This window comes from Rosa rugosa, chromosome 1 (assembly GCF_958449725.1).
Source record: "Rosa rugosa chromosome 1, drRosRugo1.1, whole genome shotgun sequence".
Taxonomy (NCBI): domain Eukaryota; kingdom Viridiplantae; phylum Streptophyta; class Magnoliopsida; order Rosales; family Rosaceae; genus Rosa; species Rosa rugosa.
Genome location: NC_084820.1, coordinates 51893751 through 51965060, shown reverse-complemented (window position 1 = coordinate 51965060; position 71310 = coordinate 51893751). Strand labels below are relative to the sequence as shown.

At 39.2% G+C, this 71310-nt stretch overlaps 5 protein-coding genes and 1 long non-coding RNA gene across 10 annotated transcripts in view; 3 read left to right on the top strand and 3 right to left on the bottom strand.

Moving 5' to 3' along the window:
* LOC133725366 (uncharacterized) overlaps positions 1–1571 on the top strand; it is an 8402-nt gene extending 6831 nt beyond the window's left edge. For all 3 annotated transcript variants that reach the window (XM_062152587.1, XM_062152588.1, XM_062152586.1), the window contains exons 14-16: positions 140–220; positions 448–521; positions 1052–1571. In XM_062152587.1, the coding sequence (XP_062008571.1) occupies positions 140–220; positions 448–521; positions 1052–1127 (231 nt within the window). In that variant the 3' untranslated portion in view covers positions 1128–1571. The remainder of the gene's footprint in view (positions 1–139; positions 221–447; positions 522–1051) is intronic.
* Positions 1572–28098: 26527 nt separating this feature from the next.
* On the top strand, positions 28099–29756 carry LOC133740580 (transcription factor WER-like). Its single transcript, XM_062168533.1, has 3 exons — positions 28099–28371; positions 28509–28638; positions 29037–29756. The coding sequence occupies exons 1-3, from the start codon at positions 28233–28235 to the stop codon at positions 29494–29496; spliced, it is 729 nt and encodes a 242-aa protein (XP_062024517.1). The 5' UTR covers positions 28099–28232; the 3' UTR covers positions 29497–29756.
* Positions 29757–39773: 10017 nt separating this feature from the next.
* On the bottom strand, positions 39774–44606 carry LOC133740570 (uncharacterized). Its single transcript, XM_062168520.1, has 11 exons — positions 44372–44606; positions 44065–44130; positions 43889–43956; positions 43000–43033; positions 42779–42848; positions 42270–42327; positions 41869–41997; positions 41165–41256; positions 40518–40602; positions 40244–40322; positions 39774–40102 (listed from the first exon to the last, which is right to left on the bottom strand). Exons 1-11 carry the CDS (start codon positions 44376–44378, stop codon positions 40017–40019), a joined length of 774 nt encoding a protein of 257 aa, XP_062024504.1. The 5' UTR covers positions 44379–44606; the 3' UTR covers positions 39774–40016.
* A 4542-nt stretch (positions 44607–49148) lies between these two features.
* LOC133725365 (uncharacterized protein At1g51745-like) lies at positions 49149–54106 on the top strand. 3 transcript variants are annotated; one of them, XM_062152584.1, is made up of 5 exons: positions 49149–49521; positions 49644–49988; positions 51293–51590; positions 51699–52326; positions 52656–54106. In XM_062152584.1, exons 2-5 carry the CDS (start codon positions 49798–49800, stop codon positions 53657–53659), a joined length of 2121 nt encoding a protein of 706 aa, XP_062008568.1. In that variant the 5' UTR covers positions 49149–49521; positions 49644–49797; the 3' UTR covers positions 53660–54106. The 3 variants fall into 3 exon arrangements, with proteins under 3 accessions (XP_062008568.1, XP_062008566.1, XP_062008567.1); XM_062152582.1 differs by having other exon boundaries at positions 49163–49521; positions 51293–52326; XM_062152583.1 differs by having other exon boundaries at positions 49163–49554; positions 51293–52326.
* A 2234-nt stretch (positions 54107–56340) lies between these two features.
* On the bottom strand, positions 56341–58564 carry LOC133725364 (2-oxoglutarate-dependent dioxygenase 19-like). The gene is made up of 4 exons (XM_062152581.1): positions 58201–58564; positions 57858–58096; positions 57096–57423; positions 56341–56809 (listed from the first exon to the last, which is right to left on the bottom strand). The coding sequence occupies exons 1-4, from the start codon at positions 58456–58458 to the stop codon at positions 56564–56566; spliced, it is 1071 nt and encodes a 356-aa protein (XP_062008565.1). The 5' UTR covers positions 58459–58564; the 3' UTR covers positions 56341–56563.
* Positions 58565–62583: 4019 nt separating this feature from the next.
* On the bottom strand, positions 62584–64028 carry LOC133740563 (uncharacterized). Its single transcript, XR_009861307.1, has 3 exons — positions 63856–64028; positions 63003–63152; positions 62584–62777 (listed from the first exon to the last, which is right to left on the bottom strand). It is a non-coding gene; the product is annotated as an uncharacterized LOC133740563 (long non-coding RNA).
* Positions 64029–71310: the final 7282 nt, after the last annotated feature.

Below are 71310 nucleotides of genomic sequence, written 5' to 3'. Positions count from 1 at the left end.
AAAGGGACACTGGGAAAATATAGGGGATAGTATCTTGAATTAATTACATTAATACTCATCCATATATGGCTTCTAGTTATCTTTGCCTTTTTCCCCCCTTTCAACTTGTGTGCTCTATCTGTTGTATGCTTTATTGCAGGTAGTTGCTGGAGAATTTGAATTGAACCATGAGTGTAATTCAGTGAACTGGTCACCGCAGGACTTTGAGTCTAAGCTACAGGTGAGTTTATATTTTATCTTGCTAATATAACACCTTAACCGTAAGTAGTTTCAGTATGCCAAGCATTAATTTCCTTTCTCATATTTTGAGTAGAGGAACACATTAATTTCCTTGCTAGTAAAGCTAAAATGTGAACCCCCTTTCAAGTTCAACTTAAAGTTCCCTTGAAGGTCTTGAGTTGGTTTACTTTTATGATTTCTGATTTCCATTTGTATCATAACTCTCAGGAAGCAATAAAACAAACTTATCAGAGATCCCTTAAAGCAGCGCTTGACTTTGGCTACTCCAAAGAAAGTCCCGAGTGAGTATTTTATGATAATGACAATGTCTTTTTCCCTTGTAATTAATGGTTGTGATCACTGTCTTACAATTTTAGTATATACTGAAATATCGGCTGCTATTTTGGTGTTTTCTCACTTCTGACACCAGAAAATCGTAGAGGGTATCCTTAACCTAGTTGCCGAGATTTTGGTGGTATACTACCGGGCCTTAGTTTTGCAAGTCAAATACTTGCTTGACCTTTATTTTCAGTATTGGGCTTCTTGCAACGAATTCAATAAATATTTCAGTATTATATTCTCCATCGTTCCTTGGTGTAGTATCCCTTTTATTTTCATGGTGAAACTTAGAAGAAACTGGTTGACGTAGTTTTGTCACAAGATACTGTTTTATGAACTGAAGAGGTTTTAGTGCTGTGTTTATGGAAAACAGGAAAAGCAATGATTTGTGTCATAATATCTTGTTTGAGTACCTAGACAGATTAGTGGTTCACATTAAATTGCTCTAGAAAGATCAAATTCTCATATATCAAGTCATTTATGTGTTGGACAGGTATTTGGTACATGGAGCAGTCATTTCTGCTTTTCTGACTCTTGCTCAAGCTATGACGGATCAGGGTTGTGTATAGAACTCGAGGATATTGTATGCTTATTGGCATGCTCCTCAAGCTGATGTGTGTTATCGACAATGAATGATTTTGGCAACCAAGAGCTCATTGGCAGCAAGCTGTAGATCTTTACCAGCAGATCCCTCATACTTTTTAAGTTGATGAAGGTGGCATCTAAGATAGAGCATATTCCTTTGTAACATATTTGTAATGTAATAGCTGTAACTTGGAAAGTTGGAAATAGTAATTGTGGAGAATAAATTATAATACGCAGAATGCAAGTAAAAATTGTGTAGTAGTTGAGGGGTAGGTTAGGAAGGGCCTCAAAAGCCATAGGAGGAAGGGTTTGTTATTTGACTCTTTGAACTTGGGTTTATTAATGATTACTTGTTATTTGTATTAATTACTGGATATTTGGATGATGACTGAGATTGGAAGTACAAATATAATGATCTGTTGTAATTAGTAATACTTGAGCGTTGGTCGGACTACTTTTGGGAGTTTTGGGAATAACTGATTAATCCCAAGGTGGTCTCCATTGAAGAGAGCCATAGATATTTGCCTATTCCGTTGCAGCATCAAATCCTGTAGGAGCCAAACTCCATTCATTTATTTTGATAAGGAGCATTCTTCTGTTATTTAGGAGAGGAGCATGTATTCATATATTCAGGGGAGGAATATGAACATGAATGTGTAGTATATATCAAAGAAAGAAATATTATTTCTAAGAAAAGAAAACTATAGTACTTAACCAATTAACAAAACTCAGAGTAGTATAGTTGCAGCACGTTCGCACCAATGAGGTCTGTATTAGAGGTCGAAAGTTGCAGCCCCTCAGCTGGTTCTTTTTCCCACCTTGCTGGGAGAGTATTCAAGGCAGCAATTACGAAGGAATTTGTACTTCACGTCCAAGCAGGAGGAGTACTCGATTATTTCATATTTAAATGTTATGACATCAAGACTCACTTTCTCAACACAACTTTACTCTTCTCAACACTTCTGCAATTTTGATGACTGCTTTAGGAATTTGCAGAAGATAGTTGAGGATTGGTTATGATCCAGTGTGTAATTAAGACGTTAGACGTGTGATACATTGTTAGGTGCTGGTTGGTCTGAAGAGATGTGGAAAGAGTTGCAGGCTTAATGAGGTATCGATCGTGGTTGAATTGTATGCTCGATGCATGATATGTGTGTGTGTTTGTGTCAAGAGGGGAAACTCTTGGGCAACAGGTATTTACTACCGTTGGTACCTTTAGATGGTCATTGCTCTTTGAAGGCTTCCAACTCCCAGTCCTGGGATTTGCTAGCTAGGCTTCCATTTCCGAAAGCATCGATCGGTCGTTTTTTGAATGTTATATATCCAACGTGCCGTGTTACAGTAGTGCAGTACTACCAATTAGCATTGGTAAAACGAGACGCCATTTAGGTCCATCGGCGTTTTTGTTCCACCTGACTAAAACTAATTAATGTTCATTCATCAAATTGAACGTTTTGGGCGTGCTTAATATCTTGAACTGGATCGCGACTTGGTTTGTTAAGTCTGTTGTAGTTCTAGCATTGTTGGTTTCATAGAGAAAGTCCCTCTCGCCCAGATGGCTAGATTTGATCATAAAAACAAGACCTTAACCCACCCTAGTGTATGAGGTGAGGAACGCCACAGATACAGCATAAGTAAAAACCTCTGGGGTTGAGCTAGCTATACAAATCCCTTGTGGGAGTTTGTAGGTCAGGAAATCGAAGACCCCGATAGATCGAGCTGTATCTGTCGGAAACCAATGGATCTTGAGCAATTGCTTTAAACATCTGGTCTTCTCAGCTTGATTGTATAAATGTTAACTGCCTAGACAACCCCGAACGCAATCCTTTGCCTCATTTGAGTGATGGAGTGCCTAGCTAAGTAAAGCAAGGACGAGGGCGTCTTCATGGCCACATGCTCCAAACAGTTGTATGTTCTTTTCCATCCGCGTATCTCTATAGTTTCGAGCAAGTGGTTCTTTAAGGTTTACCTATCTCCAGGCTTATGCATGGATTCCAACGTTAACGGTCCCATCTCAACTGTGTGACTCCACCCCAACTTTTTATTTTAACAGATGGACAACATTTATGAATTTTTTAAAGAGGAAATTGAGTTCTCAACAAGTGGTAGATCCACGTAGTCTTTGATTTATAGTTGTCTGAATTTGTCTCTTCTTTTACTTAAGCACCTTTAGGTTTGTAATCAAAGTCTATGATTTCAATTCGAGTACTAAAAATTCAACTAGATCAATGATTTATGTTGTTTTGATAGATAGGGGGATTTGATAACCGGTGATTGAGAAGATTTGGATTTGGTTCGATCCATTGTAGTCTTTGATTAATTTATGATTGTATGAATTCGTTTTTTCTTTTGTTAAGTTTTTTAAGTTTGTAATCAAAGTCTATGATTAAAGTTAAAGCACTAAAAATTTAAGTAGATTGATGATGTATGTCGTTTGCAGAGTTAAGAGATTCCGATAAACCAGAGATCAAGAAGACATGGAGTGCATTATACAAATGCAGGCAAGATTTTACATTTCTGACCACGTTGAGCATGAATTACTCCCAAGTCACAACATGAACAAAGAGGTAGACTGAGGGTTTTGCTTCACGTGCAAGTGTTCTGTTCCATTTGTGGGAGCACCATGTTTTTCTTCTTAAGCTAGCTAGCTAGCTAGGCCTCAGAGGCTAGCTCCTTGCATCGAAGCATGCTAATTAAAGCGTGCTATCGTTAGTGACAGCAGATTTAGTCCTTAATCCTTTAGGTTATGTTTGTTTTACAGGACTATCATGCCCCTCCTTAATTTCTATAACAGTCCTGCACTCCTATAACTTGACTTATGCTATAACAGTCCTGGACTCGTGTTTGGTGATGCGTTGGACGAAGGCTTACAATCGAAATCCTTCATCCTTGCAAAAGCCTCCACTGCCTTCTCGTGGTGACATAGAAGCTGCTGTACTGCCTTGTTTTATCAGAGAAACTCATCGATTGAAAAAAAAGAACCGATAAAATTTAATTTGATAGAAATAATGATTTCATGACAATAGTATTACTTGGAGACCTGGCCTTCGCAGCTGTAGCTTCCGGCAACCGAAACTCCATATATTAACCACTAGACTCTCCCATCTCTGTGCTGCAATCAGATTGTGGACGGGCGCGAGCGGCGACAGTTAATGATGATGGTACTTGAAGAAGTCAATCGGCAACTGAGAACCTCGCACTACTGAGGGCTCAATTTCAGGATTCTTGCTGTTAAGGTTTTCCATCACTCAGTCTGCGTGGGAGCTATGTCTGGTTGGGTATGCAAGTAATGGCAACGACATAGGGGTGTGGGAATGAAGTAATAGATGGGGCGGGGTTGAATTGCAGGTTGAGAATGATGAGAGAACGACCAACGAAAGGGAAGAGTAGATCGAGTGAGAGAGGCTTCCACAATCCCATGATTTTTGGTATATTTGTGGTAGAAGGTGTTGGGGTGTTTTTGGAACTGTGGAGTCTCATTAAAAAAAGTCCTTGTTACTGCCAAATATAAGATTACTGGGATTATACTAGATAAGGATGTTTAGTCCCATCCAATCCCTTGTAACAAACACGCCCTTAGGGTTTCGAGAAGGTTTATTGGGCAAAGCTCACAATTATTTGTAAGGACCCATGCACCTTTTTTTAGCGTTACTGTACTAAGTTCTTTATTATTATGGGCCTAGAATTTTGTACATATGCGGACCTAGAATGATTGAAAATATTTAAGAGTCATTGACCCAAAGGACCAAAATAAGCCAAATTATCCCACTTACCCCACCAACAGATTTTATTGCACTTACCCGATTTAATGTAAAATGGCAACTTTGCACTCGACCTAATTAATGAATTACATTCATGTCATCAATCTCTCTCTCTCTCTCTCTCTCTCTCTCTCTCTCTCTCTCTCTCTCTCTCTCTCTCTCTCTCTCTCTCTCTCTCTCTCTCTCTCTCTCTCTCTCTCTCTCCCTCCCTCCCTCCCTCCCTCCCTCCCTCCCTCCCTCCCTCCCTCCCTCCCCCCTCCCTCCGATCTTCGATCTCCACCTTTGGCGAGACGATGGCATCCATGCCTAAAGATGACATAGCCAAGATGGCGACATCACCCCCGCCGAGTTTCGACGAGTTGCAGCTCAGGCGGTTTTTAACGTTGTTTCCCTGAGCAAAGTACCGGTGCTTGTCGGCGGCTCCAACTCGTGCATCCACGTGCTCGTAGTCGACCGGCTCTAGTCGGATTGTGATGTGGTAACTGTAACGGTCTCGTCGGAGCTCAGGTACGAGTACTGCTTTCTCTGGGTCGACGTGTCGTACGTTGTCGGTGTTGACGACGTACTTGTCGCAACGAGTGGAGGAAATGCTCGACTTGGGGATGTTTCTCGAGCTGGCCGAGTTCTATGAGGAAAACTCGGCGGGTCGAACCAATCTGAGAAAGGCAATCAGAGTGGCGGAGTTTGGTCGGTATTTTAAAGAGTACCCGCCTCCGGTGGCGGAAGAGGACGATGATCCCGTGCCTAGAGCATTTTATGGGTGCCCAAATTAGTTTTTTTTTTTGGTAAAATGGGGGGCATAAGGAAAGAAAAATGAAAAAAAAAAAATGTTCTATTGGGGGGCAATAAATATTTTTAATGGGTGTAATCTCCTTGTTTTTTTCCTTAATTAAAGTTTTATTTGTCTAATTTTAGAGAAATTAATTCTCATTCCGACGGCCGAAAAGTCTATTGGGATCTCCGATAACCTCTTTGTGGACTTCCGTCGAGGTTCATAAACTTTTATTGCCCCCCAATAAAGGTCTATTGGGGGGCAATAAAGGTCTATATGGGGGCAATAAACCTTTCCGGCGACCTATGAGATCTTTGAAGACCTCTTTGGGGACATCTGGCGAGATTTTCAGAGAATTCCGGCGGGTGGTAGCCGGTGACTGGACTCCAACGAAGTCTCCTATGGCTTCTCTCTCTCTCTCTCTTTCTCTCTATGTAACAAAGGGGTGATGGCAAAATAGTCTAAAAGTACAAAAAAAAAAAGCAAAAAAAAAAAAAAAACTTAATTGTAAAAGTAAATGGGAATTGGTCTACTCATTTAATTTGATAGTCCCTTTATATAGGGAGAGAATTACAATGGAAATATCAATTACAATAATGACAGTAAATGCTGATTGAGCTGTAATTGCTAATTCCTTAATTTCTTCTTTGTCAGTTACTTTGACGAAGGCACATAATGTGTTTTTCCTTTAACACTCCCCCTTGTGCCAAGTCAAAGACGAAATGGTGCATGAATTGTTGCCTCACTAAAAACCTTGCCAAGTAAAACAAAAACCCTGTAGGAAAGAAAAAAGCACTCCTTGGTCAAAGGAAAAGAGCACAACGCACCTATTACATTTGATGATGACATGTGTGTTAGACTCCCCCTGACGTCTACACCTCCCCCTGATCCTTACATTAGTCAAGGGAGCTTGCAAAGTCTTCGCATTCCTATGTTTTTCACATGTCTCTCAAATGTGGCCTTAGGTAATGATTTGGTAAACAAATCTGCCACATTCTCCTCAGACCTTACTTGATTCACTTGAATCTTGAGGAGAGCCTGTTGTTGCTGATTGTAGAAAAACTTTGGTGATATGTGTTTTGTATTATCACGCTTGATATAATCTAGCTTCATTTGTTCGATGCAAGCTGCATTATCTTCATAAATGCAAGTAGGCTCTTCAGTGGTAGAACTCAAACCACCAGTCCCTCGAATATGTGTAATGATAGCTCTTAACCATATACACTCACGAACCGGCTCATGTAGAGCAATGATCTCAGAGTGGTTCGAGGAGGTAGCCACAAGGGTTTGCTTAGTTGATCTCCAAGATATCGCATTGTTGCCAATGGTAAATACATAACCAGTTTGGGAACGACCTTTATGTGGGTCAGAGAGGTACTTGGCATCAGCAAAACCAACCAAAACAATATTTGGGGTTTCGGTGTAGTGAGTGGCGCTTTCGCCATCAACATTTCCTTTGGGGATTGCAATTCCATCGGCGGCCCCTCTTGTCTCTCTGTAAGGAAAGAACAGTTCCAAGTCAATGGTTCCTTTTAGGTATCGGAAAATGTTCTTGATACCATTCCAGTGACGTTGCGTTATCGCTGAGCTAAATCTAGCTAACAAGTTCACTGAGAATGCAATGTCTGGTCGAGTGCATTGGGCTAAGTACAATAATGCACCTATTGCACTTAGATAAGGAATTTCAGCTCCCAACACCTCTTCATCATCTTCCTTTGGACCAAATGGATCTTTCTTTGCATCCAAACTTCGACCGATCATAGGAGTGCTAGCAGGATGCGCTTTGTCCATGTTAAATCGCCTGAGCATCTTTTGGACATACGCTGACTAGTGGATTAGTATTCCACAAACTCTGTGTTCTAGTTCAAGGCCTAGACAGAATCAAGTTTTTCCAATATCCTTCATCTCAAATTCGGATTTCAAGCAGCTCGCGGTTTCTCTTATTTCATCAAGAGTACCTATTATGTTCATATCATTGACATATACATCTACAATTGCAAATTCGGAACTTGTTTTCTTTATGAATATGCAGGGGCATAATTCATCGTTCTTATATCCCTTCCTAATCAAGTTAGACGAGTATACCACATCCGCACGGATTGTTTCAATCCGTAAAGTGAGCGTTTCAACCTAATTGCAAACGCACTCCGTGGTTTAGAGTCACTTGATTTGGGTAATGTAAGGCCATCAGGCACTTTCATATATATCTCTGAATCAAGATCCCCGTAGAGATATGCAGTAACCACATCCATGAGCTGCATTTCTAGTCATTCGGAAACTACCAAGCTAACTAAGTAGCGGAACGTTATAATGTCCATTACGGGGGAGTATGTCTCCTCGTAATCAATTCCAGGGCGTTGTGAGAAACCTTGCACCACAAGGCGAGCCTTGCACCTCAGGACTTCATTCTTCTCATTACGCTTTCTGACAAAGACCCATTTATGTCTTACAGGCTTCACACTTGGTGGGGTTAGCACTACCGGACCAAATACCTGTCTCTTTGCCAAAGAATCTAGTTCTGCATGGATTGCTTCTTTCCATTTAGGCCAATCTGCTCTTTGTTGACATCCTGCAACAGAGCGTGGTTTGATATTATCGTGCTTTATGATTTCTTGAGCAACAGTGTATGCAAATACATCATCAATGTGTATGGAAGATCTTTCCATCAACTCATACGCACTCTCATAATCCATTGAGATTTTTTTGTTCTCTAGAATCATTTCAAACATCGAAGCGTTCTCCAATATTGATTCATGGACATAACTATAATTAGAGACAATCTCATGAGAGGGAGTTTCTACATTGATGATTAATGGATCGGTTTGTGCCTTACTCGCCCTCTTCTTCTTTGGGTGAGTGTCAGTCGAACCAAGTGGCCTCCCCCACTTCCTTTGGGGAGCCATGGCCTCAACCACACCTCCACTAAGTGTGGTTGCAGCGCTTCTATCTGTGGCACCGTGCCCCTTGTTAGGGATTTCTAACCTTGCAGACACATTTGCAGCTGGTATATGTGATCTCGTCACTTTTGCGATATCAGTAAACGCATCAGGCATCAAATCTGCTACGTTTTGAAGATTGATTATTCTTTTCATTTCACTTTTACATTGTGAAGTGCGGGGATCAAAATGAGACAGAGTGGGGACAAACCACGACAATTCTTGTCATTCCCTTGGTAAATCCTTTTTCCTATCTCCCCTTAACGACAGGAAGACTGTCTCATGAAAGTGACAATCCATAAATCTAGCGGTAAAGAGATTGCCTGTCAAGGGTTCCAAATAGCAGATAATGGTTGGAGATTCGTATCCAACATAAATACCTAATCGTCTCTGAGGACCCATTTTTGTGCACTATGGGGGCGCAATAGGCACATATACTGTGCAACCAAATATGCGTAAGTGTTAAATGTCAGGCTCATATCCAATTTCCAACTGGTATGCAGAAAATGGTTGGCTAGCAGTGGGTCTGAAATGAATAAGTAAAGCTGCGTGCAATATTACATTACCCCAGATAGATATAGGCAGGTTGGTGCGTATAACCAGTGCCCTAGCCACCATATGTAGCCTTTTGATGGTTGCTTCTGCGAGACCATTTTGTGTATGCACATGGGGTATAGGATGCTCTACATCGATCCCAATAGACATGCAATAATTATCAAATGCTTTTGATGTAAACTCTCCAATGTTATCAAGCCTTATAGATTCGATAGGTGATCAGGGCGGTGAGCCTTTAAACGTATAATCTGTGTTAGGAGTTTTGCAAATGCAGCATTTCTTGTGGACAATAATGCGACATGTGCCCAGCATGTCGAAGCATCCACCAGAACCATAAAATACTTGAATGGTCCGCATTCTGGATGGATAGGTCCACAGATATCTCCTTGTATCCTTTGTAAGAATGGAATGTTTTGTTTTGTATCTTTAGCATAGGAAGGTCTCGATCCTGTTTTTGCTAAAGAGCAGGCTTTACAAAACGAGTGATGTGCCTTTAAAATAGTCAATGAGGCATAATGGGAGGGAGGTAGTGCTTCTAGTACTTCAGAAGGCAATGGCTACATTTAAGCAGTACTAGGACCGTCACCTTGCAGTGTGGCGGATTTTTGTCCCATTTTCACTCGAAAGAAGGGATATCCGTATGAGTTCTTTAAAATACAGATCATCATGTCACGACCAGGGTGCCCTAAGTGGTCATGCCAAAGCCTATATGAGTCAGTGTCCCACATTTCATTGTTGGTGACAGCATAGGATTCAATGATCCAAATAGTAGTGAGGTACAGTCCACTAGATTGACTCATTAGTTTCTCTAAAATGCGTTTCCTTCCATATTCATTAGAGGTAATATAAAGGTATTTGGTTCCATTCTCACAGTGTATTTCTACATGATAACCGTTGGCACAAATATCTTTGAAACTTAACAAGGTTCGATTAGCTCTTGGTGCATACAGAGCGTCTGTGACTTTAAACATTGTGCCGTTAGGCAACAAAAATTTGGCGATTCCTCGCCCTTTTATTACTTGTGATGATCCAATCATCGTAGTCACAGAGGAATTATAGGCTATTAATTCAATGAATAATTGCCTATAATTAATACGGTGTGGGTAGTCCCACTATTAACTAAGCACTCAAGTTCTCCTCGATTCATTCCTACAAGTAAATGGGAGGTATTATTAATTAGGATTAAATACTGCTTACTCCCTATACTTATAGGGTTTCATCGTTTCAGTCCATGACCTTCGAATTTCACCTAAAAAGTCCCTGAACTCTCAATTTCCTCCAAATTCATCCCTGCCGTCAAGCCTCCGTCCAAGACTCCGTTATCTCGCTGACGTGGCGGTCATTTCCATGCTAAAAGTCTATTATATATACCCTCACTTACTCTTTTTTTTTTTAATTAATTTTTTTCTCTCTCTCTTTTTGTTTGTTTTTTTTTTTACCTCTTCTTCTTCCACATCTCTCCTCTCCTCTGTTTATCTCAGTCTATTATCCGGAAGCTCTCATCCTCCGGCATCTTTCTCGCTGGACCGAGAATGTGCATACCCATGACCAGAATCATCCGAAAATTACCATAACAACAAACAAACCACTGATCAACTCCAATCAACACCATTGGGATAAGAGATAATATCATAAATCCAACCTAATCACAGATTCACTACTCAGTTCAATTATTGATTAAACCAAAACAGATCATAATCTCAACGAATCAAGAATTAGTTAAACTTGATAATTCAACAATTCATATACAATTCCACATTCACACACAGCAAAATTCACAACCAGAACCCTTTTTTTGGCAAATCCAGTTACAAAAAAAAAAAAAAGCCGAGATCTAACCCAATCAGATGGGGAACTGAGCAACACCAAGCCTCAATTACTACCGGACCCATCTTCTTCAAAGAAGATTTAAACATCGATTGCATTTATTTCATACAAAACACATCAACCCCTCTCAAGCAGATTTGAACTTCTAAAACATGAACATAGAATAGAGAAATCCAAGTAAAAGAGATACCATCATAGGTAGTGCCACACTGCAAGCAAACTTTGCCCCCCTCCTTAACATCATCATCGAAACAAGCCCTGCAGAAATTTAAAGGGATCCAAGTGAGCGATCTCTCTGAATTTAGAGACCCAGAAACACCAAAATGGCCCAAGTGAGCAAAATCTGTAGCAAATGGAGCTCAAATTAAAGCATCAATCTTTTACCCAATGTCTCCAAACCAGTGGTTGATCCGTACTCAGAACTGTACAAGACCAGTTGCCGAGCTGCAGACCCGATGCTCAAAGACCACCACGACGTCTTCTCCTGTCGTCGTTCCTCTATGCAGACCACCGGCGCTCTGACCATCGATGTTCGACCCAAATTCCCACCGTACCAGATCGGACCCTGCTTTTCCTGCGCCTGTGCTGACTCGCCAGATCGAATCTTCTGACGTCGACAATTGCTGACATCGTTTCACATCGGAAAACCAAGAGCCGGCGAAAGCTGAAGAAGAAGACAGCGAGGGATTCATTTTAAAGTTGCCGATTGAATCCCATCGACGGCCTTGTCGAGCAGGCGGCCTTGTCGTCGTCTTCGAGAAGCTGAAGCTGAGACTCCAAAGCCTTCTTCTTGAACTCGATGCAGCCGATTTCCAGCCGAGTGAAGAGGTCCTGGATAAAGAGGCTGAGATTCTCTTTATCCGACCCGGAACCCAGATGCGACAAAACCATGGAAGGACGCGGCGGATCTGAGCAGTCGTTGACCTTGGAAGGATTGGTGTTGTCTTTGACCTTGAAGAGGACGATGTGCTCAACGACGGGGAATGACGACATGGTGATAGTAGCGAATGTGGGGATGCGGGTTTTGGGGAAAGAGAGGTGGTGGTGGTGGTGTTTGGGAGGTGAGAGAGAGCGAGAGAATGGAAGAGGGAGTGGCCTTGAGACACAGAGTCGCCGTCATGTCTAGAGAGAGAAATGAAATCGGGGGTTTTGAGTAGGTGAGGAAGAAGAGAAATGAAATCTGGGTGATGGAGGGCAGCTCCGATACTAGATTGGGGCTCTGTTAGAAGAGGATGTAAAGAGAAAAAATAAAAAATAAAAATAAAAAGAGAATTTTTTTTAAGTGAGGGTAAAATAGACATTTTGGCATAAAATGGGTGCCACGTCAGCAAATTAACAGATAATTTGGACAGAGCTTGACGGCAGGGACGAATTGGGAGGAAATTGAGAGTTTAGGGACTTTTTAGGTGAAATTCGAAGGTCAGGGACTGAAACGATGAAACCCTATAAGTATAGGGAGTAAACAGTAATTAACTCTATTAATTAATTCAAAAAATATATCTCATATTCTTTAGAGTATTTCTATTTTAGGTAGAATGATAATCTTTTCATTCTAATAATTTTTTCTCTAGATGTATTGCTTTACATCTTTATAGTGTTATTTTGAACCATGTAAATATGTGTAGTAAATAAAATCGAATAAATTCAATGCTTCAAAATAAAATCCGAAATTTATTAATAAGCCAATGATAATCAAATCAAGGTCTTGTTCAGAAATCTAATTCATCAAACCATTATTGAAATAAACTTTAAGACCAAGCAATAGTCTAATTAAAAATGAGGCATTATGCCTTCACAATTGTCTTTGGAAAATAAAATAAAGCAGATCAGTCAAAATCTAGAGCATCCATTGACTGAGCAAGTTCCTTGTTGTCATTGAAGTCTGCAATTGTGAGGTTGACTTTTGGGTCATTGCCTTCTTCTTCCATATAGTGAGCCTCTTGTTCTTTAGACTCCCTATTCCTCTTGTAAGTGGCTGTTACTCTATTGCTTGCTTGGCAGTTCTTGTACCAATGCCCAATAACTCCACACCAATAGCATGGTTCATTGCCAACTCTTTCCTTTTTGACTGAAGGGTTCTTAGGTGCCTTTTGCACCTTGTTTCCATGACCACTACGGCCAGCACCACCATCTTTGCACCATATATTGGGAGGGCTTCCACGACCCCCATGTCCCTTTCCACGTGGTGCATTGTTGCCACGTGGGTAGGGATCAGCACGTCCAACCCCCTTTGCATTGGGGTTCTTTCCACCTTTCACTTTGCCATAATTAGCCTCGGGAATTTTCTGTCCTAACGGGCCTGACATTGTTGTAACGGGCCTGACATTGTTGTTCAAAAGAACCTCATTATCCCTCTCAGCCACTTGCATTAGGTTGATCAGCTTATTGAAGGTTGTGATTCTTTTGTTGTCACACTCCAGCCTATACTGGTTCGCTAGTATAAGTGCTGAAGTAGAAAAAGTGGAAAGAGTCTTCTAGATCATATCATCTTTTGTGAGTTCCCTTCCACAGAAATTGAGACTTGATTTTAGGCGCAACATGTCCTTGTTGAAGTCATTGACCCTTTTATAGTCAAGCAAGCGGATTTCATTCCACTGAACGGTCAGTTCTGGGAGCAAAGTGTCATGAATGTTCCCAAAACGTTCCTTGAGGGCATCCCACAGTTCTTTGGGTGTCTTCAACTGAAGGTATTCCCAGCGTAGCCTAGGATCAATATGTCTCCTTAGAAACATTAAGGCACTTGCTTTCACCTTATTAGACGGTACATCATCTTTGGGGTCGGTAATGGTGGCAGTGTAGTCTTTTGCCACAAAGGCGGTTTCCACATCAGAAACCCAATGATGGTACTCAAGTCCTTCTGAGTCCAAAATGTCAAATTCAGGATCAGCCATCTATATAAACAAGAGAGAAGATATAAATTATGTAGTCATAAAGACATCCACGTGAATTATTTTTCAAGAATATAAATTAGATTTCAAGACCAAGATTCGTAATGGTCACATTTTTTTCGATGCTATGTGAAAATGTTTTATCACGGTAAGTATGTATTTATAATGCGCATGAATTTTCAATATGATGAAAAACGCAATTTATATGTAGCATTCTAAATAAGGAATAACCATAGCACGTTTAATAATGAATAAAACATAGCATATAAAAATCACAATTATATAGGGCAGTAAGCAATAGTAAAACTTGCTAAAACATGCTTTAAAATTCCACATTAAAAACAATTATAGGAGATAGTAATATAAATTACAGAACATGCTAAAATTTCACAAATATAAAATAAAATATATATGGCATGCTCAAAATAAAATATAAACAATAGCATAATATAAAGTCATGCGTAGGCATAATTATATAAGCGTAAATAAAAATCACAAAACATGCTCAAAATTTCATAATAAAAACATAAACAATAAAATATTTAAAGCATGTTGATTTCACAATTTACCTGAGTATGAAATTAAATAAATAAAAGAGAACATACTTGGTTTCGAGAAAATAAAACGATCTTAATTAGCGCACGCGCGTGTTGATGCAGGCGTGCGTAGCGATATTATTATTATTATTTTTTTTTTTTTCAGGCTTCTACTGGGCCTGCTGATTTGGTGGGCTGAGAATTAGAACTTTTTTTTTCTTCTGCCAACAGGTGGGCCGCATCCCCCTTTTTGTCTTTTCTTTTCTCTCTGGGCTCACTTTCTTTTCCTTCTTCTTTGCGTTTTCTTCTTCCTTTTGGTTCTTTGTTCCTTTGTGTGGTGTGGAGGTCGCGCCGGCGTGCAGGGCAAGGAGGTTGGATCAAAGGCGGCGCGGAGGCTGGGCGTGTGCGCGCTATTGCTGTGGTGCTGTTGCAAGGGTACGGGGATGCTGCAAGGCGCGGAGGAGGCTGCGCAGGGAAGGAGGCCGGATGGGGCCGGTCTGGATAGGGAAGAAGAATTTTTTTTTTTTTTTTAGGGTGGCTGCAGAAAAGAAGAAAATGTTTTTTTCTTCTAGGGTTTTTTTTTTTTTTTGAGACTAGGGTTAGAGATTCGTGCTGATAACGTGTAAAAATAAATGGGAATTGGTCTACTAATTTCATTTGATAGTCCCTTTATATAGGGAGAGAATTAAAATGAAAATATCAATTACAATAATGACAGTAAATGCTGATTGAGCTGTAATCGCTAATTCCTTAATTCGCTCTTTATCAGTTACTTTGACGAAGACACATAATGTGTTTTTTCTTTAACATTAATTGGGTATTAGGGAAGACCTAATTAGAGTCTTTATGGGTAAGTGGGAACAAATATAAGTGGGTGGGGTGAGGGGGGAAAAAGTCCCTAGAATTAGGGTAAATGGTCAAAATATATTAATATTGGGTATTAAGGCATAATTACAAAAATAGTCACTGAATTTTGAGTTATTTGACACGTTGTTCGCTCATTTTTTTTAAATATATCACTTTAATCACTCAATTTTGATATTGTTTTTCACTTAATTCCAACTGTTAATTTTGCCTATTAAAGATTCGTAAAAGTATCCACCATTTGGAGGATATATTGGTCGAGATGCTAAAAAAACAAAAATTGCTCTTTAATTCTTTAACTCTCTCAACTACACTCATATTCTTCTTTTTCAAAATACTCACAATCTTGATCGAGTTTCGAACTCGACCATGCTCGATCGAAAATAGAAAAAAAAAATAAGTAAATGAAATTTTTTGTTTTTTGGGTGATTGGACTAAAATACCCATAAGTTTAAGGTGTTAACTAGGGCTGGCCTCAGCACTAAACCGAGGCGTTTTTACCCAAATCGTTTGCCGAACTGACTTCCGTTGGTATCAGGATTTTCCAAGGTTCGAAAAATCGCTAGACTCTAGTCGGGCGGTGGGCTGGGGAGGAGCGCCCAGGAGGCTAGGCGGGTGCCTAGGCGGTTTTGTATTTTTTTAATTTTAATTTTATTTTTATAGCTTTGATTTATGTAATTAAAAATATATAAACTTATTAAGACTCAAAGAATAATAAAATGGTAAGATTTTATAGTTAGAGTAATAAGCTTCGAGAAACCCTAAAACCCTAAAGTCGGTTTCTTCATTGATTGCGCATTCAAGCTCGTCCGGCGGCGCCGCGACCGGTTCTGGCCTCCGGCCTCACCGACGTCTTGGGTATGCTGCCGGACAGGTCTTTGGTCTGATCAGTTTGACGGTGATTCATGGGTGGTTGTGCTCGAGTTCTTGACGGCGTTTTGGCTTTTGTTTCTGTTTCTGGCTGCACCTCTTTCCGGCGGGGTGGTCGTACTGGGCAAGATCGGCGGCTGGGTTCTCAATTGACGATGGTTGGGCAAGCGCTGCACCAGCGTGATTCAGACTCGGATCCGTACGGTGAGAGTTGCGGCGGCGTGGTGGTTTGGGCTGACGCGGCTGGAGGTCGCAGCGGCGTAGATCTTGGCGTCAAGAGTCTTGGCAGAGAGGGTCGGGCGGAGGTGCTGGACTTGTGGCGGACGACATGGGATCAGCAGGTGATGGGCTGGGACCAAGCCCGCTTGATGGGCTCTGGCAGTGGACCTCTCTTGGGCGCTGTCTGTGCTGCACAGGGCTTTAGGGCTTTTTAAGGTTTTTTTTAATTCCAATAACTCCCTAGTTTGTTCGGGGAAAGTAGTGGGTTTTGGCCCAATTTAGGTCTGCTTTATTAGTGGGTGTTAGTCTATATTGCTATGGTTTCTTCTTACACCAAGTTAATGAATCTCCTGGAGTACCACAATTGAGTGCATTGACAAAGGGAGATTTGAAATAGTTTTCTTAGTGTACGCTGAGATTGGTAGTTGTGTAGGCTCGTAAAATTCAAATGAGCATCATTGTACTAGTGGATGGTACCCGTATTCCTTTACCTGCTTGACCACTGATTTAGGGTACAAGCATATAGGGTTTATTTGTATGTGCCGTTCTGGCTTTGGGATTAAATGAAATCTCTCTTACTCTGTCAAAAAAAAAAAAAAAGAATAATAAAATTGTACCTAGAATATTCAAATTTTAAAAGAATCCTAACAGACCATTAACTAGCACTAGCAGACCTATAATTATAGGCCTTTTAGTTGATGATCTTTTTGTTTTTCTGCAGCCCAATAATCAAGTGGCCTTCATCAGAGCCTATAAAACCCAGCCCGCTTAAGAGCCAATTTCATTTATTTAACTCAAAATTCCAAGGGAAACCCTAATCTATATAAATGACTGCTTCTTCTCCGTCAGTTTTCCCGCACACACACCCCTCTCCAGATTTACGTTTCTGCAGTAGCCAAACAACGAAATGGCATCGATCTCTCTCTCCCCCCCTTCCCTCTCCCTCTCTCTTTTTCTCTCTTAATTTCTAGCTTGATCATAAACACGTATAGATTTGTAATTGTGTTCTTGAAATCTGAATAGGGAAAAGGAACTGGTAGCTTTAGCAAGCACCGCAACAATACCCACACTTTTTGTGTCTGATGCGGACGCCAGAGCTTCCATCTCCAGAAGTCTCGCTGATGTCGAGTTTAGGTTTCGGGAAAGAAAAAAAAAGAAAAAAAAGGAGAAAACCGTCCAGCCGCCCAGAGCGCCTAGGCAGACGCCCAGGCCGCCTAAATCCTATCCGCCTAAGGCTTTCGATTTGCCATTACTCGCCTCGGTCTGCTGCCGCCCAGCACCTAAATCCTATCCGCCTAAGGCTTCAGATTTGCCATTACTCGCCTCGGTCTGCTGCCGCTCAGCGCCTAGACGGCCGTTTTTTAGAACAGTGGGATTTTCAAACCGCCATCGATCCAACATAATCGGTGACCGAGATTTCAATTTGATATCGTTCGGTTTTGAGTGGTTTTACAGCCGGAGATTCATATCTGAATCATTTGATGTTTTTGGGCCTATTCTTCTTCCTCATCCATCGAAGATTCAAATATGAATCATCTGATGTTTTTGAGCCTATTATTCTTCCTCCTCCATTGAAGATTCTGATTTGAATCATCTGATGTTGGAGATGAGGATGATCTGATGATGTTGAGTTGATGATGGAGAAAAGTAGGAGAGGAAGGAAAAAGAAGAAATAAGAGGAGGATGAAAGAAGAGGAAGATGTTCTGAACTGCACTGCCTCGTTCTTCTCCATTTTTATCTATTCTTTTCTTTGTTTCTGCAACTGAGTTTAAATTGACAATATGATGGTCTGGTGATTAGTGGAATATATGGTAAATTATGCAAAAGAAGAAGATGAGAACTTTAAATTGACAATATGCAGGTCTGGTGATTAGTGGAATATATGGTAAATATTCTGCAAAAGAAGAAGATGAGAACTACATAATGAGGATTGGGGAGGAAGAAAAAAGAAAAAAAAGATGACAAGAAGAAGAGATGAAGCAGAACTGTAGAAGAGGAAGAAATGTCAAAGAAGAAGACTAGAAGAGAAAGAGAAAGAGAAATATAAAAGTAAAAGAGGGTTATGTTTTGTTTTAAATCTATCACCTAAGAAGTAATAAATATAAACTTTGTATATAATATACTAAAAGCAACTCGTGTTCTAGTGTTTGGGAGCAAGGCTTTTATGTAAGAGGTGAGGGGTTCGAATCCTGCCTCTTACCAAATTACATATATTTTATATATTATTTGGTATATATATTTGGTATGTATACGTACATACGGTCAGTATGAAATACCTCATACCGTACCCTAACCGAAACCTTCAATCGGTAAGGCTCAGCCGAGCTGAATTGTCGGCAAGCCGAGATTTTGGTCCAATGCAGTTCGGGCCAGTTCGACCCAAAATGTCAGCCCTATGTTTAACTACATATTTGACAGGATTGACTAAAGTGAATAGCAAAGTTAAATTGGTGTGACTAACGTGATATATTTGAAAAGTCAGTGACCAAAGTGTCGATCCAATGTGGTATAATTCAGTGATAGCTAATGTGGCAGAAAGTTCACTTTATGTGGCAGCTGATGTAGCTGAAAGTCCAGCCTATCACAAAATTTCATTATATGACGTGTATGTACGTGCCACATAAGGTGAGATAGAGGTGATACCAAAAAAACTTGAGTAATTCTTCTATGAAAACTTGCCACATAAGTGGTTCACCTAACATTATTCTTTGTGTAATTCTCCCTATTATTATTAATGAAAAACTTGAGTAATTACTCTATGAAAACTTTTTTACATTTCTATCTAACTTTTTGATACTCCATAGTCCATACTTATTATTGAGAAAAGAATAACTTAGGGAGCTCGATCAGTAGGGTGTGGATACGTGTAATACCCCATAAATTCGTTATTATTTTCTGAGAATTTTTCAGAATTAATTTAGTGGTTTTTGGTACGAGTATGTAGTTCGTGGATGGAGCGGAAGTGTTTCGGACGAATTTTTATTCGAAAAGTATGGTTTTAGGGGGGGCGCAAAGGTTGACTTTTTATACGTTGGGTTTCTCCCAAAACCTCGATCATAAAAGTTGTACAACACGTCGATAGGAGTTCGTGGACATGTGGAATGCGAAAATCGGAGTTCGTATGAGAAAGTTATGGGAGTTTGAAAATTTGGAAAATTTCTATAAATATGAGAAATACCGGGATTTTTTTCAGAAAACTGATAGGAGCATATTTATGCTACGTTATTATTATTATTTAATCCTATGCTTTTCTTTGTTAGTTTATATTATTTTTAGCTGATTTATTTGTTTTTGTGTTTATTAGGTTTTCCGAAGCAAACTAGGAAAAGAAAGCTTAAAGAAGGAAAGTGCGTGGAATTCTGATTCAATAAGGATTTTCGATGGATTATGACTTTTCTTTGAAGCAAAGAGTTATAGATCCACAAGGAAACAAAGTGGAAGAGTATTAAGACTGAATAAAAGGCTTTTAGAAGTCACAATCAAGGTCTACAACGCACAAGAGAAGGAAGAAACCATTGAAGCAACTCGAGGTGAAGAAGTAAAGTTCGAAGCCCAGAAACGATCGATCGCTGGAATCTGGAGATCGATCGTTTGCCCTGTTTTCCACCTTTTTGATTGTTTCTTCTTTCCAAAACTCATGTATTTCTTTTGTGTGTTTTCGAAGATGATGAGTAGCTAATTTTCTTTTAGTTAGGGGCTGCTTTCAGCCCTAGACATGGTGTAACTATGATGGTGGTGTTTATGTAATAAGTTCTTTGGATTTCGGATATTCATTGGTTTATTGTTTGTTCATTGATCAACTTTGTATGTCTATTGATGGTGCGCAACATTAGTATGCATGCTAGGTTGTAAAGCTATGAGTGTCTTGTATGATCATCATGTCTATTTGCATTCTAGAGTAGCGAGTGAATGACTTGAGCCCCATTCATATAAACCAACGTCTAGGTAGATTATGACAACATCAGTACCGAAATTGCCTAGCCTTATTCATAATCTCTTAGACCTTAATGACTTCGAGGTGAGAGCTGTGCGAGAACATCACTCTAGGTTCCATTCTAGAAGCTAAGTTAAGTTGAAAACATCATTCTCTTAACATACCAAGTAAGAAAGATTGATAAGTTAAGTACAACACATCATTGGCTTAGCTTGAGTAAGGATATCTGAATGAATTGAACATGTTAGTAAATACATCATATGTGTAATCATTGTCTAGTGGTGAGAAGTAGTTCCTAGCTAGTTTTCTCATATTTGATCAAAACCAAAATCCCCAAATTGTTTTCTATTTTCGTTAGTCTTCTGTCCTTCGTTTTCTTCATTTTATTTAGTATAATAATTCAACTCCGATTACCCCCAAATTTCGTGTGCGTCTTCGTCTATGTGTTTCTTTTGTGTGTATTTAATTTTATAATTTTTGGTTGAGTTCAGGTATATTTGTTATTTTCGTCTTTGTCTAGTGTCTGTTTCGAGTTTTCAGAGTCTGTTTTGCAATTGTTGAGCCACAATCCTCTGCGGGAGACACCCTCTTTCCTATACTACCATCGATAACCATTGAGATTTCAGGGATTTATTTATACGCCTATTTTAGGTGTATCAAAAACCCCAGAATTTTCCTTTTTTCATTTTTCTCCCCACAATTCTCTCTGTTCTCTCTCCTCCGCGCAACCTGACCGGAGATGATACCCGGCGGTCCGACCCGACTCAATCTCGCAACTTTGGCCACCTCCGGCGATGGGAGCGACCCTAATCCATTCAGAAGGACCTCGCCTACCTCCCTCTGGTGGTGGTTTGCTCCGATTCTCATGCACGGCGGCGGATCTAAGCTCCAAAGTTTAGCTGCGGCGGGATCTGACCGGAACTCTCTCCTCCGGCCATGGCAAGGCATGAAACCGAGCTTGTTCTTCTCGTGGGAGCTTCCTCTTTCGATCCATGGTGGTGGTTGTGGACGATTCTCACCGAAGAAGAGTCAACTCGAGGTGAACAGTGGATTCCGGCTTGTGAGCTTGATCTAGGACGATCTAGACCGATCCTGACTCAGCTCCCGGTATGAAAGTTGCTCAACTCTTCATGATGATCATGTTTGATGGCCTTGATTTTCCGGGTGTCGAGTTTGACCCGACGGTGCCGCTTTGGCGGCATTCCGGCCATGTAAGGGACAGTTTCTGGTTTTATATATCATCTACTCGTTGATATGAGCATTTCGATATATAATGCATAATTTTTAGAGATCGTATCAGCATGTCGTTTGGTTTTCTATCCGTGTGGATTCGATTGTCCGATTGACTTGTGGTTTTGATATAGCGATAGTAGAAGTGTTCCAGAGACTTTGGGGTGGTCTCGGATGAAGTTTCGCCTTGTTTGGCGTTACTTATGGGGATTTTAGTTCAAAACGGGGGTTGCGGACTTTAATCGCTTGTGATTTGTGTACTAAGTTGAGACCGTATGTGATTAGGTTCTTGAGGAAGTATTCTTGGACGGATATTTTGTGGTTGTGCTACTCTGTTCTGTATAGAAGGCGCAGCAGGATTCAGAGGTGAGTAATCTCACAATGTTCATTTACGAACGGGTTTACCTTATTGTGTTGAGAGTTATTTAGTTAACTGCAAACTATAGTTGGTATTAGTAGCATTTATGAGTGAATGTCTACGTATATATATATTTACGTGAAATATGTATGGGTGGAATTGTTGTGATAAAAAAATAATAGTGGGTACGTTCATTTTATTGTTTTGGGGTGTGGCTTTTCGTGAAACAATATTTTGTGAAAATGGTTGATTTCTATTGTTTTGAAAAGTGTTGTGTATTGTGTAACATTTTGGGTCCATTGTGACTTGCTTAATGTTTTGGTCTTTGTACCAAGAGGTCACAGATGGTGATCGGGATTGTGTAACATTTTGGATCCAGTGCGACTTGCTTAATGTTTTGGTATTTATACCGTGGATCTAAAGACTTGAGAATTGAGGATCGTGGATCACAAAATGTGATTGAGGGTGGGAAATCGGGACTTCACGTCTTTGGCCGGGTGAGTGGATACGATCAATTAGAGTTCTAGTCTGGCCGCCGTGGTATCTCAAGGGGGTAACAGCGAGGTTACTTGTGACTCATGAGTACGAGTTTTTAAAAGAGAGTCTTGAGTATATTCTTTCTTTTACTGTCCATGATGGACGGGAGTTGTTTCCTTAAATGGAACGTGTGGGTTTTTCCCGTGATTTCTGTGAGTTGTTTCCTTAATTGGAACGTGTAGGTTTTTTCCGTGATTTATGTGAGTTGTTTCCTTAATTAGAACGTGTGGGTTTTTCCCGTGATTTGTTGTTTCCTTAATTGGAACGTGTGGGTTTTTCCCGTGATTTTTGTGAGTTGTTTCCTTAATTGGAACATGTGGGTTTTTCCCATGATTTGTGTGAGTTGTTTCCTTAATTGGAACTTGTGGGTTTTTCCCGTGATTTGTGTGAGTTGTTTGGGTTGTTGTATTTGAGTTTACTCATACGAGCTTTCATAAGCTTACCGGATTTGTTGTGTGGCAACTCGGTGCACTATTCAATGGTGTAGGGGTTAATCCTGCAGGTCAGGGTAATCGTGGCTGAAACTGAGGTAACGTGCTAGCAGCTTTACGGTAAGAAGCCAATTTTGTGACTATAACCGTGATTAAGACTTGCGTTTGTAGTAAGCTCTGAGGAGCATTTACTTATTATATTGTTGTGGCAATTTAATTAGTAACTCGTGTAATATATAACTCTGCGGAGCGAGTATATATTGACTTTGTGGGTTCAGGGCATCAATATGTACTTGGTTTAAAAGGAAAAAGTTTTCCAGGTATTTTGTATTGATGGCTAAATCATCACGCATGTATAATTATGGAATTATATATTGATTTTTAAGTGTGTTTAAAAATCGGGGCGTGACAATACGCTACCATTGAAGCAAGGATAAAGAGAACACTTAGTGTGGCGGTAGACCGTTATACTTTGATCATGCCTTTCTGGTGAAGGAGGAGACTGGAATCTGTTGTAAAAAATAGGGTGATGGAATTCCTATAAAATTAAAACATAATAATATGGTAATATCTTGGGAAATAAGAACAATGATATAGATAGAAAATAATATAATATATAGATTTTTATATAAGAAAAACTTATCGAGTCGAGGCGTGCAAATGCAATGTCATAAGAGAAGATTCCTCCCCTACTGTACAGGGTTGAGTGACGTAGTTTTCCCAAGATACAACAACTCTTCGAGCTCCGTCGTGCAGGTAAGAAGCTTCATTGAACTTTAATCACCTGTGCACTCAAAACGGTGTATACTTAAAATAGATATATGTATAATATGTAAGAAGACTTTAGGTGGATAGAATGATGTGCAGGGGCGGAACTATAATTTAAACTTTGGGGGGTTCAAGTCACCATGTTAAATCTAATATTCTAATTAAATTTCCGTAAGTATCATTTTTTTTTCTCTATGATCTTATTAATTATTGAAGACATTTTCATTTTCAAATTAATGAAATTGAATCATAAACCAAGAAATGTTAATGAATCAAAAATAATAATTTCAATATTGTTTTAGGGAATCGATATTTGAAAGAGAATTGCTATGTGTTCTCATTGATAATAGGGGTCTCTTTATATAGAGGATTACAATGCATAGAATCTGAATTGTACAAGGAAATGTAATCATACATTGAATGGATATCTCTAAGATTCTCCGAGATTATCTTTAATTAAAATCCTATTACAACTAGGTCAAGTAACCTAGAGTTTGGGCCAGACACAATTTGGATTTACTTAAACAAATATATAAAAATATGATACTTTTCTCTAATACTTGTAATTTTTCTATGAATCCTTCTGTTTCTAAGCAATAATTTCATAATTATTTATTATAAATTGGTAATGCAGATTAATTACTATTAAATTTTGTTGGGAGACCAATCAGATTTCATAACAAATTGACCAAAACGTGTTCATCATTATGTGCAGACAGAGTGATGTGCCTATTGGTTGTAGAAATAAGGGGGTCCAAACAATTGAATCAACGCAACAGTTCTATAAATTTGTATGCCATATCACTTGATTATGCAATTATATATGGGAGGGTCCGGACTTCCTTGGCATGAGTATGGTTCCACTTGTGATGATGTGCTAGAATGGTTACACTACGGTGGAATATCACTCATAACTGATTCCACAAAAAATCTCACACATGTATGTTCGCTCACATAAATATGTAATCCAACCACTCGTCTTCTAACCATGTGCCTTTTAACTCCAGCCATGCACCTTTATATAGGTCATACTTACCCATTGACCATCATTAGCCTCATAAATTATATAACAGTCAATTAATCTTTATATATATATATATATATATATATATAGGGGAAATGATCATTTACCTAATTTTTGTTTAAAAATTGCCCACTTGCTCCACTAACAGTTTTTTAACCTTGTTTATCCAAAACACTCTAAGAGATTATTTCCCTAATACCCAATTAATTCTTTTTTATTTATTTTTGGGACTTTTTTGCCCTCTCCTTCTTTCTCACTTAGAGGGAGAAGTCATCCTCCACCTTGCCCGACTCCGGTGACCAGTGGCCGGCAGGCGACCAGAATTCGGAATCCGGCTACCGGACTGGTGTCGGGATTCAGGCGTCTGAATTTATTGCCCCCCAATAATACTCGGTAACCATATTATTGCCCCCCAGTAATCATATTATTGCCTCCTAAAAAAAATTTCTGTTTATTAAATAGTAGTAGTGTGTGAATAAGGGTAAAATAGGGGGCTGTTGGTTGGTATACTGGGGGGCAATAGACAGATTATTGCCCCCCAATAATCTATTGACTCTATGTTATTATTTGTGAGAATTATGTTTTTGATAGCTGATACGTTTATTTGTGTTTATAGAGTGGAAATGTAGTGTACCATGTTGGTCTATTGGGGGGCAATAGACATATTATTGCCCCCAAGTAATGTGATTTTTAGTAGTCAGTAATGGCGGCTTCATGACATCAGCCCAACACCAAGCCATCCAGGTAACCCAGATTACTCTGGGCACCCAAAACAGGGCACCAAATCAACCCAGCCGGCCACCGCCACACGTTATCCTAGCCGTCGCTCTCTGTGGAGCCGCCGCGACGAAAACCCAGGGGACGGGCTGCTGGGGTCGGCGGCGGTCTTGAGGTTCACGGCTAGTGTGAGTGGCTTCGGGGGTCTGGTCAAAACGGCGGATAATGACCATGGTGCTGCGATGGGTCAAGGCGGAGGAGCCACCACGGTTAGGTGAAGGATTGGAGCGCGGTATTCGGGCAGTCTTCATCTCGGGTCTGGATTCACGATCTGGTTCCAGGCTGCGTGGCGGTGGGATCGTGGAGTTGGATGGTGTCGTCTCTGGTGGTCCGACGGTGGGGATAGAGCGGCGGTGGTGGAGGCCCGACTTACCGAACCGGAAATTTTTGATCTGCAGACATGGAGAGAGAGAGAGAGAAATCGGTGATGGGGAGGTGAGAGAAAATAGATCGAAGAGAGAGTTGAGAGTTGAGAGTTGAGATGTAATTTATTAATTAAAATAAGGGCAAAACTGTTAATGGATGTTAGATTGGGTAAATGGGGTTAAAAAACTCTTGGTGGAGTAAGTGAGCAATTTTTAAGCTAAAATTGGGTAAGTGGTCACGGCCCCTATTTAAAATAACCCCTAGAAAATAAATAAATGATAAAATTTCCGACAGAATCCTCGTGGGAGAAAGGACATCAAGGAGGCTACTCCTTCAGGGAACCGTTCGTCTTCTTTCTGATCTCTGATTTTTTTGCGGCTGTTATTTTTTTGGGAGAAATTACTGTTGCATTGTCAAGATTGATTCCTGATTCCCTATAAGGCTATAATATAATGAGAAAACTTCAGCTACCGTCCCCAAACTATTTTGCCAAGGCCAATTTGATACCTGAACTCTCAAAAGTATCAATGTGATACCCAAAGTCGTATTTTGACATCAACGTGATACTTCCGTTAAAAATCTCTAACGGCTTCGTTTGTTTGCTGACGTGGCAAGCACGTGGCCCCCCAAAAAAAGTGCAATGACCAATTTACCCTTTTTTTTTCTTTTCATTTCTTTTTCTTCTTCTTCTTCTTCTTCTCCTTCTGGGATCGATCTCTCTCTCTCTCTCTTCCTTTCCCAATCTACTCCTCTCTCCTTTCTATCACAAAAAGGCAGATCGAACCAGAAGCACCTGCGGTGCATGAAAGTGGATTCCGATGGCGAAGCGGCGGCGCCGTCGACAGCGAAGAAGAGGGGATCGAGGCGGTGGGGGAGAAGGGTAAGGAGGGGAGGGGAATCGGAGGGGCAGTTCGACAGGCGGAGGATCGAGAGCGCCGGCGACAGCGAAGAGGAGGTGAGGGAAGAGGAGGTGCTTTGAATATTTAAAAATTTAAAAATTTAGATTTTTCTATTTGTAGAAAAATCTGCCGGCGAAGAAGGAGTTTATCTTCTTCTGTTTGTTCATGTCGTAGACGGAGACGGTTCTGTCATCGCTGTCGTCATCAAGGTCCAATCCTAAAACTAAGTTGTCCCAGAGCTTCACGACGCTCTTGCCGCTGGCGAAGTCGGACCAAGAGAACCGGTTTAAGTTCAAGCCCGCGAAGCTTCTGCCACGGCGGAGCCTCAAATTACGGTTCTGTCCCCGGTCAGCTCCCGAGACATTGAAATCTTCGTCTCTTCTATCGTCCTCTTCTTCCTCGTCCTCGTCGGAAACCGACGATGACGTGGAAATGGAATATGTTTCGTCATCGTCGTCGTCGATATCGGAGAAATCGTCTTCTTCTCAGAGGCAGAGAGGCTCGGCGGTCTTGTGGCGGAGCCGTCGGATGATAACAAAGTTGATTCTAGTGATGATGGTGCCGAAGGAAGCTATTACGGCGAGTATTAGAGCGCCCCATGTAGACCTTTTCGATTCCGGAAATGGAGAAAGCCGGCGACGGGAAAGACGGGCTAGGCAACTCGAAATCGCTTATTCTATTCACTACTGGGATTTCCATCAAAGAGCTAGTTGAAGTTGAAGTTTATGGTTTAGTTGGGAAGGAGGTTTTGGAAAGAGTGGGGGATTGGTATGCATTCACAATCAATGACCAAACCCTGAAGCACATTCATTCTTAAACATAAACTAACATAAAATCAAACCCAGAATTCAAAGCATTTCATTATTTTAATTTCAGCTCTAAATTTTTAAATATTGAAACGAAAAAAATGAAAAGAAAAAAAATGAATTAACAAAAAAAAAGGGTAAATTGGTCATTGCACTTTTTTTGGAGGGCCACGTGCTTGCCACGTCAGCAAACAAACGGAGCCGTTAGAGATTTTTAACGGGAGTATCACGTTGATGTCAAAATACGACTTTGGGTATCACATTGATACTTTTGAGAGTTCGGGTATCAAATTGGCCTTGGCAGCATAGTTTGGAGACGGTAGCTGAAGTTTTCTCTAATATAATTGGACCCATATCTGGTCAACCTGGCTGTATGATTAAAGAGACATCGCTCTCCTTGGCAACTGTGTATTTTTGTTACCTCGTGTCGAGCGCATTCCAGCATGAGTATCCAACGACCCAAAACAGAAACACACAATTAATATTATAATTGACATTTAATAAAACCTCTATGAGAAGTCTCCTTGACCTCTAATTAGTAGATACAACTCTGACTCTCTAGTCTCTCTCTAGAGACCAACAGATCCATAGAGAATAGTCACTAATTCAGATATATTGCTAGTAATCTATAATAAGCAAAAAAATTATACATGTGCTTATCGTGAAGGTCGGCTTTATAATATGATCGAGCCACTACGCTCTCCCAACAGAGAGAGAGAGAGAGAGAGAGATGGGGGAAAGCAGTACTTGCTATGATAAGAACGAGGGACTGAAGAAAGGAGCCTGGGCTGCAAGTGAAGACCAGATTGTCAAAGACCACGTCAAAAAACATGGTGTGGGAAAATGGGGCAAATTATCTAGGGAAACAGGTAATAATTCAAGTTTAATTTTTCGTTTTCATTCATATATATATATAACCCTATATATATGACTCGCTTAAATCTTTTATAATTTCAATGACGACCCTCTTGTTCCATTTATGATAACTGCATGTAATTGTGTGCAGGTCTGAAGAGATGTGGGAAGAGTGTGAGGCTTAGGTGGATGAATTATCTGAGGCCTGGTATCGTTAGAGGCAACATTACAGAAGATGAAGAAGAGCTCATCATCAGACTCCACAAACTCTTGGGCAACAGGTACTAATCCCTTATTTACTTCACTATATAATACTATAGTATAGCTAATACTTATCAAAAAATTAGAATATATAGGAGATATTTTAACCCAGATAGCCATGCATGTATTTTTTGTATACAAGAAAACCTCTATTTGGGGCAAAAGGTTGAGGATGCCGCCTGAAATTATGGTTGCGAATTGTGGGTATAGCGGTTTTGTGTGATGCAATTAGCTAGATCGAAAATGAATGAGTCTGGCTTGAACTAAAGTAAACTTTGTCTATAACAATTTCCAAAAGAAAAATTCAGTATAGCTTTTTCGTTAAAATCCTACCCAATTAATTGTAGACGAGGTAACTAATTAGTACGAACGTACATAATTCTTTATTAACTTTCGGCTCACTTCACATTTGATGTAGATGGTCACTGATAGCCGGAAGGATACCAGGGCGAACTGATAATGAAATCAAAAACTACTGGAATTCCTGCTTAAAGAGGAAGCTACAACAACAAAACCACTTGGAAGTGCCTAGAAATGAGGAGATCAGGGAGGACTTGTCATCCTCTGCTGCGGTTGCCGCTGCCGCTGAGAAGAACCCACATTTGACCGGAAACAATGTCAATGAAGACGAAGATTATCATCAGCATCATGATGTTGACTTTGGAGTTGGAATTGAGTTTGAAGCAACTGATAATAATAACGGCACTGGTGATGATGAACATCCGAGGGATGACCTTTGGTGGAACAACTTCATAATGGATCTGAATGATATCCAACTCGATGTATCTGAATTTCAATCCGACTTCCCCGAGATTTGGGAATCTAAGGTGAACGTTATCGACGTTGGAGATTACAGCACCGATCATCATGCCAACTAATTAATTCCTTGATTTGACCTTGATTATTCTATTAATTAATTTCTTAATTATGCATGTATTTTGAAGCTATTCATGACGAAATTGAATGCAAGTTTATTAATTATGTACTTGTGAAGATGACTTAATAATCTACCCATGAAACCTGTTGATAGAAAGGCTCAAAGACTTATGCTTTTGGTTAGACTTCACAAAAGCTGGTTCAGTTGAAAGAAAATAAAATTTTGCAAATTGGTAATAAAACATGCGTGCCCCTTGCCCGCCATATAACTCAGGTCCCTCTAACCCAGATATGGTAAAAAAAACGCCTACCCTAAACCACCCTATGTAGGGGTGAGAAACCCCACATATACAACAAGTAAAAACCGGTAGGATCGAGCTAGCTAGCTATGCAATTTCCTTGTGGGTTTTCCAGGTCAAAACAAAGAAATCAACAAAGTCGTTCTATTCCACCCGGCTAGCTCGATCGATCAGAAGATCGAAGACCCCAACTGATCGAGTAGCTTTAAAAATCTGGTTTTCTCATCAGCTCGATTATATAAATGTTAACTAGCTAGACAACCCCGAAGGCCCGAACACAATCCTTTGCCTCGTTTGAGTGAGTTCGGATCTGAGTGGCAAGGAAGACGCCTCTCTGCTGCCACATGCAGTAATAGGCACTTTTCCATCCGCGTATGCACGTACGTACGGTTTCTAACAAGTGGTTGTTGCTGCTTCAGTACCATCTCCTCCCTGCTGGCCTGCTGCATGTATGTATGCTTACGTGTATGTTTCCAACGTGACTCTCATCTCAACTCAGAGGCCTCAGGCCCCGCCTGTGAAATTTCGACAGTTCCAGAATAATTGGACCAGTACCGTGACTCCACTCCAACTGCATGTTTATTTTAAAACGAGCAATGCATTTTTATATCTTGAGAGGGACATTGATATTCAGACCCAAAAATAAAGAGAGGTAGAAAATAATGGAGTTGGATCGATCACTTTTTGCATGTATGGTTGGATGTGGTCGGATCATCGTAGTCTTTTGACTTATGGTTGGAAGCTAGATACTTAAAGATTGTACGAATTTGAATTTTGTTTTACTCTACCACCTTTAGGTTTGTATCAAGGTCTATGATGATTAAAATTTGAAAATTCAAGTAGCTAACTAGTTATTTAACCATGTCTGCTATTTCTCCTCGAGAGAGGTAGAATAAGAAAAGAAGCTAGGAGGTGGTTCCTCAGTCTTTTGCCTTTTGTCCTTTTCGATCTCTGATTTTCTTTACATGCACCTATTATTTTTTTAGAGAAATTATGGCTCTACTGTCAAAATTGATTCCTAATAAATTTGTGAAAACGATGTGACTAAGCTGAATCAACTTAATTGCTTTTTGGTAATGCCCCAACCACTAGTCATTCTAGTCATCGAATACCTCGAATGACAGGTTTCATAACTATCACCGATGTCGTAACCATAAACGAAACCATAGAGTTGCCGTCCACCCTAAACCCTAAACGGACATCCAGAATATTATCTGGTTTACTAATTGGGGAGGAGTAGGGGAGGGCAATCTTGGTGTGTGATATAATGTCTCGAACGCACTAATTTGAGTAATTTTTTCATATCTAGTCACCGGTTCCTTTGGAACTTTGTTTAACCAGTAGCCATAGAATAGAAGACACTGGTTCTCGCCCTGTGGGGAACACCTGAGTCCTGGCCGGTTCTAAAAGCCACTTTCTCTACCTCTAGTGGTGGTGCTGGTGATAATTCATAATAGCCAATTAGCCATCAAGGGCAATATCAAAACCAGTAGTACTAGTAGTCGTTGCTTCTCACATACGGCTCAATCCGATAGTCTGAATGCAATGAGTGATGTTAGGCCAATTTCCCTCAAGTTTTGGAATGGTTTGGATTGGGGTGGCACCACCATGGCTCACATTGGTCCTCCTAGAGGCATGACAGTTTCATATAACTACGTACGGTGTAGTACCCTATTCCTCATCATGATTAATTGGATTCATTTGTAGATTAGGTTTTAATGAGGCCACTTTATATTCCCTCTTTTGACTGGATTCAGTTCTAGTTTCAAAGTCGTGATTGAAAATTTGAAATCACCATCCAACTAGGGCTGGATTTGGTACTAAACCGATCCATTTTTGCCCAAACCGATCCGACATGATCGGTATACCGACTAATCGGTAACCGAGATCTCGGTTGGCATCGATCGTTGTTGAGTTTTCAGCCGATGGTTCTAAGTTAAATCTGGAGGAGAGGAAAGAAGATGAACAACAAAAAAAGAGAAGAAATCAGAGATCGGCAACCTAAAAAACGCAGTGGAAATCATGAAATTAGGTACTGAAATTGTTCATTCCTGGGAGATTGCAGGAGATCTATAGCTTAAAAAAGAAAACAGAGGAAGAAAATCTGAGAGGTTAGTGGCTGGAAATGCTTTGCCTGGATTCGTGGGTTTGTGAAAGTGTGAGATTGTGAACATGGCCATATGGGTCTAGGTTATAGGAAGTAGGTGGAAGAATGGGTGATATGATACATCTGGGTTTATTGGAAAGGAGGTGGAAGAATGGGGGATATGATGCATCTAGGTTGGAAGGGAGGTGGAAGAATGGGGGATATATGCATCTGGGTTTATTGGAAGGGAGGTGGAAGAATCAAATGGGTGATATCACTGATATGTTGCAACACAGCAACACGATGAAAGGGATAAATTTTTGGTTTTGTTTTAATTCTATCCCTTAAGCCAGAATAAATATAAAAACCGTTTTACGCAAAATAACAAGAGCAGTATGTGCTCTAACGGTTGGGAGTGAAGCTCTTGTGCTAGAGGTCTGAGGTTCGAACCCTGCCTCTGTACACACTCAAACTCTGATTCTGTCTCTCTTCTCTCTCTCTCTCTCTGTTGGAGCGCCGAAGTCCGAGTCACGGCGGTGAATGCAGAAATCCATGTGGCCCGGCGACGAGTCGATGACAGTGATGGAACCTTTCCGGCGGCTTTTGGGCCATCTCGGCTCTGTTTCTCGACAGGTTTTGGGTTTCCGAGCACAGACCATTTCCGATTTGATTCGCCACAACTCCGCTGGTAGTTTCCGTGATAAAATGATGCTTTTCCACCATTTTTGTAGAAAATAAGAATATTTGAAACATATTACACAAACTCACTCACCTCGACAATACGAATCGCCTCCTAGCTAGAATACTGATCGTAAACCGAGCCTCCTAAAACGAGCCTTCTAGAAATCACCGTTGGATCTAACTCAAATCTCTATGGATAGAAAGAGGACATCAAGACGAATCTGTAGCCCTTCGCAGATCCTGAATCGGAGTTACGGATCAAAAGTTATAATCCGCGAAGTTCTAGAGAGAGAAATTAGAGAGAGAAATCTCTTCGAAATTGGTACGGAAGAATGGGGTGGCTGAGTTCCTATTTATAGGGAGAGAACTGCCACGTGTCAAGACATCAATGGTTAGTTTGGTGCCACTTGTCAACTTCTAAATCAAACACCAACATGCTTATGTCACTTGTCAAGCACACAAAGACATGATGCCACCATTTGACACATGTCAATCTGATCTTGCACATGCAAGACACGTTTGGCTGCTGCTACTTGGTCTCCAAGTCAAGCCTATCGACCAATAATAACACGCCACGTCGCCACTTAATTTAATTTCCAATTAAACTTCAAAAATTCGTTAAAAATAGCTCGGAAACTCGAAAAATTAACCGAAAAATGCTGCGAACTCGTGGTGACCTCTACTTTCCATTTCCAAGCTCAAAAATAAAATTCAACCAACTTCAAAATTCGGGATCTCACACGTCGTGCTTAAATGATGGAGGCATGAGGCTCGTTCCTGTATTTGTTCCTCTTAGTTTCTGCCTCAGCCTCCCCACCTCCGCCACGAGATTGGAAACCTTAGCGGCTGTCGCCATCAATGTGATCTTCTGCTCCAGATCCAGCTGCTCATACGATCGCTCGGAACCACCGACAAGATCTCGTCCGGCAATTGAAAGTCCCGCCCCCGCCTCCTCCCTTGCCGCCGCCGCCGACGCCTTCCACTGCCCTGCAACATAGCCGATTGCTCCTCCTACGGTGGTGGTGGTAGTTTGGTTTGGGAGTCGTCTCTAATCACTTTAGGCACAACGAAAAAATGGCGTTGGTCAGCATCCTTTATTTTTGTTCTCTTCTTTTTATTTATTTCATTTGAATTAAGGGATGCTGTCTTTCTTCTCCACTTGTTCCGGTTCTTCTTCTCCATTCAAGCCTTTCCGGTAATCTACGACAGCATCGCCGTTCCTTCACTCACAGAGCTTTCCCTCGATTTATCTCTTTTCAGCTCTTTTGGCGCCGAGATCCAATTGCTAAGAAACAATTGGTTTTGCTTGTGAATTGCTTAGTGATCGTGTTTAATAATTAGTACTGCTTCAAATTTGGGATTTGATTTTGTTTCAAGTTTGTTTCTATTGTTTTGAATCGTTTTTGGGTGGTAATAGTGTGACACAAATGATTATTAGAGGGCAATAATATGATTATTGAGGGACAATAATATGATTATTGAGAGGCAATAATATAATTATTAGGGGGTAATAATATGATTATTGGGAGGCAATAATACGATTATTAGGGGGCAATAATATGATTATTGGGGATCAATAATATGATTACTGAGGGGCAATAATATGATTATTGGGTATTATTAGCGGGCAATAAAATAGGATGCCGGAATCCGATTATCGGTCAAGTTGCCGGATTCCGGTGACCGGTCGCCGGAGTCCGGTCACCGGACTCCGTGGCCGGCCACTGGTCACCGGAGTCCGGCAAGGTCTCCAATGACTTCTCTCTCTAAGTGACAAAGAAGGAGAGGGCAAAAATGTCCCAAAAATAAATAAAAATAAATAATTAATTAATTAATTGGGTATTAGGGAAATGATCTCTTAGAGTGTTTGGGTAAGTGGGCAATTTTTATCCTAAAATTGTGTAAATGGTCATTATCCCAAGAAAAAATGGAATCATAGAATTAATAAATTTTGAACTTTCTATTCCACACATCCGTTAGAACTACAGAGAATTAATAATGAGTGCAACTCGTGCTTTGGTGGTTGGGAGCGAAGCCTGTGTGTAAGAGGTTTGGGGTTCGAACCCTGCCTCTGTCACGCCCCGAATTTTGAATAATAAGTTCAAATCCGAAACATGAATTAAACCACTTAATCAAATAAACGTTCTGAATTTTTTTCTCAAAACAACCTCACCACACGATACACAAACTTCAAATTTCGAAACCTCGAGTTCATTATTACAATTCACTCTCACAAGAAATATTGTAAAGCTCTAAATGAGCATAACACACCTCACCGGCTCACAAAGCAATTCAGATTGACACAATTGCAGCTACTCTACGCAGCTCGATCTCCGTCCTGATTCTCTTGACCTGTAGGATTACCCGCTACACAATTTGAATAGTGTACCGGGATTGCAACAACACAAACCCGGTAAGCTTTTGACAGCCCGTATGAGTAAACAAGGAATTGCACGACTTTAAAGAACAAATCAATTTAAGTGATTCTTAGTATAAAAATTGAAGTGCACAACGTCACTTCAAACATCAATCAACTCACATCTCACCATGACCATCCAAACAACTAAACTTTCCCTTTCCAGTATATACTCAAGGGTATATGATAGTTATAAAAACCCCTCCACGCAGCATGTCATACTCAAAGACACATAAAAACTTGAGGTTATCCCTCAAACAGTATGATGGCAGACAGACTAGAGCTCTAACTGAATCGTAACCTGTCACCTTGGCCAAGGTTCAATCTTACGATAATACGTGTCATAATCATCGACACACGATGAAGACACCTGCCACTATCATCGACGCACGATGAAAACACTTGCCACAATCATCGACACACGATGAAAATACTTGGCACTTTCATCGACACACGATGAGAACACTTGCCACAATCATCGACACACGATGAAAATACTGGGCACTTTCATCGACACACGATGAGAACACTTGCCACAATCATCGACACACGATGAGAATACTTGACACCATCATCGACACACGATGAGAACACTTGACACTAACATATAATTCGTCTACACATTTCAACTATCGCACTTTACTCAACTACTCTTTATCACGAACAACTCAATACATCACACAATGTCATAACTTTCAATATATATTTCACGTAAATATATATATATATACGTAATCACCTACACAAGAGTGACTACTAATACCATCTATAGTTCACATGCAATAAAAACAAGAAATTCATTTTTATACTTAAATTCATTTTCCTTACCTGTGAGTAGTAGCCTTATGAACCGTAGTCGATCAAGTTCATATTATTTCAAAACAAATCTTTATTTTCTTAAAACAATTTTCCACACCTTTATAATTCAATATAAATCACTAAATTTCGGTTCATGAAGGAACCATGTGCGATTTTACTCACCTCGATATTCCCGCTGCGTCTTCAGTTTAACACAATACACACCGAAATCGCTCACCCAAGGGAGACCGTCAATCACCTAATCACACATGACCTTAACTTAGCCAATAACTCAAAAACATATTCAAATGACAATCCAACGGTCGGATCGAAATTAAATGATGATCCAACGGTCGGATCCTAAATTAATGATGATCCAACGGTCGGATCGAAATTACGCGATGATCTAACGGTCAGATCCTCACGGATTGCCCTTAGGATCATCCTCCAAAATTATCACGAAGATCCAACGGTCTGATCTTCCTGAATCGTCCTTACAAACATCTCCACAAATTTATACGAAAATCCGACGGACGGATTCTCACGAATCGCCTCCCTAATCACTGTTTTGCATTTATACGAAGATCCAACGGTCGGATCTTCGCCCATGACCACACAAAGTCACTGGGACAGTCATAAGATCATCATATCAAAACTACAAGTCATCTGACGGTCCTAACTTCACATATCACAAATCTAACGATCGAAATCGATCGAAACTTAAAAATTCATAACTTAATCATACGATATCCAAAAATTGCATATAATATATCAAGATGATCGTATTGAAATATAGAATCTAAAAATGCACAGAAACTATATTTTTGACCCCCGGAGGTGGCCGGAAAGGGCCGCCGGAATTAGTGGCAGAGCCGCCGCCGACCACCGCCAATGGTGTCGGGGCCGGGCTGCTCCTCTTCCTCTCATCATGCTTAACAACTTTCATAACTACCATGTAAGCTGAAAATAACCGGAAGTGGTTGAAATTACCTAAAACAGTCGAGGTGGACGGAAAATTTCCAGAATCCGGCGAAATTTGCAGAATCCGGCAAGGCTTGATTTCGACGTCAAAACTTCAATTTCAGGCTTTGATCCCTTCTAGAGAGTTGTTAAGAAACTCAAGGTGAACTCATTGGTTCAAGAATCACAGAAAAATATGGTCTGTAGCTCGAGATATACCGATCGAAAGCTTCGGTGGTCGGAAAAATTCCAGAATCCGGCGAGCTTGAGTTTCGACGTAAAAACTTCAACGAAACGCTTCTATTCCTTCTGGAGAGTTGTTCAGAACTTCAAGACGAACTCACTAAGCCAAGAATCACATAAAGAGGTGGTCTGTAACTCGAGATACACGGATCGAAGGGTTGTTTGTCGATCTAAACCAGTCGAGCTCCGATGAACGTGAAATCGTTCTACCCAGGTCTGGTCCTTCTTGGTGCTTGTTCAGAAAGTTGAGGCGAATCCAATGAGACAAGAATCAAGAGAATTGGCGGCCTGTAGCTCAAGATATCGAGATAGAACCAAATCGAGCTCAAAACGGAACCGTGTCCTCCGCCGCCACTGCCGGCCGTGTTGCGGTGCAAGGTTGCCACTGGTAGCTGCGCAAGAACGAGGTGGAACTATAGGAACTGGTCTGGTCTTGATTGGTGGTCGGTGGAGGGAGAGATGAGTTGATGAAGATTGCTCTGTTTCTTGGATGGTTTTCGGACGTGAGACAGAGAGAGTGAGAGAGAGTTGTCTGGTATGATTGAATGATTATTCAATTATGCATAATCATGAATGATGATTAAGACACCGGCCTTGAATCAAGGAACACCCTTCCTTTTAACAAAGGTGTTTGCCACCAACTGTTTTGGTTAAAAGAAAAACCGGTTATTACAGCCTCTTACTGAGTTTTGTGGATTTTGTGTATTCTTTGGTATGTAGATGTATATACGGTCGGTACGGTATACCGACGGTATGTAAAACTTCATATCGTAGCCGAGCCGAAGCTGATATTAGGTACGGCTCAGCCGAGTCGAATTGTCGGTAAGCCAATATTTCGGCCCAATGCGGTTCCGGCCGGTTCGAAAAGCGGTTGGTTCGGCCCATTCGGCCCAAAATGCTAGCCCTACAATTTCTGGTAGAAAGAAAAATTGCAACCAAGTTTATCAATAAAAGTAGGGAAATTTATTGCAACTGTTTTGTTACTCTTCCAGAATATGTATCCATTTATATTTTATTCTTTGGCGAACATGTCGTAACATAAGAGCAAGTCCACCGACGCCCTCTTGACCGGTCTCCAGCTGGGCAAGGTGAGGTGGTGACTGACATGGTAGGAAAAATGGCTTCCACCGGTGGAGAAGTGACCGGCCAAGCCTTGAATTTTGGTGACCGAGGCCAAGAAAAAGGCCAAGCCCCTGACCAATTTCTTTACCCAAGCTTGCCGGTTGCTAGCTCCATATCGTGGCTGACGTCAGCAACTCGACCAAGAGACCTCTGCGAGTCGATGCCAGTCTTCTGTCGCGTAGCGGAGAAGACGCCGGACCGCCAAGCCGATGCCACCCAAAACATCAATTCCATCAAAACTCGACTATAATCGAAACCAAGTATATAAACGTGTAGAGCATGAAGAGAAGATCAGTGTCTATACCTCATGCATCAACAACGGTGACTGGAGTAGCCGGAAAAAGCATAAACCCAACTGCGGTGTCTATACCTCATGCGCTCGATTCTCCCCCCTTGCTCCATTTATGGCTGAGCCGTGACCGGGAAGAAGTCGGCGATGACTAGTCGAACCCAACTGCGGTGGTCCGCCGACTTTTTGTCGCCGGAAAAGAAATTTCCGGTCGGGTCTTCTTTCGGGTAGCAAGGTCATCGCACGGGTTGAGGGTTCTAGTGGGTTTGACTTGATCTGACCCCCATTTATAGCCTTCCCCAATTAATTTTGGGCGGCTCAGATGAATCATTGGAAAATTCGACAGTTCTTATCGCACCACACCTAGTTTCTTTTTCGTTTAAATGTTTTCCAAAATTTCAAAACTTCCGAAATGTGTAGAAATTAGTTTGAGTATCCGAAATATTCCCGAAAATTCTCACGGACTCGTCGCATCGCATACTTTATTATCAAGTCCAAAAAGTACAGATTTCACCATGTGAAAAAATCATATAAATATTCCCAAATATTCAATTAATAAATGTGTATATATAACGGTAATAAAAAAAACAGTAACCAAAAAAATTGTAGAAGATTCTAAAAATAAAATAAATTCGATGTCTTATTTTTTTCACCTAAAATAATTAATAATTTTGTTGGTAGGTTATCCATAAATGTCCATTATTACCATCTATTTACATCAAATATATTTCAATTTTACAATAAACAAATTTTAAAAAATTTCAATGAACAGTAACTGACCGGTCAAGAAACAGAATGGGTGGAAACTCATGTCCAGTGGCAGTGAACAATTTCTTGACCGGTCAACCCAGTGACCCAATGACCTTGACATTTACCCGCAACGGGTGGACTTGCTCTAAGTGTATTGAGTCTTTCACCAATAAACATTTAAAGCCGCAAAGGTATCGTTTTATTTTATTTTAAACAGTTTTTGTCAATAAATATTTTATCCACAAACACATGTACATATATCCAATTTTTAAAAGTGACCCTTGCCGTTGAACCTTTGTCAGTAAAAGAAACAAAACAAAATCATACTATATATTACAAGATCATTGTTCTGTACACAAGCTAACCAGTTTAGTACAAAGTACAAACGTTATGTTCATATTATAATACTATAGGTATGATGTCAGGCAAAATCCTGTGGTACACAACTACACATACATACCAAAAAAAAATCATATGCAGAATTATGAAGAGCATTGATGAAAGTTTTACATTGTAGTAGGTATACATATGAAGTGACAACCTAAATTATAATGCTATAGGTATAATGTCAAGCAAAATCGTGTGGTGTAGATACCAACCAAATGAAGCATATACAGAATTACCGAAAGCATTGATGAAAATTTTAATTGTACAGGTATATATATCTAGTCGATATTCCGCACCAAAAACTACATGCTTCTCAATTACAAGGCAATTGTTTTCTGATTTCAAAATCCACTTTCTGTGGGCTATCTATTAAGAATAACAGTCACAGAACTAATCTCCTCTGTCATTGAGGATAAAGATAAGGCACATAATAAATACCAAGATAAAGCAAACGTGAGTGCGTTCTTCAACAAAACAACAGCATTAAGACTTCAATTAGCTGCTTTCCTGGATGAGTGTGAGGATGAGTCGGATTTTTCAGCAGCCAAATAGTGCTCAAGCATATCATCTTCATCATCTGCCATTAACCATAAGACAAGATGATTTCTTCATTAGACTAAAGAAAACTCGTTGGCCGACCCAGCTAAACCCATATTTCCAAAATTATGTTATCTAGCTATGGTTGGCATCATCAATGGGCTAAGCCGAGAAAAATTACCTTCAAAGTCCTCGTCATCAAAGTCAATATCTTCATCATCTTCTTCATCAGAACCTTCTGCGGCTGCTGCTGCACCTTTCTATGGAAGAGAGAAAAGGTCACACATGTTACTATATTGCCTTTGCATGCCAAGAAGCATATACATATTAGTTTAGTGGTGCCTGTATTTGCTTGATTTTTTCTGTAATTCTGTATATTGCTTGTTTGGTGCAAAAATCTGTACTTCTACTGTATAGTACGAGACCAAATGTATGCAAAGTAAGTAAACAAATACCGCTGCATTTCTTCCAGATTCAAACCACTGTCTGCCTGTGAGCCTCTTTTCCTTGGGAGCTGAAAGTGCAGACTCGGGCATTAACCTGGAAACCAATCAATTTTATAAGTTAATAAAGGCCTGGAGCAAAGGATATTTATAGATGTTATACAATTTATAAATCATCGACTTTCAAGACAGTTGACTTTGAATATCTTCTTTCCTTTTGATCACTGTTTTCATTTAGTTCTTTTCTTTTCTTTCCCCCAAGACCAATTATTTGTTTGAACTGGATACTAATTAGTAATTACCAACTAAAAGGAATTTGAACGTAAATCAACTGTCCCACTGTATTGCCGGCTAAAGCAAGACCCAGGCATTATGTATATTATATCCTTCTAACTCGAATGTTACAAATCTATCATGTACAGATCAACCCAAATGAAAACTAAAAGCATACGAAATAGTTCATTTTCTTTTTTGGACGTATGCATCTCAAGGCATGATTAAATATTCTTCTTCCAACTGCATGGAATCTTTTGGTGAACAAAAATCAGAAAGGAAAATAGCTGTATGCACTATAATCAGCACTTTCACATCCTTTGTGCCGCAAAAATTTCCGAGTTAAGATAAAAACCATTGTGAATTAACATAATAACAAGACTTACTTGGCTCGTTCAAGTGCCAACTCTGCTTCAAACATCTCTCTCCATGCCAGAAAAGTTTCAACAGTAACCGGCTCTCCATGTGGTACAATTATCTAAAAGAGAGAAAGAATACAAAAGTGTGAACCAGCAGCTATAGCAATGCTTTTGAATGCCATCTATGCAAAAGGACATTTTTTTAACAGTAACAAATACATAATTCCAAATGGAAGAAATAAGTTCCATAAAAAAGTGTACACCTAGTCATGCAGCTTTCACTAATATCTAGGACCAAGTTCAGTGGAAATTGCATGGAAAATGAAAGGCGCAGAAGAGAGAAAATAATTGATGCAGGCTTTTAAATTATTATTATCTTCTACAAGTTTTATCATCCCAGATACACAACTACCATGTATGTAAAACAATAAACCCTAAACCCTAATAACCAGTAAGTCAGAAACTTCTAGCTTCTGCCCTGCATCAAATGTCATGTCACTTGAACGGATAGAATAACTAGCAATCTGTTTTAACAAGCCTGATTAGTTTCACACCAAACTTTCCTGGCTATTCTTTAATACATAGGTATTTGGACGTGACTTAATTACAGACATGTGATACAGAAGCATAACTTATAAGCACAAAATATCTCTGATATTGCACGGATAATTCTCAACGAATGATTGGAGCCAGACTCAATACAAAAAAAAGACATAGGACATGAGACATACATCATCCTTTGCTGCTTCTTCTGCTATAGCATCCTCAATACTAGTGTCTTGACCATATTGCTCAGAAAGCCATTCTTTAGCTGATGTAACTAGCGTATAGATCATAGCCATACCAAGATTTTCAGATGCCTGTAGATAATGAAACAAAATCAGCATTAGTCAGATAACTTCAGATCACCAACTGAGTTACAATTCCACCTATCATACAAAATTATAGTTATCCGCAGGCTGACCTAAAGGACAAAAAAAATAAAAGTAGAGATTAAAATCCCCTGCAAACTCATGAGTAAAAGGATGTGAGCAGTTCCTTTTACAATGAGAAATCTCACTAGCATGATTGGGAAGTATCAGATATTTCAGTAATTAAAACCTCATATAGTAAAGAGTGTCTCCAAAATTACCTCTTGCTGAAGCTTTTCTCTCAAAATTCTGAGATGTTCTCCTTGTATACCTCGTAAACTGGAGGTGAAATTTCAAACAAGCATGGACTTAACACATTTCCAACTTTCAAGCAATCTAACCCAATAATAGGAACACAGATAGAACTAATCTAGCTGAACAATACTTTCACCAAAAAAAAAAAATTTAGGAGAGCAATACAAATGTATCACCGGACAGATTCCATTGAAATGAATTTGTACCATTTGAAGTCATGAGGCCCAATGAATAGATTTTGCTAACTTCCTCTTCAGTTCTTGTTAGAGATATTTCTTTATGTTTTGAGTTTATTTCATTCCTTCTTGTTATGTATAAATCAGTTGGTTGGACGCACCATAATAGAACCTTTTTTTAAATATCCAGAAAAATAATGGTAATAAAGAACACAAAGATCTTTTCCATTTGTACTAACAATACCGAGTAGAGATTAGCATGGTGCTAGTTTGCAGTGTTATGCATTTGACTGCCATACCTTCTCACGTTCAAGAGTGGAGGCTCATCTGGATATTTTTCTGTGTGTGAGAAAATCAAACCCAGCTGAACTGAAACAAAAATTTCCAAAACAGCTTGAGTCAAAATGAAATGTAACGTCGAAATATACAAAAACCAGGACAGAAAAAAAAAAAAAAAGTACTCATGAAGATGAAGAGAAACTAAGACATCCTTCAAAACATCATTTAGTAAAAGAATCACCTGGAGCCGTAGTTAACTCATCCGCCTCATCATCCTGTTGAAAAGAAGACAAGGAAATACATATAAGAAAATTTATGTCAAATGACACTTATCTAGTAAAGAGATGAAGAAGCATGACATGTATAAAGAAGTTTCATAGGAGGATGCAGATTCCTAGAGCAGAAGCAACCTCTACAATTTTTTTCTTTTTTTGGAAAGAAACAGTTTTTATTAAAGTCACAAAAAAAGCATAGTGATTAGTGCAACAAGGTGGACACAAGTTCCACAAAGATAAAGCTAGACAACCGACCCACACAATGATCCTAGACTACGGCTGCTTTCCAATCGAACATAATATATGATACAGTATAATTCTTAAACTCCCCAGAAACAGGCCCCAAGAGATGCCCAAAACATTTTCTTCAATGCATAATATCAGTAAATTTCTCATGTTCCTAATTGCACACAGCCGTGACAGGCTATCGAAACCCTGAGCTCAACAGAATCAAGAACAGAACCTGCCTGGGTGCTGCAGGATATTGACTACTCTAAAAATCACTAAAATGGCCCACAGATAATTTAAAATCCATGATCTGCTGAGGAATGTAAAGTTTGTCAGCTTATATTTAGATCATGTATCAACACATTCATGAAGAAGCTATTCCAATGGTACAACTTCCATATAATATCTTGTTTTGCAAAATAACGGTCCAAAGAACAACATCTAATGCGACTGATTATTCTCCTTCTACCCAACCATATAGAGTATGAACCACATAAGTTATCCCCACAGCGTGTCAAACACTTACCATAATACCGTTTTCACTACAAATTTATGAGGCTATTGTAATTATGCCATGTAGAATGCAAAAAAGCAACACATATATGCCTATTGAAGGAAACTACATACCAGAGGAGACAGTGTTATCTGAAAACACCTCTTGGTAGCATTTAACCCACTCTCACCCGAGTGAATTTCTGGCATTATCACCAAAAACAAACAAAAAAGGTTTCCAATCAAATGTCAATAAATATAAGAAAACCCACTTTTGACTGCACCTGTAAATCTACATATGCATCAGTTACCTTTGAAATCATCCATGAGTATTGCTTCCAATGCCTCAATTTCCATCTCCTGTTCTTGTTCATAATCTGCAAGTTTAAAACACCCAATGAATTAAATTTCACAGCACCAAAAGGTAAAGTTGATGACTTTCTGACAAAATTACCAGACCCAAATCCCTAACAATCTGTAAATTTGTAATTGCCTCAAAATTAGTATACAAGACGAACTAAAACCAAGTGATTGAGCATGAACAGAGACCCTTTAGTTAATCAAAATCGATAAAGATCAAAACTTTATTGAAAGAGGAATCAAATTGAAAATAATTACCCGTCATGGTTTTGATTTTGGGTCTTGTTGCTTCTCAGAGTTGGGGTTTCAGAACCAAATTAGCCACACACAGGAATGACACTACAGGAGCTGAGCTGAAGAAAACCTACGACTTTGGTGAAACGCTGCGTTTTGTTTGTTCTTTTTTCTTGATTATATTTTCTCGAATTTCAGTATTGAAATTTGAAACGACTAAAGTGGCTGTTTAATGTATACTTCCCTAGCACCGTTGAAATCACATAACGTACGTATGGCGATGAATCATTAACAGATTTTACAAGCCTTTTCTTTGTTTGGTTTGATTCTGTTCGGTTCGACCAGGTTCGGTTTATGATTTTTATAGATGTTTTGTTTGTCTGTTTTCTCTTTCTCCGTTTCTTTTCTTTATCATAAATACTTGTAACAAGATAGTCGGTCACGACATAATATAAATGATATATTTGACTCCTCAACAGATAAAGGGTTACATCTCTCATTCTTATTGATAGTAAGTTAGGGTCTATCAATCGATGTCTACCAACAAGGAAACACATTCTTGATAAGATAGAAATTCATAAACTATGGTTGAAATGTGGCCATATGTCATAGTTGTAAGTGCAATTCAATAGAATCATTTTATCTTTTTATGTCCCAATCTCCCTATAACTTTTTAATACCAAAGATTCAAAGAAATAAAAATGTAAAACATAATTGTGTAGAAAATGATAACGGATGAAGATAACGGAACTTGCATCAGTGCATGCTCTTCTCACAACCTCTTTAATACCACCCCCAACCCACGTGCGCAAACTTCTCATACCCGTGTCATTGGTGAAGGTCGTTCAATTGTCACTTTCTTAATTTTTATTTTTATTTATTTATGCAATTTTATTGTATTAAAATAAACTATGTAATTTGGGTAATCCATATTTTGGTGAAGCTTAATTGAGCACTTCACTTTATAGTATAGATCGATAGATAGAAAGACAGATATATAGATATAGAGTGCCTTTGCATTATGAGATATATATATATATATATATATATATATATATATATATATATATATATATATATATATATATATATATATATATATTTTGGCCATTTCAAGGGATTGCTTGCGAGACTCACTTCTTGAGCACATATCGGCATCTCGACCGTTCAGTTTTTAGGTCTCTATAAGTATATTACTTTTGCAAGTTTTCAATCAAAATTGATGATAGTTAAGGTATTCATAATCATGATTTACCATTCGGAACATAAATGGTTCAGGTTTAACAGCTTCAGTTCATTCATTGATTTGATATAGTTTGGTACCTTAATGATTATCAATTTAGATGAAAATTTGTAGAACTGATCTACTCATGGAGACCTAAAAACTAAATGGTCAAGATGCCGATATGTGATAAAAAAAATGAGTTCCACAACCAATCCCTTAAAATGGCCAAAAAAGAGATTCATCTTGTATCTACGAAAATAAAACTCTGAAATAAAAGACCATATAGCATAATACAAAAAAATTTTAATCAAATTGGAAAAAAAATAATTAAATGATCAAAGCATTGAAATAGAAATCTCGGGGAAGTTTATAATCGATTTCCATCATCTGTAAATTGCATAATGAAATTCTGAAAAACTTCGATAATTACATCAAAGTTTCACCTGAGAAAGTTTTCACCCAAGATTGTTCATACATATATGCATCACACCGATTGATAAAAAAAATTATTTTAGTTGATTTTGTGTTGGCAACATTATGTCAATTAAAATACACAATATATACCAGAATCCTTATCAAAAGAAGGACGCGCACAAACCAAGCCTTAAACCTCTAACTCGACGGTTTTTTCCCGTCCAATCTCACTATACAACCAAATCCCAATGGAGTCCATTGATGACGTTATTGCGTCCTTTGTGGCTTCGCTGGCTCTCGCCGGTCATGAGGTCGTTGACATCTCAAAAATGGCTGGAGGTGCTCCGTTTAGGGGATCACAATCATACTTGCTTGCGCAGCTGCTAGAGCGGAAACCAGCAGAACTAAATGACTTAATTTGGCGCTTCTACAAGCAAGTGTGGGTCCTTAAAAGGGACTTCAAGATTGCAATAAGGTTCTCATAAGAGGCCCTTGGAGGTTCAACCAAGCGATGGTGGTATTGTAGGAATATGATGGCATCACCGTCGCACAAGGTGGAAATTCACTCTTCTTCTAGGTTCGTATCACTGAGAATCTGAGATACCGCCGATTATGTGGTAAGGAAAACCATTGAGAATGTTGCCTTTATTGCTGAACAATATTTGGAACTAGATGAAAAGCTTTTTGAGAATACCAGAAGAATTAGGATTCGTGTCTCACATGAGATCTCTAAACCTTTTTTTGTTAAAAAAACCTTGAAATTAGACTCGAATGGAAGCATAAATCTCTTTTTTCTTTGAAAACCTTGTGGGATAATGCAGGCTTGGCACTTCATCTATCATGAGGGAGGAGTTTGCCTTTGCTTGATAGGACTGTGCCAAGAACTGCACACACATTGGAAAAGAGACTGGAGATAGCCAACCCTTTGTTAGGGTTAATGGCAGGTTTGAGAATGGAGCTTTCAAATTTCATGGCATTCAAACCCCAGTGCTACCTCTTGTAAGTAGATCTTTGTTTGGCCCAAGAGAACAACCACATGTACTTACCTTCGATCTTGCACCAACATGATTTATGCTCGAGTTCCAGGACTGATGACTCATGACTTGCTCTTGTAACTGTCGCTGAAGCTAAACCATCAAAGAGAGGGAGACCAACTTCCCCTTTCGATCTCCTCCCTAAAGAAACTTAAAGCCTTACTGCCAGAGCTTTTTGAGAAGCCACTTAGCATTGAGGCCCCTTCAAAAAAAACTCAAAATGCTGCAATTCCCTTCCAAGTTCACTGCAAAGACCCTTGGCATGACTGAAGCACCAGGTAGCATACTGGTATCAAAGGAGAACCTTAGTATGAAGAAGAGTGAAACAAAGAAAAAACCGAGGTAGACCCCATGGTTCCAAGAGCAAAAACCCCTTAAAATCAAAGAAAGATAGCTATGCTTGGCATACCTGACAAAAACTCATAGCCCTAACATGAAGAGCGAGGAGAAAATTTGAGTTTTTATTTTTTAAACTTTGTCTATTTACCATGTCTTTTTTTTTTTTGAAATGGGCTGGTGCGGCTGCCCTCAAGCCTTGATTAATGAAATTGCAGAATACAAGGGGGGGGGGACATAGAGCCTGAACCCCTTATTACAATAAGCATAGAGAGAATGTCCTGAAATAATACCAAGACTTTCCTCAACATCTATGTATTCTAGCGAGCACCAGTTAGCAAAGAGTGCACGAATGGCTACTCTATTTGCTTTAACATAGCGGTGACATATCGGAAAGATAACTCTATTACGAAGAAGCATCATTACAAATAACACAGCTTTCCCACTATGTTGCCGCACGGAAACAAGTCCGGCGACACTTAATTTCATCCTGCCACTAGGAGGTTGCGTCCATTTAATCCAGTAAATGGCTCGCCGCCTCTCTAGGCCAGATAAGGCGCACTGAGTGTGCATACCGGGACCAAGCCCACTTCGCCCTACCCACAAGAGATAGTAATTTATTGCCGGCTGAAAGCCATAGCTACTAAAACATAAAAAGTAATAATACATAAGACAAAAAATAACATAAGAACACTTTGGGACTTGAGCCCGAGCCCAAGCCCAAGAAGCTACCTGCCCCAGTCCAGCATGAAGACCGCCAGTATCACCATGCCGCCAGCTCGCACACCGAGTCCCCCCATCGGCGGCACACTCGCCGCTCCGAGCAAATACCGGTCGTCTCCCCATCCCTCCATCCTCCCAAACACGCCAGGAAGCATCACCACCTCTTCCAACCACCCTCCTCCATTGGACAGCTCCAAACACCCCAAGTCGAATCGGAGCCCGATCCGATCTGAGCCAGTCAAATCCCGTCCCAACCTCCACCCTCTCATCATCACCAGGCGACCACAGCTCCCGTCGTCGACGCCCCGCCCTTGGGTAGATCGATACCAGCCCCGCTTGACAGTCGTCGAACCCACCACCAATCGGATCTCCGCGCGAACCATACAGCAAAGTCACGATGCCGCCTTCACCCTGACCGGACATCCAACTACTACCGGACACTCGGTCCATTCCGGCCCGTCCGACGACGCCGCCACGAGGGCGTGCCGCCGGACAGGTTATATGCTTGTGATGGAGGCGCCTAGGGTCTATTTACCATGTCTTTGATTTACATAGTTTATAGATTGTCTTGAATAAGTGAGCATGAAACTGTTAAATGAGTAGACCTAATTTATGTATCGTTGTTATAATATCACAAACTTTTTATCTATCCCATGTCCCATGTCAATAGAGGGAGAATAAGTAATGACTCATTTTGACTTGAGTCTTAATGATATATTGATATGATATTTACTCAAGAAAAGGAGGATACTTTTTTGTTTCCTATACACAGTGTTTGCAAGGTTAACACATTCAGAAAGCGTTGAATCAACTTTTGTTTTTTTTTTTTCCGCCAAACTTCGAGAATTTTACCTGTGTAGATCACCTTATCTATTTAATTAATACATTCATATCTAATGCAATTGAAATTTAAATCCGTGATCTCCACAATATAAACTAAACATGCCACGACTCACCAAAGCAAATGCAAATGTTGGGTTTATGTTGCAGTGCGGTGTGGTAGTACCCATGGTCTTGTTCCTTTCCAAGCCTGCCTTTCTGCTGACATGTTTCCCAAACCTAACATACCCGTATAGTTAACCGTATAATAATACCCCTCTAATCTCTAATTTCTAATTTTCTTTCTACATTCTCTGTATTTTCTGCCTCTCTCTCTCTCTCTCTCTCACCAAAAGGCACTGTTTTGAACTTTTGATCCAAACACCCAGCCTCCCCCTCTCTTTCCCTACACTCTGATAAAACCCAGATGAGCCCAGCTTCAAATCACTAACATTTGAAACCAAAATTCCAGCAGCGGAAACCAGAAATTCACACCCAGAAAAAAAAAAAAAAAACAACTAAAATTTGAAAAAAAGAAAATTTAAAAAAAAAAAAAAAAATTCAAAACGGTGTTCTTAGATCCTTCTGTGTGGTGCCTCTTCCCCATAAACCCTTATTCCGAGGTCACCGCTCTCTCCTTTCTCTTCAGTTTTTTGGTAAATTTTTCTTCTTTTGGGTTTTCTGATACATGCAGAGTAAAAATCAATCTGATTTTTGTTGGGTTTTTCTGAATTTTTTTTTTTAGGTTGTGGAGTGTATGCATTTTTGGGTGAAAGTGAAGCTCCGGGCGGTGCTGAGGCTTGAGTGTGGCTGAGAATGGAAGGAGGAGATTGAAAATTTTGGATTTTTCAGATCAGAGTTTTGTTGGGTTTTGATTTTCGCCTCTGTTTCCGGTAGAGATGGGGAGCTCCGGCGAGTCCGGCAACAATGGCATTGACGCGTCGGTGGGTTCCTTGGTTTGGGTCCGGCGCCGAAACGGGTCGTGGTGGCCGGGCCGGATTGTGGGGCTGGACGAGTTGTCCGAGGATTTTGTGGTTTCGCCCAGAGCCGGTACTCCGGTGAAGCTTCTCGGCCGGGACGACGCAAGCGTGTGAGTGTTTTGGGCTTTTGGGTTTAAGCTTGCTTTGGTTTTTCGCCTAAGTTGAATTGAACTAGGTTACAATTGGCTTTACTCATGTTTTGTGGTACTGGAAATGACACAAAATATTACTTTATATTAAGTGGGGATGATGGATTGTTGTTTCTTTCGGTGTGTCGAGAACTATTATCATGGTTTTTTGCACCTCTATGTTCAGAGTATTATCCTGAGTCGATTCAATTTATTATTTGTTAGCTGTCATTGCTACCTTTTATATAGCTGGAAGCAATACATAGTGATTGAAGATGCATAATCTCTGCAATGAGATTGGTAGATGACAATTTAGTGTTTTGTGTCAAAACAATATGATTAGTTGTAGGCACTACTTTTTAGAGAAACAAGGGGTTATATAGTTTTAAGGATGGAAGGTCATGTAGTCTTGGAAGATAAAAAGTTTTGCACTGGCATTGTCCTTATTGAGTAGGTGCTTACTAGTTTTATGGGTCTGATGCATGGTAGGAAAGGAACAAAAATTTTCACTGCAAGAATACTGATTGAGTAGGTACCTCATGGTTTCATGTCTGTAGTGTAAACATCCTTATTTTGTTCTCTTGAGCCAGCCCTAGTTTAGTGTAGGGCATAGGATCTTAATGTATGGTTAAACTTTCAGATCTTATAGTAGGACAGGGAAGGGTGTATCATAAGATTCTAGCTTCTACGGGAGCTGGTTTTAGATGATTGCTTCATGGAGTGATTGTTATGTGCAAAATTTAAAATAGGGTGGTGCAGGATTGGTTATCCTTTATGTACTGCCATAGACATGTATAAAGTTTCGCTTTTGAGAGAAGAGCACTAGATTTTTAGGTAGTCATGAAACACATTGTTCAAGCTGCTATGTGGATTAGTTGGGTGCTTCACATGTTCAAAAATTTTCTTGGGAGGAGTCCTTGTCCTCTTTGGATGGTTTAGCATTAATAGAATAGTAGATCTTTGCTATGACTTTTTAGTTGTAATTTTTGACGCAAATTAGTTTTTAACATTTTTTTTTTCCTGAAGAAGCTTCGAAGTCTGCTAAAATAAAGTTGCAATTTCTTGACTTTTCCTCAAGCTAGAGTCTCATTATGCTTGGTTTCCGTGAGATTCCATTTTTGCATTTCAGCATGTTCATGGTTGAGGACCATGATTTTCAATGCAAGGATACTGTTTTTCATTTTCCTCTGTGGTAAATACAAATTGTATAACTACTGGTCTAGGGTATGAGGTGTTTAGCTTTCAATACATATGATTGTGGTCTGATCTTCATGCCATTGATGTAGGGACTGGTATAATCTTGAAAAATCCAAGAGGGTGAAAGCTTTTCGTTGCGGGGAGTATGACGAATGCATTGAAAAAGCAAAGGCTGCTGCAGCTAACCCCAACAAGAAGGCAGTGAAATATGCACGGAGGGAAGACGCCATTATCCATGCTCTTGAGATTGAGAATGAGCGTATAAGCAAGGATAATGTAAATATCTGCTCTCAAATGAGTAATTCAGGTGGTGACCATGATTGCTCAGCCAGAGAATCACCTGCCACGTCTCACTCGGGTGAGGAGAATGGAGATATGACTGATGATGTGAGTCTTTCTGAAGAAAATTCAGACTCGGCTCTGGAATTATCTCAATCTGGTATATCTTTTGAGGAGCCAAATCATATCAGTTCTTCTAAGTTGCAAAGTGTGCAGGGAAGGAGGAGAAGAACACCAAATGATTCAGAGGATGATGGAAATGAAGGGGTTAAGCGCATGAGAGGACTTCAGGACCTGGGAATGGGTGTAGTATCAAAAAGGTCGGTCCAGACTGAAGGGCTTCTTGAAATAGTTCAGCATGACGGTGCTTCAGTCTTAGATACAAACACTCAGAATGGCATGTCCAATGGAAGTCTTGCAAATGGAAGCAAAAATTCCTCATCCTTGAGAAGAAAGAGATCTCAAGTGGCAACAGCTAATGAATTCCTGAAAAGAAAAAATCGTAGCCGACCATTGACAAAGGTTTTGGAGAGTACTGAAATGGTGTCTATTCCAGTTGCAGGTGACCAAGTTCCAAATTCAAGTGGTTCATCTCTTCAATTATCTGATGGCAAGGTTCCTGAATTAGAACCAAATGTGTCAAAAAGGAGTTTATCTATGGACCAGAACGGAGTTTCATGTGATAATGATGCTTCTACAGATGCTCCTGAACAAACTACAGTTTCTTCCTCTATGAATCAGATGAAAGAGAATGAAATTCTCGGCAAATCTGAGTTATTGGAGAATGGTTCGTCTAAAAGATTCTATGATTTGCGGCTTGTTGGAGAAGAAAAACGCTCTTCAGGTAATTTGGACATTTACACATTTAAAGTTTAGTTTCAATCAGTATGCGTCTTTAGTTAACCACTCGAGTCATGTGGAATCTATGCACTATTAATTAATTCCAGTAACATCGTTATTGTTATCGTTGTCTTGTTGTTTGTGTCTTGTAATATTTGAATATGCCTCAAACCATTGAGGTATCCTTGCAACTCTGTCACTCCTTTCCCTTTGGCCTCCGTCTTGCTAATTAAATGTAGCAAGTTTATTAGCCGAGTCATTCTTTTGTGCTTCTGAGTCTGAAAAAAAAGGGTTCTGCTTCTCCTTAAGCTGATTTCCCATCTTTTCTACTAGGTAATTCTGCTGTACTTGCTCCTTGTTCATCTGGAAGGCCTGAAATTGGTGCAATGGCAAGGCAATCTAGTCGAAGTAGTCAAGCTGAAGCTGCATCTTTGAGAAATGAGAGACTGAATGAGTCTGGTCCTACAAGTTCTGCACCCGTGCATGATATTGGCCAAAGTATAGAAAAAGGTAGTTCAAAGTGGCAGTTGAAAGGAAAGAGAAACTCAAGACAAACAAGTAGAGATAGAAAACACAACTCGAGGAAATATATGAACGTCGATGACTTATCCAATGCTGGTTTGGCAGGCATACACCGTTCTGATGTGTTATGTCACGTTTCTGACCTGAAAAGGAATTGCAATGGTATTAGCGGTTCTGCTGCATATAATTACACAGTACAAGGAAAGTCCAAACAGGTTGCGGATTTGTCTGATGGACCGACTCAGAGGTCACTTCCCTATCGGCAGTCTCGCTTCATGGTACCTGCGAGATATCAGACATCAGATTCTATTGCCCGCAATACTTGCTCTGATACTTCATTATATGATGTCAAACTTGAGGTTAAAGCAAAGTACCAGCCACAGCATGTACCACTGGTTTCTCTAATGAGTAAATTGAATGGTAAAGCCATTGTTGGTCACCCAATCACAGTTAAGGCTTTGGATGATGGCTATAGTGACAGACTGTTTGGCAGTACGGAATGTGATCTTAGAGGTGGCAAACTCAGTTATGCAGTTCAGCGAAATGCAGAAATTGGAAGAATCCCAACCAAGCATTTGGGTTCGCCAAAGAAATCTCCCAAAACAAAGAAATCTGGACTGCTACCAAAGAAGACCAGGAAGTTATCTTCACTGACTGGGCACAGGCAATCCGAAGAGAGGAAACTACTGGTAGAGAAGCGAAGGAGTCCTGTAATAGCTTGTATCCCCCTTAAATTAGTTTTCAGTAGGATAAATGAAGCAGTGAGTGGTTTAGCACGACCAACACATCGTGCGTTAAAACCAAGTGAGACTTGAATTTGTTTTTTTTGGGTTAAAGTTGCAGTGAATGGTTTCTTCCTGTGAAGTTTAGCTCTATATCCGGTGTTTTAGTTCAATTCTGCAGCCTAGTCACTGGTTCTCATTACTTTGGCCGCTCTAAGTGGGCAGCATCTTTAAACTTGCTGCCCTCAAGTTCAAATCCCCTTGCAATTCCTTGACGCTGCATTGTTGTAGGAAGAGCAGTTGGTCAGGGGAGTATGCATTTCTCTGTGTATATATTTTAACATTAGTTGAGGTGTAACTAGCATTAGGTATTTTGATGACCTAATATCTGGTTAATTAATTTATGAATTCAGGTTGATTCAGATAGTCAATAACTTTGTTCCCCGGCGTACTTCTGGTGTTGGACATATGCTCCACTTCTTGTTACTGAGATCTTATTGTTATATCGCTTAAAATTAATGAAGTGAAGTTCTCCTGCTATCTGATCTTTTTCTTGGTTTACATTGTAATTGATCCTCAGAAGTACAGCATCTTTGAAGCTTTCTGTGTGCTTTTCCCTTGGGTTTATTCTGTGGAAGAACAATGCATTTATTGAGCAACTCTTGAATTATAAGAAGTGAACTGATACAAAATATCTATTGCACATAAATAATTGTTGGTTTATTGAAAGGTGTTTTCTGCATTGGTTGGGATTTCCGTGTAATAACTTGATTTGTGAACTGAGATGTTAAATCTGTGTTGCTGCAATGACAGGGCGCAAATTGATATGTGTTTGTTCACTGTTCCTTGTGGAATTTTGGGTGTTTTGAGATTGATTACTGTTTCTATTGGTGCATCTATAAGTATCCTGTCTAATTCTTCTTGTTGCTTGACTTCATATTGATTATGTCTGCTATATGTTTATATAACAATTGCTTATCGCTGTTAAAAAGAAAGGGTTGATATGAGTTTCACTTATTCAAATTCTTCATGGTATTTATTATTGGTTTTAGTCACAAACGATCATGCTTTCAGTTTGGAACTTTGGATGATCTGTAGAGTAGGATATTGGAGCTCATTGTGTTGATAATTTTACTTGATATATAGTTCATGTTTTGTTTAAGTAACTATTGTTACTTGAGCCTAACTTTTACTTGTTAGACTCTTAGTTGCTTTTTCATATTTGAAACTTATTTGGAGAGTTGTAGGGTGGAATTAGATATGGTATTTGAATTGAGAAAGACTATTCTATATTCTGCTACTCTGTTTCTAAACTTAAATTTGCTAGCGGGTGTCTCTACACTTGCCAGGAGGATGATCATTAATTTTAGAAGTTAGTAATGTATATTGTAGTTTGCATGCAAGTGCTGCTGTTAGTTTTTATTTTTTTTATTTTTTTAATGACAAAAATACAACAACAGAACACTAAAACACAAAATCCCGAGAAACACCCATTCCTAACTGATCCAACTGGAACGATGGGGACACATAAAGGGGTAAACAGAAAAACCATACAGAATTATTTTGAGAATTATGAGCTAAAGATGCTAGAGATCCGCTACAAAGTTGGCCTCCCAGTATATGTGCTGAAAAAAGATGGAATTGAATTGTTGAGCCAGACTGGTTGATGTCTTGAACCAATAGCTTAATTCGCCAACGAACTTGACATTTCCCTTGAAGACAGTTGCAACAAGCACATTAGCAAGACCCAACTCTTTGTCAGCAGCAAATAAAGGGTTTCCATCTGAGTCGCCATAACAAAAGCGATAGTGCTACTGTTAGTTTAATTATGTGCTTTGAATATGTTTTGTTTCTCAATAAAGTTTGAGTATTTAGCTGCAGTGTAATGTAAAGGACGATTTGCTGAGTACACCGAATCTGCAATATTTCGTCGCATACAAAAATTACAACTATACTAAAGTAGAATGGGATTTGGTACTGTTGATTCAACAGTAATCAACAGTGAGTGGACTGTTTTGCCCCTGCCTCCTCTCTGCTCTTACGACTAATGTTAAGTGGCTTTCTTGGTTTTGTGAATTTTGATTCTGAAAGTGATCTAAATTTCGAGTCTTTACTACTGCCGTTGTTCTTTTTATTTTTTATACCTGAAACAGAGTAGTATCTAATTGGAGCAGATCCTGTATGAGTCCAGATGACAATTATGTTGCTAGAGCTGTAAGTGACATTTCTTACTCTGACATGTTTTCTTCCAAGTTTAAGATCATATATCAAACTCTACTTTAACTACTTCTTTTAGGTTTTGGGTTTAGAAAGGGCAGACACCAACGAGTCTGATGCACAAGTATTGAATTCTGTGAGTGCTACTTATACATCACTTCATAATTAGAATTCTGTGTTTTGAAGAGTATTCTGATTACATTAGGATCCACTCTTTTACATGCCTAATATTATTTATTCATGCTCTCAATTGTGAGCTACCATAGCTCAGAATATATTGATGAACGTCATCGGCATAGATATAAGGTTAGTTGTAAGCTCAGTTTCATGTAGTCGACAGGGTATGATACTCTAATGCCGGTAAACCCAGATGTCATTGGAATTCTTGAAGAAACTGGCCTAAAATTTGTAGGGAAGGATGACAGCGGAAGAAGAATGAAAGTGGTTTTTCTACTGGTATGATGTTTGGCTGCCTTAGAAAGAGTTCACTTTGGTTCTTAGCGGTTCACAAAATATCTGAAATTTTTGGTTTCTGAAATATAACTAACACCTGCAAATGAATTTTGGAAGATAGCATTTATATATAGATAAGAGGTATATATAACAGGTATCTTGCTCTATATATATTGGCACTGAAGACCGAATAATTATTGAAAGGCAAATAGAAAACAAACTATAAAAATTTAAGCAACAGATAGATCTCGATCTAGGCTGCAAGCGTTTCATGGTGGAACCAGTGAAACCTAGCTTGAAGTAGCAAAGCAAGCAACAGATCTGGATCTAGGCTAGTATGTGATCGAATGTGGACTTCATGTAGTTCTTGCCGCTCTGCTGAAGCTGAATGTACTCCTTGTAGTTCATGGCAAGGTACTTGGGAGGTTTGCCTTCTCTTTCACACAGCTCTGGAGCTGGAGCAATAGTTGTATCTACAGAAGGTCCATGTGGTATAGCTATTGATATCCTCGTTGCTTTGTTGTTCACAGTCGCCCTATGCATCACACTCTTGTATTTACCGTTGGTAAGAATCTGCAATCATCCAGTTATACATATTGGCTCAGTGAAAAAACGTGCTTCTACCTCTTTCAGACAAGGTAAGTACAAGGTACAAAGTGGGTCATTATTTTTGTACGCATGCAACATTATTGATCAATAATTCACTGAAGCTTTAATGTTCTCTTTTAAATATCCAATCTGTAAAAGCTAAAACGAGGAAAAGGTGCTGCTTAATCACTGTACGTATGCATGTGAGATTTTCAAATTTTAATATATACTTGTTTATCTGGTTTTCCATTAATTACTAATTAATTAGTACCTGCATTTGATCAGCAAGGTTAACAAAAAACCCATTGGCAGGGCCGTTAACGGTGAGCCATTTTCCGTTGTGTTCGACTTGGAGACCGTTCATCTCATTCTGGATGAGGAGTGTGACTAGACCGTGATCGGTGTGATGTGGTATACCAATGGCATGTTCCGGCTGAGGGCAAGGAGGATAGTAGTTCCCGGCCAGCAATTGTAAGCCACGGTCCATGTTCATCGTTTCGAATATGTAATTCGGCTCCAATCCCAGGCTTTCAGATATTGCTTTTATGATTTCTAGTGCCACTTCTCTTGTTCTTTTGCCAAACTCCATTGAAACCTCACTAAAACAAATTAAAGACAACAATTAATATATCAATTAATGAACACGTACAACTGGTATATAACATGAAAAACAAAACGCAATGTATATATCGAGGTTCTAAAAATCCCAAAGAGATATCCCAATCTCTATCTTCTTCGCTCTCCATCTCTGCGTGAATATATCTCTACGACTCTACCCACCATTTTCCTCTTCTGCTCTTCTTCTTCTTCTTCAACCCCAAACCCATCTCTCTTTCTCTCATTTCTCTCTGTTTTCAGACCCAAAAAGCTATCGACTTTGAAATCCCTTCAAACCCCTCCAAAGCTGCTGTGCCATCCACCCTCCTCTAAAATCTCCCCACTAAAACCATCTCAGCATCTCTCTCCCAGACCCGTATCTCTCTCTCTCTCTCTCTCTTTTTTCCAAGGTAGTGAAGCTCTGAAGTGAAAATACCTGAAGGTAGCCGGTTTGTAGAGGGAGTAAAACTCAGGATGTGTTCTGACCTTGAAGAAGTCCCTCCAGAGAAGGACCTTATCCAAGGCAAGGTTATAGCTGGTACCATACTTGAACATTTCTAGCACATCATTCCCTGATTTGAATTCCTTTTTCTCCTCGTCTGGAAGACTGAAGAAGCCGTGACAGGCGTCAATCATGGCCTTCATTAGGCTCTCTGGCACTCCGTGGTTAATTGCCTGCAGGTTAATCAAGTACTTATTAAAATCATCTATTCTCCACAATAAGGTAACTATCTAGCTAGACTTAATATAACTCATCAGCCAAAGTATCATGTACGTACTATGAAGAAGCCCCATTCTTGACAAATTTTGACGAGGTCATGGATGATTTGGGAGCGTTGTTCAGGAGTACCAGATGTGAGGAGTGACATATCGATGATTGGAATTGCGAATTCGGGATCGTTTGGATCTGCTTCTTCATTGGGGTTTATGTTGAAGGCATAGGCAGAAGGGACAGAGTTTAGAGCAGAGGACTCGGCTAGTGATTTGATGCTGGTAACAGATGAGGGGGTCTCTAAGGCCTGAGCAACTGCAGCCATGGGAGAGAGAGCTTAGCTAGATAGCTAGCAAGTATATCAATCAAGAGAGAGAGAGAGAGAGAGAGAGATGGAGTTAGAGATTGTTATTGTTATGGAGGTGGATGAAAATGTAGCTCAATTTATAGCCTGAACAACAAATTCCACGTTGTTATTGACCGAATAAAGTATTAGTCTTTTTTTTTTTTTTTTGGTCAATGAATAAAGTATTAGTCGTTATCGATTCTAGTGCCGGGCATCGGAATGTACTTTATATATTTTACGTTTTTATTGTAATCACCTGCTGGTGTTGTTCAGCCATGGGAGGGAGAGCTTAGCTAGATAGCTAGCAAGTATATCAATCAATCAAGAGAGAGAGAGAGATGGAGTGAGGGAGGATTCAGTGCACCGACATAAATAGATGGTTAGATTATATTAAATACACTCTTAGGTTATTAATAAAAATATTAATTATATATATCAAGGGTTGAGATCATTTCATAAGTGTTGGGTCATTTGCACCGTCGGTGCATAGAATAATTTCCACTATTAATATAGTAAAGAAAGAAACAACATAGACGTCACATGGAGCAAAGAGTCTTGTGTGCACCTTGGTCCACCTGCACCAAGGCAAAAAATCAGCATTTTTTACACCCAAATGCCCCAATTTGCCCCTCATTCTGCCTATGGTCTACATGGACCTTGGTCCATAGTAGAATTTTTGCACATGGAGGAGTTGAACCTTTTAGTCTCTCTAGACTTGGTAATAAAAAAATGAGAAGTGAAAGTCGCATGAAAGTGAGTGTGGAATTGTGGAAACTTGACCAAAAGGAAAAGAAACGCACCTCTGGTTAAGATTGATGCTACCTTTCAACTCCGTTATTTGTTGAATAACTGACATATAAGTTAAAAGTTGCCAGTCAAACTGAGTACAGCCCGCCAACACTGGAAAATATGAATGGCAGATTGGCAGTGATAGGCCAAATCCACACAATCGGAAGAAGCACATGGTATTCTCTCTGTCTCTTTGTTACCTCAACTTGAATTTCATGGCTGTTTCTGAACAATTATATAAATAATGCAACGTTTAGATTGAATTCATTGAAATCACTTCCTACCAAACCAAGTCAATTTCATATTTGGTGAGCTGAAGATTAAAGAAAGAAACTATGCATTCAAAATTTCAAATGTTACAGACTTCGGTCAAATTACGATGGGAATGTGGTTTAATAACGTACGATGGAGAATTTTACAAATGGTCACTCAATTATAACTCATTTGACACTTTTTGATTATTTAATTTTCAAATATATTACTTTGATCACTTAACTATTACTCTATCAATCACTTTAGTCATCGAATGAACATTTTGTCTCACTTTAGTCACTTCTCCCAATCATTTTAATTCAGACTTCTCAATTTTCCATGATTGATTGGACGAAAATATCATTGATATTGTGAGTTTGTGAAAAATAAATTATTTTTTTAATGAAATAATTAACGGAGTTATTAAAGTGAATAATAGAGTTAAAATTGAGTGACCACTGCATGGGTGTGTGAGTTACTAACAACTAACCCGATCAAAAAAAAAAAAAAAAAATGATATATTTAAAAAGTGAGTGACCAAAGTGTTGAAAAGGTAAAAGTTGAGTGATTATTTGTGATATTCTCCTAAATTTATATTTCCACTTTTTATTTTTGCTTTTGAAAGTGAAAATAAATGGATAGCACTGCAATCCATTGGTTTGGAATAATTATGTAAAGATGGCTACATCCCATTCGTTTGTAAGACTAGTACATCACAATTTTATACTTGCGAACCGCAATCTTTGTTCGAAATCAATTGAAATATCTGCGAAATCTCCGGTACATCCTCGGTATATCATACAGGGAAAATATCTTAATTTTCACAATTTATGTGAAATTTATCTGATATTGTCAAATATCTTCGATATATAAGATATTTAGGATATATCCCGATAAAATGAAGAAATATTTGTAAAATCTGACGAGAAAAACAAAAAATAAAAAAGTTACACAGTTATTCATAACGAAACTACATTATGGAATATGGAGGTTATGTGGGGGTGTAAAATTTTAAGAACGGTTTCTAGTCAGGAAATGGCCTAATGGAGAGGCAATGCAACCTGTTTGGAAAAATGCCTCCAGGTGAAACCTCTCAAAGCGGATTTGGGTGAGACGAATTCCCTTCTAGGTGAGGAGAAGTCTTCTCAAACTAATCTAGGTGAGAAGTAATTCCCTAAAGGCGAATCTGTGTGAGGAGAAATCCCCTCAAGGCGTATATAGGTGAGGAGTAATTCCCTTAAGGCAAATCTGGGTGAGGAGAAATACCCTCAAGACGAATTTAGGTGAAGAGTAATCCCCTTAAAGAAAAATCTAAGTGAGGAGTAATCCCCTTAATAAAGAATCCGAGTAAGGAGAAATTCCCTCAAGACGAATATGACATATATATATTGTCTGGAATTAGTACAATATAGGGGAAATAGTCGACAACTCCAAAACGATCTATGGATATTATGTCCATCACTGCAATTATTCATTCTATATAAGTCATATGTCTTGATCTGATTATTGTACTTTCGTAGTCAGCGAGCGACTTTTCAACCACCTAAAGTCTCTTTTTGGATGTAGATAAAGTTGAAATTCATATATTTTTTTGAATCAATGAAAGAACTTTTATAGAAGAAAAACTCAATTGAGTTGGTTACACTCATGCTGCAGCATATCAAGAATACTTGCAGGGGCATGATCTATCCAAACTTCCCTTATCTCTACCTTAAAACCTAAGGCTGCTAGGCAGTGAACTACCACATTACAAGCTCTCGGGGTATGACAAATTATCACTTCGCCTAGTCTACTCCAAGCATATTGAATGTCATAAATGAGGCCATGATATAGATCGGATGGCGACAAGGATTGAAGAACATCTCGATCGTGAAAAAGGAAAATCTGGTTTGCTGCAAATTTGGCATTCGTTGTCTGAATCGTGATTGCTATACCTTTTAGAAAAGGGAAAGACGCCAGGAACCAAACTCGTCGCTTTGCTACGACGTGTGAGCTTTTTCGGGCTTTTGGGATCGTTTCAGGCCTCAAAATTGCAATTATTATTTTTCAAAATTTTCGGTTTTCTAGTTCGAGTTGAATTTGTTTTGTTTTAACCTATGAGCTTTAGGGTTTCATTGTTAGTCGCTCTAGAGTTTTTTTTTCCCATATATAAGCAACCTTAAACGGCTGCAGAACCTATATTTTCATATTATCAATCAAATTGAGAGTTTTCTCATTTATCTCTGGTGGACTCCAGATTTCTTGTTTTAGGTTTATTGCTTATAAACCTAGGGTTACCGTTCCGATTGAGTCAGGTGTTCCATGTCTCTCCTATTTACCTTAGTAGCAATGGGTGATGTTACAAGAGCGGATCTTGATGCTCTTACCGCTTCTCTTACCGCAACATTTAACTCTGCCATCAACACCATGAACAATCAGATTAGAGAAGTTCGTGAATTGTTGGAAGGCAAGAACAACAACAATCGGAATAGAGGCGGGGAAGGAGGCCAGCGAGCTAGGGCTCCACGTGGTGATATTGTTAATAATAATTCAAAATCTGATTCCGAAGAAGAAATTGTGCAACCTGAACAACAAGGACAAGCTGACAAGGATTACAAAGTCAAGGCTGAAATTCCTTTATTTTCTGGCCACTTCACTACTAGGATTTTTGCCTTAGACATCGGCCAGAAACCGATGTTAAAAAAAAAACCATCCGATGTCTTAGTGGGTGATGTTAAAGATCAGGAAATCCCAGACATTGGTTTTTAGCCGATGTTAAAAATGACTCTAGACATCAGTTTCTTATAAGCTCCCGATGTATAAAATGACTCTAGACATCGTTTGATTTATACAAAACTGATTTTGTTTCCTACTATGACATCGTTTTACATAAGAAATTGATTTATATATCAGTATTAGACATATGTTTTATAGATAGAACTGATGTCCTTTGTCATTTATAACATCAGTTTGTTATTTCAAATTGTTATATGTTTTCGTTCTTTTTGCTTCAATTTCTATTTTAGAAGTGATTACTAAATCAGTTTCTTTGCTAGAGAAGTTTCACAATGAGAATACCAGTGGTAAGCAAAAGAAAATTCTCATTAATACTATTGATAAAAAGAGTACAAAGAGTAGGGAGAAGGGGACGTATGGCCTAAACTTCTCCATATACAACAACAAAAGAAAATTAAGAACAAGATTGAAGTCTTCTAAACTTCTCCATATACAACAGCTGATAATGCCTCTGCTTTGCTCTGTTCTTTTGCAAGTTGATCCTACAAAGAAAATGCAACCCCGATGAAACACCTTATCAGCAATATCAGCCTAAGAAATAACAAAGTGAAAAATTAATTGGATTATCATTTTCCTAGATAACTCCTTATGATTATTCTACTTGCTGTTTCTCTACCTCTTAACAACCCAACATCCATATAGAATAGAAAGTTCAAGAGAACTCCATTGATGATCAAATGTGACAGTAAACCAACATACATACTAACCTTGATAGAGAGAACTTCAGGTGTATATTCAGCTAAACCAGTCTTGTTAGAGCCATTATGATGGGAGTCGAGCAACCCCTTGGCCTGGTCAGTTCTTAACTTATCTAAGATTCCTTGGAGCGCTTCATTTTGCTTAAGATAGTCTTTCACCTACAAGTTTACATTAGGGGCAATAAGCAAAACAAAATAGATGAGCACGTATATAAAACTGATTTCTACTCCCGGAACTGAAGACTCTGCATTTATCATTAATTATTTCACATCAACACGCTGTTTCATACTGCAAGCTCAGATTAGATGGACTCACTACTATTCCAGCAAAGTGTCAGCTTAAACAATATCACCTATTTTCATGCACAACTGACAATTTTTTCAACCTAGTTAATGGGAAACTAAACCCCATAGAGCATATTCCGGTGCCATATATCCTCTGCACAACAATTAAATGTTGTTTTCACTGACTGATTAGTCACTCTAATACAAAGAAGTTTCACATAAAAATAGAAATGACAATGATCAACATTATGCAAGCAAGACATTACATGTCAATCACATATTTTGTTGGCATTTCAGCATATGCATTTATGCTGTCAATATGAGTTACTAACTTACTTACCATAACTAATTGAAAACTTCAATAGTGTCCTCAGAAAAAGATTAGTTTCTTGTTTGTGTCATAATATTAAGATTTTGTAGACAGAAAGCTGGGTGGAAAAATGCATAAACAAAATTAGCCAATTAGTTTTCAATTGGTTTTCAATTCTGATAAAACTAGGCCATAGAAAGTTATTTGAAGACATGAAAATGACAAAAAGTAGAAGCAAAAAGATAACAGGATACAGTCGTATTATACCTTGTATACGGGACCAAAACCACCTTCTCCGATTTTGTTTAGAGGATCAAAGTTATTAGTGCCAGCTTTAATTTGCCTCAAGGTGAAAGAACCAATCCGCAGATCCAATCCTCTCAGATCTGTCCAAAGAACAAGGTTAGGATATGAATAATGTCTTGAAAAATCTGATAAAAATTATTTGGTAAGAGAGAATTGTATTGTTCACTGATCATCAGGCCTTGAAGTACCTTAATAGTCAGAAAACTGTGAACAAGATGCATGCAAGGTGGGTGAGTTTTCTGAATAAATTTCCTTTCGTGATTCAGCATAAATCTGGTACTTTTAATAGGGTAGCAGATGCTTCGAGTAGGAGGGCTTCCTTACTGGTCACTTTAGCTTAGGAGATTGTGGGTTTCGAAACCTGTTGAAGGAATTGTATGAGGAAGATGCTGATTTGAAGGAGATATAGGCCAAGTGCAGTAGCGATCATGCAGTTGCAGATTTCTATGCGAATGATGGTTATTTGTTCAAGGGCAATCGACTATGTATCCCTAGTTCATCATTGAGGGAGAAATTGATCAGAGATCTGCATGGAGGGGGTTTGAGTGGACACTTGGGCTAAGACAAAACTATTGCTAGCCTTGAGGAGAGGTAACTTTTGCCATAGTTGAAGAAGGATGTAGGAGCTATTGTAAGGAAGTGCTACACCTACTTGGTTTCTAATGGTCAGTCCCAAAATACTAGTCTTTATTTACCTTTACTTGTTCTTGATGATATTTGGCAGGATCTTGCTATGGATTTTGTGTTGGGATTACCCCGTATCCAAAGGGGTGTGGATTTTGTGTTTGTGGTAGTTGACAGGTGTAACACCCCAACCCGGATTAATAGAATATAACCCGAATTTAGGGTGAATTAGATTTATACAAACCACAATCTAAACACCAATTGATTCTCACCAGACGAACAACAACTACTCATCATGAAAGGAAAGGTTTCCGTCAAGCTCTCCAAACATCCGATCAACTTTAGGGTGATGAGAGACAAGACTTCTACAACTTTCAACGATGAATGAAAGCGAAGATGATGATGCAAGAGAAGAGCAACCCGTTTGAGAGAGGACTCAGTGCCCTCCTCAGCTTCTTTCTTTCCCATTTTTTTTTTTTTTTCCTATATGAGAAGAGGTAGAGGAGGAATGAGTCGGTTGCCAAAGAGACAGAGGAGTTGAAAAGATTCTGGTATCTCTTCTTTCTTTTTTTTTTTCTTGAAAAAGCAAGAGAACTTGAGAAAGATCAAGGGAATACTAGAGACTTTCTAAATCTCCTACAACATATGAGCCCTTTATTTATTTACGAGTATGACCTCGGGCTTAATTAGTAATAACAATCACTAACAAGTTGGGCTAACCCAAATGAATGTCTTGAAGCCCTAATCATAAACTCCAATCCCAAAACTGAAAACATATACGATTCTTTATTTATTATTATTGTTATGATTATTATTCTCTTCAAGGTAGGGTATTACAACAAGTTCTCCAAGATGGCGCACTTTATAGCTTGTTGGAAGACTGCTGATGCTTCCAATATAGCCAAATTGTTTTTCAGGGAGGTTGTTCGTTTGCATGGAGTGCCCAAGTCCATTACTTATGATAGAGACACAAAGTTCCTTAGTCACTTCTGGATTACTTTGTGGAGAATGTTTGGAACAGCTTTGAATTATAGCAGCACAGCTCATCCTCAAACTGATGGGCAGACAAAGGTTACTTCAGAACTTTGGGCAACATGGTCAGGAGTGTTTGCAGAGATAGGCCCAAACAGTGGGATTATGCTTTGCCACAGGTGGAGTTTGCTTATAACAGTGTTGTGCATAGTGCAATAGGGAAGTCACCATTCTCATTAGTTTATATTGCTGTTCCTCGACATATGGTTGATCTGGTGAAGCTTCCTAAGGTTCCTAGTGTTAGTGTTGCTGCTAAGGGCATGGCTAGAGATGTGCAGGCTATTAGAGAAGAAGTTAAGGTGAAGCTGGAAGAAACTAATGCCAAGTATAAAGCTGCAGCTGACAAACACCGAAGAGTTAAAGTGTTCCAAGAGGAAGATGACGTGATGGTGTTTCTGAGGAATGAGAGGTTTCCTGTTGGTACCTACAACAAGTTGAAGCCATGAAAATATGGTCCTTTTAAGGTGCTAAAGAAGATCAACGACAACGCTTATGTTGTTGCACTTCCTGATTCTATGGGCATTTCTAACACCTTTAATGTTGCTGATCTACATGAGTTTGGTGAAGATGAGGTTCTTTCTTCTGAAGAGAACTCGGGGTCGAGTTCTTCGGAGGTGGAGGAGACTGATATAGAACTGATGGCAATAAGGATCGAAGAACAGCTCGATCGTGAAAAAGGAAAACCCAGTTTGCTGCCCTCGATCGTGAAAAAGGAAAACCCAGTTTGTTGCAAATTTGGCATTCGGTGTCCGAATCGTGATTGCTAGACCTTTTCAGAAAGGGAATGATGCTAGGAACAAAACTTGTCGCTTTGCCACAACGTGTGGATTTTTTTGGGCTTTCGGGATTGTTTCGGGCCTCAAAACTGCAATTTACTATTTTCCAGAATTTTCGGTTTTCTAATTCGATTTGGATTTGTTTTGTTTTAACCCATGGGCTTCAGGGTTTCAATGTTAGTCACCCTAGGGTTTCTTTTCCCATATATAAGAAATCTTAAACAGCTGCAGAACCTATCTTTTCATATTATCAATCAAATTGAGAGTTTTCTCATTTATCTCTTGTGGACTCCAGATTTCTTGTTTTAGATTTATTGCTTGTAAACCTAGGGTTACCGTTCCGACTGCGCCGGACCTCCATTAACTAGTAAGGCATAGTTAGTGCTTGAGGCTTCATAAATTACCTCCATGCAATCACTTTCAGTTATGACATTCTGAACTTAGAGTGACGAAAGAAAGTCCAAACCTACTCGAATAGCTAACAATTCACATCGTTTAGGAGCTACAGTATGCAGTATTGGTTGGACAAAAGCTGCCTTGAATTGGCCATTTGAGTGACGTAAGACTCCGCCAATGCCGCCCTGATTTTGGTTTGATATGAATGCAGCATCCACATTCAACTTGAAAATTTCCACTTTTTTGTGTGGAGCTTCTTTGGTTGGCAGTTTTGGCCTTGAGTTTTTTGAAATCCTCTAACCATGCAAAACTACTTAGAACCAAGTCTTGTGTAGTTTATACTTTCCCAAACCATAGAACATTGTTTCGATTCTTCCACAATGCCCAGATGATCATTAATAACTCACCTTTTGGTTGACTAAACTACTTTAAGCTATGATTAGTACTCAAACATAAGAAAGAGATTCATTGATTGGGGTTTATAAGGTTTCATCCAAAAATGCTTAAACCGATTGAATAAAACTAGTTTCCAGTGGCGGAGCCAGATCTTTAAGTTTACTGGGGCACAAATGGATATATAAAAAAATACAAAATCTCCAAATAAAATTTCTATCTATTAAAATGGTTATTCTCATCGACGTGATTTTATATTTAAAATCGTTTCAAAACAGTCTCCTTATCTTTATTAGTAAAATATTTTTCTCAATAATAAAATCAAGCAATCATTTAAATTTTAACAGATCGCAACAATATTTGATTTTCTTTTAAATGAATATATTAAGTAAAGAAAAACATCTATAATTATTTTTTTTATATATTTTTTTAAATGATGGGTGGTTCTAGTTGGAACTCCAAATTTGATATTTGGACCTCTCCTACTTATTAAACCTCGAATTCATTTTTTTGAATACTTAAAAGACTAAGTACTTGTTCAAAAAAAAAAAAGAAAAAAAAAAAAGACTAAGTACACCTCCTTAATCTTATCAAAACATCAATGAACAATTGAAATCAGTATCTTCAATAGTTTAGTGACACAAAGAATGATTCTCGCCAATCATTCAATGCTAAGTCAATCTCTATAGAAATATGAATTCCAAAAATTCTTTATCCCATTAATTAATAGTGTTCTTCCTGACAATTGTGCTACAATTTGAGCCTACCTGGTGATGAAATGAAATTCACAACCAAACCGCACAATAGATTCACGCAAATTAATTAGGTTTGAAAGAAAAGGTGAGAGGGAGACACAACAAGTAGTAAGTCATTGATGACCTTGAAATTAATATATGATCTTTTGGGAAGATAGGCAATTGGGCATAAACCTTGTTCGTGGCCATCGATATGCCATATTGTTCAAGTGGGACGACCTATGGCCATTCATAAGACATATACTACTTCTTCTTTTTCTACTATGATGAATTGTGAATTGACTTTGGTTAATCAGAAATTGGTGTGATTGGTGAGGGATCTGAGAAACAGAGGAATTGGGTCACAGAAAGATTAGATTTTAGGAGTGAGTGAGATCTGAATGCATTGCTTCTTCATGCATTTTTCAGGTGAACGTATCTCAGAGAAGTTGAAAAAGAATAAGCAAATATTTGGTTGAAAATTCTTAGATATGTTTTTTTTTTTTTGCTTTGTCTTTGTCTTTATTTGTCTTTTTATATTAGTTGGCAGTAGAGGTGGCAAACGGGCCGGCCCGGCCCGGCCCATTTTAAGCGGGCCTAGTCGTGCTTTGTGCAGTGCTTGGGCCGGCCCATTATTATCGTGACGGGCTCGTGCCGGCCCATTTACTTAAACATTAAGCCCGGCCCGGCCCATGGCCCGAGCCCATATCGTGCCGGGCCGTGCTCGTGCCTACCCACTATAAAGTACGATTTTAAAATTTTAATTTGAACAAATAAAAATTAATTTTATTTAACTATTTAGAAAATTAAAATAAATTAAGTTCTACAACGTTTTTATTAATCTTAGCTTTTTAAGATTAGATTTCTAATAATTTTTTATATTCCACTATAAGAAAGAAACAAAAAAAAAACTCAAAATATATTGTTTTTAGTATATTATTGTGAGATTAATCTTTATTAATATAATGAAGATTTAGTATCTATTATTTTTTCCTTCATTCTATAGTTGTATTATTATGAGATTAGTCTTTATTAATAAACATATATTTAATATTTAGAAAAAATACTTATGTCAAAACAAGGATATAATGTTTTGTTTCATTATTTTGACAATATATATAACAGAAAGCATTGGTGGAATTGTCATGAGATTTTAAATAAAAAGGTCTCATATTCAAATCTCATCATTGTAGTTTTTTAATAGAGTTTTTCTATTGGAACCTCCAAATTTACTGACTTGACCTCTATGCTTTCTACACCTCTTATCAAATTTTCAAAGACTAAATTTACTCACTAAACCTCACTAAACTTCCTCAAATAACCTCACTCATATAATTTGCAAACAAATTATTATCTTTAAAATAAAAAATTTAGTCATTTCAATGATTTAATCACTCTATAAATCTTTTTTTTTTTTTTTTTTTTTTTTTGAAAAGTAGGTTTATTGAAACAATTAACGAGTACACTCGTTTAGAATGGCATCCCTTATATATTCGGGAGCAGTACCAAACCAAGTTTGGTCAACACTATTACAAAGAGCTTTATTGGCTAGTGTAATACCCCGGAAAATCCAAATTAAATTCCGTGGATTTTTAGAAATGATTTCACGATAGTAGGAGCGAGTACGAAGCTTGGAGAAGTTGTGGAATTAGTTCGAACGATTTTATTTTCGAAAACGAACGTTTTTAGGGGGTCAACAAAGTTGACTTTTTATACGTTCAAAATTTGGGAAAACTTCCTTCATGAAAGTTGTTGAGCTCGTCGATACGAGTTCGTGGACATGTGGAACGCAATATTTGGAGTTCTTATGAATAAGTTATGAATTTTTGAAAATTGGGAATTTTCTATAAATAGGAAATTTCTGATTTTTATTTTCATTTAAGGACGAAAAAATATTCTTTTTGCGGAAAAGCCCCCAGAACCTCCGTTCTCTCTCTTCCTTCGACCTTCAGAACCCTCGGGTTCCGACCGACCCGACCCGGCCAAACGATGGTCCTCCAGCCTCCTCTGGCCCCGGACCCGGCCTTCCCCGAGCTCGCCGTCGCACGCACAGCCTCCCTCTGGTGTCGCCTTGCTCCGCCGCTGCTCCAAAAACTGGATCGAAGCCACCCAGAAGCAACATTCGGACCCGGCCGGAAAACCATTTTTCCGGCGTTGCATGGGCCGATCGTCCCCATTTTCGTGATCTCCTCCTCCCCCTGATCATCCCCATATAGGCCTTGCTTGACGATTTGGAGTGTGGAGTGAAAGATCACGAGTTGAAGATTTCGACGTCCCTGATTCAATCTGGAATCTGATCAGACGCACGAGATTAATCCAACTTCAACGCTTGATCTAGGACGATCTAGGCCGAACCAGGCTTAGCTCCAGGTATGAAAGTCGACCACCCTTTCATTTTGAACCAGTTTGTAGTTGGTCACTTTGCCATCTGAGGTGGTTGACCGGCGTTGACCGCCGCGTTGACCGCCCACTGACCACCGCTTGTGGCGGCGCATCAGACCATATTTCGAGTTTTCATTATCTAGGTGATGATCTATGCATCCATACGAGCGTTTTGATATATAACATGGTCATGTTAGAAAAAGTTGATAAATAGTGGATTTTCGTTTTGACGTTACTATTTAACGTTTTTACGTTTATCTTCGGTTTACGATCTGTGAAGATCTGACCATCGGTTTTGCTTCAATTTTGGATATGTTGATCGTATGACTGTCCCGGTGACTTTGTGAGGTCACGGGCGAAGATCCGACCGTTGGATCTTCGTATAATTGAGAAATAGTGATTCGGAAGGCGATTCGTGAGAATCTGACCGTCGGATTTTCATATAATTTTATGGAGATGTTTGTTAGAGTGATTCAAGAAGATCGGAGTCTTCGTGATAATTTTGGAGGATGATCCTGAAGGCGATCCGTGAGGATCCGACCGTTGGATCATCATTAAATTCAGATCCGACCGTTGGATCATCGTATGATTTCGATCTGACCGTTGGATCATCATTAAAATTAGAATCCGACCGTGGGTTTCCGTATATGTGTGCTTTTGAGTTGTTGGCTAAGTTAAGATCATTATTGGATTAGGTGATCGATGGATTTATTTGGCGGACGATTCGTGAGATTGTTAATGGAGCTGTTAAGAAGACGCAGCTGGATTAGAGGTGAGTAAACCTCACGTGGTTCATATTACGAACCCAATATATTTAATTGCTTTATTTTGCAATCATATGAACTATTGTTGGTGTATTAGACATTCCTGTGTGAATGTCTGTATATATATTATTACGTGAAATAATATGTATTGTTGGAGTTGTGTTGAGTTTATTGTTAAGAAACAATATATTGTGAGAGGTATTGAGTTTATTGTTGAGAAACAATATATTGTGAGAGGTGTTGAGTTTTATTGTTGAGAAACAATAAATTGTTGTGATCTGTGGAGATCACTAGGTCACGAGGTGACCATGGCAT

Excerpts from the sequence above, each read along its gene's own strand:
- LOC133725365 (XM_062152582.1), top strand. The coding sequence starts at position 49,798 with ATGGGGAGCTCCGGCGAGTCCGGCAACAATGGCATTGACGCGTCGGTG. Across the intron at positions 49,989-51,292 it reads GGCCGGGACGACGCAAGCGT|GGACTGGTATAATCTTGAAA; the intron begins GTGAGTGTTTTG and ends CCATTGATGTAG. Across the intron at positions 52,327-52,655 it reads AGAAGAAAAACGCTCTTCAG|GTAATTCTGCTGTACTTGCT; the intron begins GTAATTTGGACA and ends CTTTTCTACTAG.
- LOC133740580 (XM_062168533.1), top strand. The coding sequence starts at position 28,233 with ATGGGGGAAAGCAGTACTTGCTATGATAAGAACGAGGGACTGAAGAAA. Across the intron at positions 28,372-28,508 it reads CAAATTATCTAGGGAAACAG|GTCTGAAGAGATGTGGGAAG; the intron begins GTAATAATTCAA and ends AATTGTGTGCAG. Across the intron at positions 28,639-29,036 it reads CACAAACTCTTGGGCAACAG|ATGGTCACTGATAGCCGGAA; the intron begins GTACTAATCCCT and ends CATTTGATGTAG.
- LOC133725364 (XM_062152581.1), bottom strand. The coding sequence starts at position 58,458 with ATGGCTGCAGTTGCTCAGGCCTTAGAGACCCCCTCATCTGTTACCAGC. Across the intron at positions 58,097-58,200 it reads AAGAATGGGGCTTCTTCATA|GCAATTAACCACGGAGTGCC; the intron begins GTACGTACATGA and ends ATTAACCTGCAG. Across the intron at positions 56,810-57,095 it reads ACCTTGCTGATCAAATGCAG|ATTCTTACCAACGGTAAATA; the intron begins GTACTAATTAAT and ends GGATGATTGCAG.
- LOC133740570 (XM_062168520.1), bottom strand. Across the intron at positions 43,957-44,064 it reads ACTCATGGATGATTTCAAAG|AAATTCACTCGGGTGAGAGT; the intron begins GTAACTGATGCA and ends TGATAATGCCAG. Across the intron at positions 40,103-40,243 it reads TGATGACGAGGACTTTGAAG|ATGATGAAGATGATATGCTT; the intron begins GTAATTTTTCTC and ends GGTTAATGGCAG.